At 39.8% G+C, this 59505-nt stretch overlaps 5 protein-coding genes and 1 long non-coding RNA gene across 9 annotated transcripts in view; 4 read left to right on the top strand and 2 right to left on the bottom strand.

Moving 5' to 3' along the window:
- LOC145958379 (uncharacterized) overlaps nt 1-668 on the top strand; it is a 1082-nt gene extending 414 nt beyond the window's left edge. Inside the window, exons 1-2 of the long non-coding RNA XR_014434123.1 lie at nt 1-3; nt 204-668. The exon at nt 1-3 is cut by the window's left edge and continues 414 nt beyond it. This is a non-coding gene — a long non-coding RNA (uncharacterized LOC145958379). The remainder of the gene's footprint in view (nt 4-203) is intronic.
- RFC2 (replication factor C 2) overlaps nt 1-2591 on the bottom strand; it is a 3825-nt gene extending 1234 nt beyond the window's left edge. The window contains exons 1-4 of one of the 2 annotated variants that reach the window (XM_083075425.1): nt 2316-2591; nt 2145-2251; nt 1956-2057; nt 1654-1849 (exon numbers count right to left, since the gene is read on the bottom strand). In XM_083075425.1, the coding sequence (XP_082931551.1) occupies nt 1654-1849; nt 1956-2057; nt 2145-2251; nt 2316-2471 (561 nt within the window). In that variant the 5' untranslated portion in view covers nt 2472-2591. The remainder of the gene's footprint in view (nt 1-1653; nt 1850-1955; nt 2058-2144; nt 2252-2315) is intronic. The other variant, XM_020371215.2, reaches the window with a different exon arrangement.
- An 8150-nt stretch (nt 2592-10741) lies between these two features.
- Nucleotides 10742-13728, top strand: LOC145958095 (uncharacterized). The gene is made up of 5 exons (XM_083074565.1): nt 10742-11626; nt 11691-12450; nt 12529-12816; nt 12905-13176; nt 13267-13728. The coding sequence occupies exons 1-5, from the start codon at nt 10742-10744 to the stop codon at nt 13726-13728; spliced, it is 2667 nt and encodes an 888-aa protein (XP_082930691.1).
- Nucleotides 13729-18187: 4459 nt separating this feature from the next.
- LOC109807844 (E3 ubiquitin-protein ligase At4g11680) lies at nt 18188-23921 on the top strand. 2 transcript variants are annotated; one of them, XM_020370511.3, is made up of 5 exons: nt 18188-19006; nt 20458-20580; nt 20716-20848; nt 22446-22610; nt 22962-23921. In XM_020370511.3, exons 1-5 carry the CDS (start codon nt 18462-18464, stop codon nt 23133-23135), a joined length of 1140 nt encoding a protein of 379 aa, XP_020226100.1. In that variant the 5' UTR covers nt 18188-18461; the 3' UTR covers nt 23136-23921. The 2 variants fall into 2 exon arrangements, with proteins under 2 accessions (XP_020226100.1, XP_020226101.1); XM_020370512.3 differs by having other exon boundaries at nt 18190-19006; nt 20461-20580.
- A 634-nt stretch (nt 23922-24555) lies between these two features.
- Nucleotides 24556-27093, bottom strand: LOC109809570 (uncharacterized). 2 transcript variants are annotated; one of them, XM_083075428.1, is made up of 4 exons: nt 26346-27093; nt 25958-26145; nt 25738-25851; nt 24556-25641 (listed from the first exon to the last, which is right to left on the bottom strand). In XM_083075428.1, exons 2-4 carry the CDS (start codon nt 25991-25993, stop codon nt 24709-24711), a joined length of 1083 nt encoding a protein of 360 aa, XP_082931554.1. In that variant the 5' UTR covers nt 25994-26145; nt 26346-27093; the 3' UTR covers nt 24556-24708. The 2 variants fall into 2 exon arrangements, with proteins under 2 accessions (XP_082931554.1, XP_082931553.1); XM_083075427.1 differs by having other exon boundaries at nt 25958-27093.
- Nucleotides 27094-29876: 2783 nt separating this feature from the next.
- On the top strand, nt 29877-30857 carry LOC145958096 (glucuronoxylan 4-O-methyltransferase-like protein (DUF579)). Its single transcript, XM_083074566.1, has one exon. It carries the CDS (start codon nt 29877-29879, stop codon nt 30855-30857), a length of 981 nt encoding a protein of 326 aa, XP_082930692.1.
- The last annotated feature ends 28648 nt before the right edge of the window (nt 30858-59505 follow it).

Here is a 59505-nt window from a genome sequence, read left to right on the forward strand (position 1 = left end):
CAGGTAATGCCGAAATGGAACTGCTCTCCTCCATCTGTTTCTTCCTAGACAGAACTCAAGTTCCTTCATTTCATCTGTTTTTTTTCCCTGTTTAATCCCTCTCCCTTTATCCCTTTCTGTTCTTTCTATTGCTCTCCATTCTGTTCTATGAACCTAAAATTCAGATTTCATATTTGAAGATGATGATATTCAAAATTTGGCAGCTGTATACAAGATTTCATGGTTTGGTGGGCCTAGAACAGATATTGAAAAGAAAACTAGAAAAGGAGAATAAACCTTAAAGTGATGTTGCAGCAGAAAAAATTTCAACAAAAAAAAAAAAGTTCAGGTGCAACTTCAAGCTCTAAAGAAAAAGAAAAAGTAGTTGAAGCTTTAGAAGATTTGGAATTTGAAGACAGTTGCGCAGAGGAACAAAAGAAGAAATTAAGTAATGTGGCAGAAGAGAAAGAGGGATGTGCCTTACCAGATGACAAGGAAGATAACCATGTTAGTGTGGAGGTAGATCTTTAGGGTTCAGATCTTTAATTTATCTGTCTAGGTTTTTGTTCTCAATTTTCAATGTATTGTTTGAACTTGGTAGTTTCTATTTTCTAATTAATTTATGCTATAAGGCTTATAATATTATAATATATATATATATATATATATTATAACCCCTTAAATGTTAATTGTGATACTTTTGGTGAATTTAGTGTTTCTAGTTTTTTTTATAAATATTATGTGTTTATTTATTTTTATATACTCTAGTTTTTTAATACAAAAGTATATTATTATTATTATTATTATTATTATTATTATTATTTTGTTTATAGTATAGCCACCATGCTTCTGCCATATATGCAACAGCATCCTCCATATTTTTATGGCAAATTTTTGGGTTGCGTCCTCCACCATTAATAATAATAACATTGTGGCAACTAAAAACAGTTTTATAAACATATAGGTTATTCTTGACCATTTCACCTTTGCCAATGACAAAAATCATTAAAACAATTTTGATGATAGAAGAACCCACAATGGTGGGAGCCTCGCACATTAAGCCACATTTTAAAAGACGGAAAATAAGAAACTAAGAATGCATGCACAAAATATCCTCCTATAAGATTTAGTTGCTGCAAATTATCTGCAAACCTTTTACTACCATATCAGGTAGCAGCACAGAACCAGGGAAGCAAGTAATCAAATATTTTGTTTAAAAGACCATAATGTTAAGCTCAAAGGGAATGAAATGGCACGGAGCAACTACTTCCGAACACCTTGAACTCATGCATTTACTTATAAGGATACTCTGCATATAAGTAAACTATTACTGGGCTAGCTAGCTGAGACAGAAAAATAAACCAAACAGACTGCATCATCTAAAGTCTTTCACAAGTGGGCAAACAAAATAACCTGAAATCCCTCAAATGTTAAAAAGCCATCAAGTTTGTGGCCACCAGAAAAATCAACATATTAGATCATGCAACTAATAGTAATTATTGTCATATTAGTCTAAAGTCTCGTGACAAAGGGGTCATGCAATTTCAACTGTAACGTCTACAATAAAGACAGACAATCAAACAGTACATATGCTAGAACTATGCTCCTCTAACAAAGAGGAATACCACAAGCCTGACTTAACATGGTTGAAGGCAGAATAGAAGTTCGAGCTACCTTCTCAGCTTGAACCACAACCATGAGGCGACCAAGTATCTCTTGATCAGATAATCGCGAAAATCGCACAATGGCACATCTACTCTGAATGGGCTCAATAATCTTAGCGGAGGTATTGCAAGCAAGAGCGAAGCGAGTAGTGTTAGAAAATATCTCCATCGTCCTTCTCAATGCTTGCTGCGCCCCAGAGGTCATGCTAAATTAAGAAAGAAAATAACAAAATAAAAAGGCAGAGAAAATAAGAACAGGCACCTAACACTATCAATTGGACAAAATTAAATTAAATTACCATGAAAACTCACCTATCAGCTTCATCAAGTATCACCACCTTGTGTCGCCCCGGAGGTAGTGTCACTTTCTTCTGAGCAAACATCTTGATCTTATTCCTCACAACATCAATTCCTCTATAACAAAAAGTGAGAGGATAAATTAGCAGGAACTAGTGTGCGTTTAGATTTAGAAAAAGTGAATTGAGAAATGAGAAAAGGAACCTATCATCCGATGCATTTAGTTCGAGAACGGCTTCCTTGTAATTTGGGCCGAGAAGCTCGTGCGCGAGGGCGAGAATGCTAGTGGTTTTCCCGGTTCCGGGAGGACCCTGAAATGGGAGAGTTAGAAGAAAAGGGAAAATTGTGAAATTAGGGTTGAAATAAGAGACGTACGGAGAGAATGAGGTTGGGCATGTTGCCGTCGCGAGCGATGACTTGGAGTCTGGAGACGGCGTCCTCGTTGCCGACAATGTCGGCGACTCTGTTGGGACGGTACTTCTCCACCCATGGCACGTCGTAGGCGCTACTTGATGACGACGACGACGACATGGGAAGGGTTTCAGAATGCAGAGAAGAGAAAACCCCCAAAACCCTATGTGCTGTGTGCGTAGATCACTTCAAACTTGGAGGGAATTTGTCCCGGTTTAACAAGGGAAAAAACTATGCGTGGGGTTCTCACCATTTTTTCCCTAATATTACTCCATAAATAAATTATAATTATTTTATGGATTTAAAATAAAAGTTATGTATTAATTAATATAATAAAATAATTTTACACTATCAATTAAATAAAAATCATTCTATCAGTGAAGTTGGTCTAACAAAAGGAGCTAGTCCCCCTATAGGAAAAGTCTATTACAGTAGAAAATATATTTGTAGTGGTCCATGGTGTTCGAAATTTCATGAAAACTTAAAAAAGAAAAAAAAAACTTTAGAAGTATATATTAAAAAATTTAACAAAATTATCATATATGACGTATCCTCTACCAACATTTGTTAGTTTAATAGTCTAATTGTGATGCAGTTGATCTTCAATATTTTGAATTCGAGTTAAAGAGAAATAATTTTAATATTATATATATATATATATATATATATATATATATATTTAATTATTTTATTTTTAGTTATGTGAAATTTGAATTTAATTATTCTAAAATGTCTAATTGATTAGCAATCTCAAAATTTAGAATACATATACTACTTATACTTAATTTATATTAATTTTTTTATAATAACTACTTCTTATTATTATTATATAAAATTATTATAATGAATTAATTATTGTTAAGCAAAGTTAATTTGTACATTAAATTTTTATATTATCTTTTCATTAACCGAAAGTATAAAAATAAAAAAAAATCTTTGCAGTGTTTGAATATATTATGAAAATAAATGTTTAATTGTTTTTCTCATGGATAAAGTAAATGGACTAGTGAATAAATTATAACAACTATGTAAAAGTTGAAATAATTATTTTCTTAAAAAAATATTAATAAATAAATTTCAACACTCTTGTTTATTTCACTTTTTGTATGATTTTTTTAATGATAATATTAATAATAGTGTTTAAAGTTGTTTCTCTTGTGTTTGCATTAAATTTATCAACATTTATTTGTTTTTAATTCTAAAATATATAATTAACCATGATTGAAGACTAATTTAGGCATATATAATTCAACATTACTAATTGTTCTTATCGAAAATCTGCCGTAGAGCTGATCCGCCAGGTAAGATCGGTGAGCCTCCTTCACGGATACGCGGTGCTCCAAGATGGGGGTGATACCTGCAAAAGAGACTCCGATGCTAAAGTTAGGGTTTGTATGAGTGTGAATCTCGTATAAATAATGCACGTATCTGGGTGTGAATTAGGGTTTTTCTGGGCCTTGGGCCCGAGATCAGTTATGACCTAATTGGATAGCGGACCTCGTCTTGGCCGAGGTCGCCCAGTGCTTATCCGAGGTCGTCTTGCGCTGTGATGCCGAGCTCGAGCTCGGTAAGACGGTACGGATAGTACACTAGCCCCCCGAGCTCCGAAGACCGTAGGTCGAGGAGTTGAGACCGAGCTCGTCAAGGGCTGTGACCTTTCGCGTACGCCTGCCTTGTGATTGCAGCGTGGTGACAAGATTGCATTTTTAGCTGTTTGATGACGTGGCCTCTTTGGCTGATGTGGTATTTCGATGTCCATGTTTCGTGGCCGAGTTGAGGAAATCGACAATAATGAGTTTACTACTTGGTCAGACTGGTAAACCTTTGACCGAGTCAATCGATTGGTGATGGACAAGTCGACAACTCGACTGGCCAGTACACTTGCCCCCCAAGCACCGAGTGATGTAAGAGCGAAGGAGCTTTTGAGGAGCTCCCAAATTTTTTGTTTGAAGGTTCAAATTTGACCTTGTTAAGTAGATGTGATCTTTAAGGGTCGAGCTTGACCTTGGTTAAGAAAATGTGATCTCAAGGTTCGGACTCGACCTTGGCATAACAAGGTTCGAACTCGACCTTGGTTAAGGAAATGTAGTCTCAAGGTTCGGACTCGACCTTGGCATAACAAAGTTCGAACTCAACCTTGGTTAAGAAAATGTGATCTCAAGGTTTGGACTCGACCTCGACATAACAAGGTTCGAACTCGACCTTGGTTAAGAAAATGTAGTCTCAAGGTTCAGACTCGACCTTGGCATAACAAGGTTCGAACTCGACCTTGGTTAAGAAAATGTAGTCTCAAGGTTCGGACTCGACCTTGGCATAACAAGGTTCGAACTCGACCTTGGTTAAGAAAATGTAGTCTCAAGGTTCGGACTCGACCTTAGCATAACAAGGTTCGAACTCGACCTTGGTTAAGAAAATGTAGTCTCAAGGTTCGGACTCGACCTTGGCCTAACAAGGTTCGAACTCGACCTTGGTTAAGAAAATGTAGTCTCAAGGTTCGGACTCGACCTTGGCATAACAAGGTTCGAACTCGACCTTGGTTAAGAAAATGTAGTCTCAAGGTTCGGACTCGACCTTGGCGTAACAAGGTTCGAACTCGACCTTGGTTAAGAAAATGTAGTCTCAAGGTTCGGACTCGACCTTGGCATAACAAGGTTCGAACTCGACCTTGGTTAAGAAAATGTAGTCTCAAGGTTTAGACTCGACCTTGGCCTAACAAGGTTCGAACTCGACCTTGGTTAAGAAAATGTAGTCTCAAGGTTCGGACTCGACCTTGGCATAACAAGGTTCGAACTCGACCTTGGTTAAGAAAATGTAATCCCAAGGTTCGGACTCAACCTTGGCAAGTCGTCACGGTTAATGTGCCAATACCGAAAATATATGGGAATGGAGTTGCTTTATTGATTTATTTCTGAGGTGTGCCTCGTTAAAACCTTCTTTGGCCAAAAACCCTTTCCTTTAGTGGGAAGAAAGGCTGAGGAGGAAAAAGAGTACATCACCTGAATTTACAAGTTAAGAGAAATAAAATTTGAGGTGGGTGGAATTCCAAGTTCCAAATTTTCCTTTGGAGGGGTCTGTTCTTGCATCTCTCACCCCACCAAACAAGGTCGCCAACTTTAAATGTTTGTGGCTTGACCTTGGTCTTGCTTTCCTTATGGTTTGTTGCGAACCTGGTCACGAAAAGTAGAGTGTTCTTCCATCTGAATGTACCCTGCAGCTCGGGCACAGAGTTCGTCCATATCAAGAGGAGATCGTAGACACAGGCTGTCCACGAAAGGTCCAGGCTTGAGCGCCATGATCATGGCGTGTAGGGCGACCTCGGGGTTCAATTTTCGAATCTTAACCGAGATATTGGCAAAGCGTTCCATGAACGCCCTTAGTGATTCGTCGTTGTCCTGTCTGAGACTGGCCAAGGCGGCTGATGTGACATGGTGAGGTCGACTCGTGGCATATTGCGTCGTGAATCGCCTTACCAGAGTGTCGAAGTTGTCTATTGACTCCACCGGCAGTTGAGTGTACCAGTTGAGCGCTGCCCCCTTGAGCGAGGTTGGGAAAACCCTACACAGAATAACATCTTTATTAGTGTATAGGTTTACCTGTGTAATGTACATATCGACGTGCTCGTCTAGGTCTGTCGTGTCATCGTAACGGTCGATGTGGAGAGGCTTCCATCCGAAAGGGAGAGGCGTTTCCATGATGCCATCCACAAAAGGATGACGGCAGAAGGTCGCTTGATTTCCCGTGACGTGGGCAGGAGCATTGCTGACCTCGTGGGCTGACCTGTTCGTCGGTGCGTGAGATCGATGTGTGACAGGTCGGGGAGTGGGTGCCCTAGGCGCGGTTGGGGGTTGAGAGACTGAGTGCCCCTCTTCCTCGTGTTGGTTATTCGATGGAGGGGGTTGATCAGAAGGGCGCCGAGGAAGCTGGGCACCGAGGAAGCTGGGCGCGAATACGTTCATTCTCGGCGCAGCGCCGCTAGGTTAGCTTTGTTAGCGGTGCGTAGCGCCGCTAGGTCAGTTTCGTGCTTGGCACGCATGTTTCGCAGATCGGCGTCGTGTTGTTGCCGCATCTGCTCGACCTGTTCTATCAGTCTTCTCAATGATGTTGCGTCACCCATGCTTGTCGCGTGATCAGCGTCGTTTGTTGCTCGTCTGCTATGGGGTGGCCGATAAGAGCCGTCTTGATCGGCCCCACGATGGGCGCCAAATGTTCTTACCAGAAATCTACCGTAGAGCTGATCCGCCAGGTAAGATCGGTGAGCCTCCTTCACGGGTACGCTGGTGCTCCAAGATGGAGGTGGTACCTGCAAAAGAGACTCCGATGCTAAAGTTAGGGTTTGTATGAGTGTGAGTCTCGTATAAATAATGCACGTACCTGGGTGTGAATTAGGGTTTTTCTGGGTATTGGGCCCGAGATCAGTTATGACTTAATTGGATAGCGGACCTCGTCTTGGCCGAGGTCGCCCAGTGCGTATCTGAGGTCGTCTTGCGCTGTGATGCCGAGCTCGAGCTCGGTAAGACGGTACGGATAGTACACTAATATTTAAACTCAAATAATTTGGTTTGTGTTAGTATTAGCCTAAACGACAACCTAATAGCAATAACATAAACTAAGCCTAAAGGAAAGAATCATAGGTCCAATTGAATAGAAAACTATTATTTTTAGTGAATTAGTTTATTTTTAATAATGTTAAAGTTGTTGAATCCAAACTTCCATTGGTTTTAATTATAACAAATGATTATATATGCAAGTCATAAGAATTATGAAATGTTATTTAACTAATAATTCTACTAAGTGTTTCAGTAGATAATCTTATAATAAACATATTAGAGCACAAGTTTATAATGGAAACCTCTCGTGTGAAGAAAAAAAAATCTCATAAAGATTATTTAAATAAAAATAATAATAATGATCACTTATGAAAACAATCAAGGTTAATAAGATACATCATAATAAAGTTAACATAGCTATTACATCAAAATGATGAATCAAGTATTGTTAGAGTAAGAATCAACCATCAATAAAAGGAATGTCATAATGATTGGTAATATCATTATCTGTGCATCAATTGAAGACTTTTTCTTATCCATTGCATGAAAAATGATGATACATATCTTTGTGAAGACTTCTAAATGAAATATCATGACAAATTCTATACCAAGGATAAATCACTGACCAAATAAACAACAACCTCATAATGATCATAACACTTTTGTTGTAACAAGGTCTGTTTATGACATATATAAGTTTGGAGTAGGCCATTAGAACAAGACATTAAAATACATATCAGAATGGCCCCTCAAAACGAGTGTTAGGCTGTCAAAAGTACTAATTGACAATAACTTTTGAAAAAAAGTTACCTTTTCACTTGTGTCATGTCTCATACTGCAACAAATACTTTTTAACTTATAAAAGTGAAATGTTAAAGATCTTTACACCCATTGATGCATGATAAAACAATGAATCTTGCACTTAACCTCATGGTTGAGGAAACTTACTTTTTACTTCATCCCTTTTGTAAAAAGAGAGACCCATTTAGGGATTATTCAACTTGAGCATGTATTGTAAAAATGAGATAAGTGATATTTACTTTTACTAAAGGGATACCTTTGTAAGAGATGGATTTGTTGGTCTATACAAATCATTGTAGACAAACTTGTATTTTTTGAGTCTCGACTAAGACCTATGAGGTGTTGTGGTTGAAGTGTTATTGCATGCGTCGAGAGGACATTAGTTTTGGATACTTTGGAAAAGGTTGTGTGCTACGAGTTGTTGTACAACCTATGAGGTTGTTGTCTAACCAACTGAGTTAGTTAGAGTTTGGTTTATTAAAAGTCTCATTGGGTTAGTGAAAATTAGATGTAGCCTTGAATTTATAGTGAACCAATATATATTTGTTAAGTTTATCTTCTTACCATTTTCTTTGTTTTTTTTTTACTTTAAATCTATTTGAATATAAGTTTTCTTATTAAGCCTAATTACAAAACTATGCTTTAAAGCAATGTGAAACAAATGACTAAAACCAACTTTTGTAAAAGCATTGTGAACTTTATGTTGATTTATTGAGAAAATTATTTTATATTCTAAACTTAGAACATTTTAAATCAATAATTTCTAAACATAATGAAAACAAATTTTAAAAATACAATTCAGCTCTTTTTCTTGTGTTATTTTATCCACTTCAAATTTTATATTTGCCTATAGGAAACTTTTTTTATGGTTACCCTATTGTTCTTATTCATAGGCTTGGAGTCATCCATGATAATTCATGAAAATAATTATTTGATAGTCATATTGTAGCCTCTTTGTTTTATCTTTTCTTGGTTATAGTTTGATAATTTTTTAGTGGTAGCTTAAGTTTATACATATCAATTAGTGCTTAAGTTCATACCTATCAATTAGTGCTTTTGTTTTATTCTCATGCCACCCAAAAACACTTGGGAAATTGATGAGGTCCTTCATTCTATGGCTGAAAAGATTGATACGTCACAAAAACAAAGACTATGGCCAAAAAATCTTGTAAATGACTATGAATGTTTGTTACAACTATATTGTGAACTCCCTCGAAAACCTCAAAATTGCCTCTTACTCATTTCTTTATCATTACCACCCTTAAGTCTAGTACCACCTCCCAATTTATGTACCTCTAATTTTCCATGTTACTCTTTAAAGGTTAGTTTACTAGCTTACTCACCCAAACTCGCACAACTCGTCTTTCCCACCACCCCCACCTCCCTCATCTTTTAACCAAAACCACAACCTAATAAATTCAACCCCAATCCACCCATTTGCAACTTTTACCTTTTGAAGACATGTAACTTTTGGGTTGAGTACTCCAAGCTGACCAATCTTTTTCCTATTATCGAATTTTGATGGGTCTTCATTTACCTATGATAAAATTTTTATATGAAAAGGGATGTCTTAACATGGTTTAAGTGGATGCATTTTAATCAACAACTCACATGTTGTAATCATTACTATGAAACTACTAAATATGAATAGTATTTAGTTATTTAGAGAAATAAAGAGAACTATTTTAGTCCTTGTCCTTCCTTAAGTCCACTAAATAATGAAACACCACAGGCCTTTTTATAGACAAGACTATAGATCCTCTACTTTATTATCATAATAGTCCTCCATTAGTTCTTCCATTAAAAACCAATAAAATATGCAAATTATGACATCGTTGGGCAAGGGTCGATCTTTCCCTCATAATGGGAATGCGGAAATTAAGGAGCAGAATCATGATATTCCGAGTTACTCTACGAGGGGTGTACAACTTGAGGATGAGTCACATGCGGATTTTAAAAACTCATGTGCGGTGAGGGTGCCTCCACGTGAACAGGACCATGCAGCTAGACAAATAATTATGGATGGGGCCCAAGTGAGGAATGCGCACGAGAATATCACGGGCTCCACTACGGATAGTAAAAAACGCAGCAGGCGAGAGGAAATTGGTGCACGTCCACGTACCATTCTAGTTGGCGAGAAGAATGTATTGGAATTGAACTCTCATAAAGCCCAAAGCTCGCAACCTAGTTCGTTTCTCGGGGACCCACGATTCATGCACGAGGGAATGACGGGGGACTTGGAAAGGGGTATGGCAACCAGCGTGCTTCTAACAGGTGGCACGTCCAACGTAACTCACGATTCCGAGGTCAGTGGACTAGAGCTACCAGGGACGGAGGATGTTATGTTATTTGATCAGCCACTGGAAGGGGAGGCCATGTGAGTTTGAGTATCTGTCGGGTCTTGCTATTTTAATGACTACAAACTTCAACATTTTGAGTTGGAACATTAGAGGGGTTGTTAATGCCAAAGGTAAAAGGAGGGTTTCAGAGTTAGTAAGGCTCCACCATCTGTCTATTTTTATTGTTTTCGAAACCCATTGCCAATTTTCTTCGGTGGAATCTTTTTAGAAAAAGTTGGACTACAAATTGTGTTATAGTATTGAGGCTACGGGGCATTCCGGGGGTATTTGGACTTTGATGGCAATGTCTTGCGCTGCTATTATATCCGAATTTGCCTTTCACTCTCAGGCCATCTCGTTTACGGTTGCGGAAGGAAGCAAGAACTGGGTGTGTACTGCCGTTTATGCTAATCCTCGGGTGGATCTCAGACAGCGGGTTTGGGCTCATCTTCGGGAGTTGGGGGGACGGATTACACTGCCATGGTTAGTGCTTGGTGACTTTAACGAAATCCTGTTGTCAACGGAGTGTAGGGGTGGTCGCTTCTCGATGACACGGGCATCACAGTTTCTGGAGGTGTTGAATGAGTGTAATCTTCTTGACATGGGGGCTAAGGGTCTCCGCTTTACGTGGTACTGAAATCAATGTGGGGTTGTGTTGGCAAAGCGGTTAGATCGTGCGGTGTGTAATGTTGCGTGGCAAGCAATGTTTCCGGAAGTGTATGTTGAGAATCTGTGCATGGTCTATTCTGACCATTGCCCTCTATTATTGCGGCGTGAAGGATCAAGAGATAAGTCTCAAGATCGACCATTTCGGTTCCAAGCTGCATGGGCCACCCATAAGGATTTTGAGCGAATTGTTAAGGAGGCGTGGTGCCGTAACACGCCGACCCTTGCTAATGGGTTACAAGTCGTTCAGGTAGATGCCATCAAGTTTAATAAGGAAGTGTTTGGGAATATCATTACTAGAAAGAAGACTCTGCAACGACGTCTCAAAGGGGTTCAACTACAACTCGAGATAGGGGAATCAGAGAGGCTGTCGCGCTTAGAAAAGACTATACAAGCGGAGTTGGACGAAACTTGCCTTCAGGAGGAGTACCTATGGTTTCAGAAATCTAGAGAGAAGTGGGTGAGGTTTGGGGACCGTAATACGTCCTTCTTCCACGCTCAAACTCTTGCGCAAAGACGGAGGAACAAAATACAGGGGTTGTTGCTGCCTGATGGGTCTTGGCACACGGATCCTATGGTAATGAAAATGGAGGCAGTCAGGTTCTTTAAGGAGTTGTTCTCGATTAACAACGCTCAAGGGCATCTAGACATGCATGCGGGGGTTCCACCTGGCCTGGGTGGGGAGGCCCTATCTGCCTTAACTGCCCCAGTCACGAAGGAGGAGGTTCGCCGGGCGGTGATGAGCATGAAGTCGTTCAAGGCACCAGGGCCGGATGGGTTTCAACCGTTTTTCTTCAAGCAGTATTGGCCTATTGTGGGTGATGAATTATGGCGCACAGTGAAGGATGCCTTTCGGTTGGGGTACTCGGACATATCACTCTTGGAGACACAAATGGTGTTAATTCCGAAGGTGGACCATCCGGTTAGTCTCAAAGAATTTCGTCCTATTAGCTTATGTAATGTTGCCTAAAAGGTTATTTCTAAAGTGCTTGTGGCTTGTCTTAGACCTTTCTTACCGGACGTCATTGGTCCTTAGTATTATTGCTCGAGAGGCCTTCCACTTCGTACGGAAGGAAGGCTCAGGTGTGGGCTCCTTGGCCTTAAAAATTGACCTTGAAAAGGCGTATGACAGGGTCAGGTGGGATTTTTTGGAGTCTACGCTGGTGCAGTTTGGGTTTCCAAGAATCACAATTCAACTTATCATGTGGGGGTTGAAGAATTCGTCCATCTCACTTCTATGGAATGGCAGCACTTTACCGTCCTTTGTTCTGTCTCGTGGCCTTCGGCAGGGAGACCCTTTATCTCCCTATCTGTTTGTTTTCTGCATAGAGCGTCTAGCCCTTAGGATCTCTGAGTTGCTCCAGGAGGGTCTTTGGAAACCGATTCAGCTTTCCCCTGGGGGGTTATCGCTATCACATCTATTCTTTGCTGATGATATCTTACTGTTTTGTCAAGCTTTAGATGACCAAGCTCATTTGGTGGCGTCAACCTTGGAGGAGTTTTCGTGCTCATCAGGCTTGAGAGTCAACTTGACTAAGTCTAAGTTTGTGAGCTCTAGAAGGGTATCACTGCGAAGGATAGATATGTTGGAGAGACTGCTTGGGATTGGTCACACGACTCGGATCGGGAAGTATTTGGGGGTTCTCATGACGCATGGTCAGCCGAGGTGTGCAAATTTTTATGATGTGCTGGATAAGATCCAGAGTCGACTTGCGGCTTGGAAGTCCAAACTTCTTAATAAGGCAGGTAAGTTGTGCCTGGTGAAGTCTATCATCTCCTCTATTCCAGTTTATAGCATGCAAACATTGTGACTTCCTCAAGCAGTGTGCAATAGAATCGATCAGGCTTGTCGTCGTATGCTCTGGGCGAAATCTGACAACACTCGATTTTGGTCTCTAGTGAGTTGGGATGTTGTTACTCAACCCCAAGAGTTCGGCGGCCTTGGGGTTAGGGAGGCACGAAAGGTGAATGTATCACTCCTTGGGAAGTTAGTTTGGGATATGCTTACCGCTCCACAGAAGCCTTGGGTTCAACTCCTCAGTGATCGTTACCTACATGGGAACTCTATCCTGTGTGTTCAGAACAGGAGGGGTGCTTCTCCAACCTGGTCAAGTTTATTAAGGCCCTTCCTTCTCTTCGTGAGGGATTCGAGCCTCAGCTGGGGTCGGGGCCTCATCCCTTTGGTACACGGACTGGTCAGGTACTGGACTTTGGTGCGGGAGAGTGCCATTCGTTCATATTGCGGACACCAATAAAACGGTCGCGGACTGCTGGGTTAGTGGAAACTGGAACTTCACTGCCTTGTATACTGTTCTCCCGGCGGAGCTGATACTTTCGATCCAACGGTTGAGTGTCGTCAATTCCTCTTTGGGGCTGGATCACTTTGCTTGGAGGGGCGATAGCTCGGGTTGCTATACCGCGGCTTCTGGGTATCATTTTCTGACCACAGTGTTGTCAACAGAGGGGGATGAAGTTTGGAAGAAGACCTGAAAGTTAAGGATCCCTGAGAAGGTTAAGTTCTTTCTGTGGCAATGCCTTCACTCAGCACTTCCAACGAATCAGGTTCGGGCTGATAGGAGGTTGGCCGAATCTGGGGCATGCTCGCGTTGCTCTTGCCCTCACGAAACCATTTTACATGCCCTTCGAGACTGTCCATATTTGCGAGAGGTGCTGATGTCTGGCGGGATCAGTGTGGGGTGGTTTTTCTCTATAATGGATTGTTTTCAGTGGTTGAAGGGGATTATTTTACATAAAGAGGCTATTAAGCTATCCATTACCTTGTGGTGGGTTTGGCGGTTTAGGAATAATATGTTGTTTAACGACGACCTTTGGACGATTTCGGTGGTCCGTCGGAAGGTGACACTATCTACGGTGGAGACCAGTGTGTATAATGCTAAGCGGCGCTTATGGGCGGAGCATGCCATATGGAGTCCTCCGGAGCATCTGTGGGTCAAACTAAACACGGACGGGAGTTGGTTGAGTGAGACTTCTGCTATGGGGATGGGTGGAGCAATTCGAGATTAGGCTGGTATGTGGCGGGGGGGTTTCTCGCGTGGAGTTTTATATGGTGATGCGTTACGTGCTGAGCTGTTGGCCTTGGAGGATGGCCTAGCGTTTTGTTGGGAAGGTGGGTTTCGGAAGGTGAGTTGTGAATGTGACTGCCTGGGCGCTGTTACGTTGTTTCAAGATCGGCCAACGGATAGGGATTACCTGCATAAGCACTATGATGTTATTCATCGTATTAAGCGCATACTAGCTAGGGAATGGGTCGTTTACGTCAGTCATATCCCTCGAGAGATAAATTCAGTAGCTCATACGCTTGCTAATTGGGGTGTACGGAACATAGGTTCCAATGTATTTTGGAGGAGTCCTCCAGACTTTATCCTGTTACCATTAGGGCGAGACTCGGTGTCTTGAGTTTGTTTGCTGTTTTAGTTTTCATTCTTTACCAAAAAAAATAGTTGATTATTATTCTGTAACAATTCCTTATAATCAATAAATTAATTAAATTAATAAGGTAATTAAATCAAACATAAATTATATAAGTCACATAATATTTTTTCAATATTATCTCACTTTGCTCATATACTCTTTAGAAATTACCCCTATCACTAATAACTAAATATGACCATTTAACTTAAAGCTCAAAATTTCTCAAAACTATATAGAAATTATCATACATGAATCATGATTGTTATGTTTCAAGATAAAGATTTCCTTTTATGTATTGCAATGCATATTACTTTATAATAACTGAAATAGGTCCATATTATAATGATTCAAATGAATTATAACTTTAAATGACAAACTTAATGTGCAAAAAGACATAAAATCAAAAAGACAAACTTTAATACAAGCATTTAAGTATATGATTCTAAAATATTGTAACTAGAAATCTTATACTAGATCATTGATTTTGCAACAATATACTCAATATAGATTAACTTTCTTTTAATATCTACTTTATGTCAATTTGTTTGCCTTGACTCAAAGTTCTTAATTGGTCATTAATATAATTGACAACTTTAAGACTAGAAATATTATGTTTATCATATAATTTCATAGCATCCAACTAATATTTTGTTTAAAAGTGATATTCAAGAGTATCATATATTGCTCCTTATTTTTTTCCTCAAATTTTACTTGTCAAGAATTCACTTTCACTTATTCAAAAATTTTGATTCCCACTAACTTTTATAATGTTTGTATAGGATGCAAAATATGCACAAAAATTACAAACTTTATATATGGACAATAAATATCACAATAAAAATAGATCATGCCTATAGTATAGAAATATTCTATCATAACATTTAGTTCAATACGTTAATTAATTATTTATTCCTTATGAAATAACTCTTTTTTTTTTTACATTGTTTGGGATGCTATGGCTACTCCCAAACATGTAATTTATATATTAATTCATCACATAACCTTATGATAAAATTATCAAACTATGCTCCTTTTCTTAATTCCTATGTGTAAATTAAGAAATATAATTTGATATTTTATCCTAATTGATTATAAATACAACAATAATTTATGTGAAATAAAAACTTATTATGTTTAAGTATAATCAATCACAATATTATGTCTAACTTTTCATGTGATTTTAAGCAATAAAATATATAATTTCATTTAATTAAAGATATTATGGCTAATCAATAATTAATTAAAATTATATACATCACTAAACAATTTTTTTAAGTTCTCAAAAATAGAAAATTACTATAATTTTTAAATTTTATATTTCTCACAGTCATCAAGATTTGAGACACACATTATTTAAAAATAAAATATGTACCAACTAAATTAATAGATACCTTTGATAATCTTTGTGAATTTTAATATATCCATAAACCAACAACATATAATTTAATATTTATTATTTTATGTATAATTAAAATAAATCACCATTGATTGAAATTCACCTCCAATTTAATAATTATAAAAATTGAAATTCTAGTCAATTTCATTGCCATAAAAGTAATTAATTAACACAATTATAAATCAATCAATTGCATAAGGTGAACCCACCAACATAGTAAAGTTTAAAATTCACTACAATTTAATATAGTTTATCTATGTCTAAAATTTACATATATTAACCAAATAATATTTTAATATAATACCGATCCAAATTCAAATATCATATAATACATGTGAATTGTAAAACTGTACAGTAATTTATGTCCATTAACAGTGTCATCATGAATTAAATTTAATGATTATAACTCAATTCAAATAATGAAATTGTCATAATAATTTTAATAAATATAAATAAAAATTAAACTTAATTATAGTAACTGATGTAAATTAAATCACTATATATTCTCAAAACTATAAACTTACATGCATAATACAAGGATCAGAACAACAATAACTCATCAATATCATGAATATATATATATATATATATATATATATATATATATATATATATATATTAATAAATATATCTGATTAAAAGCATATTAATGTGTAAACAAAGATTAAATAATATACATTTAATTAAAATAATTCAATATAATTAAACTCTACTGTCACCACAAATTGAAGAGGCAATTAAATGTTCCCTAAGGGCGAACAGAAAAAGTGATTAAAGAGGTAATTATTAGGATTTTTTTAAATGTACACTAGAAAGGAATATTCTCATTATATGTAATATAGATTATAATAATTTTGACATGTAAATTTAAAGAACATTATCAATTAAAACATTAAAATAAATAATTATCATACAAATAATTTATAAAATATTTGAATAATAATTATAATTTTTTTAATTTTAAGAAAAGTAACAACTTAAATATTTTTTTGTATGATATGATTAAAACTATAAATATTTTTGAAAAAAAGTTGTAAAGTTAAGCAATAATTTTTTTAAAAAAATTGTATGTAATTTTGATGTAAGATTTTTTATTTGATTGAAATTTATATCATTAATAAAAAAATATATATGATATTATTTATATTATAAAAATGTTGTATTGTTTGTTATATGTTTTTTTTATCTATCATGTTACGATAACTATAAGGTAAAATTAAATTTTTAGTCTCTCTTTTTTGTTAATCCGCAATTTTAATTTCTCTATTTTATCCTTTTATTTTTAAAATATGAATTTTGGTTCTACCATTAATTTAATATTTATTAATTTTTAAATTTTATTATTATTTAACGATCTATTATTACTTAAGTGATGTGTGATATTTAAAGACGTGACATATATAATTAAAAATTAAAAATATACAAAAATAATATTTGTTTGTATATATTTTAACAAGTAATTAATATTTGTTTTTTTATAAATTTTATTTACATATTTTTTTATCACCAAATATCATACTACGATTATTTATCGACGAATAAATGTTAAAATTTAATAATTAATAAATATTAATTTGATAAAGAACTAAAATTTTATATTTTTAAAATTAAAGAGATTAATTTAAAATAAAAAAAACAAATTATAAATTAATAAAAATAAAAGAAAAAAAATATAATTTAACATAATGATAACAAAGTTAAAACCTTAGACTTCCAATCTTCATTACTAAACAAATCATAATAATTCTATATTATCTGTTATATGAGTGTGTAACACACATAAAACATAATTAAATATCATCTTTTGCTAATCTATTGATTTCCTCTCGTATTATATTTTATCCTGTCATAACTAAATATCAATTGTTGTCATCAAAATTTATACTAATCATGTTCCTTTTTAATAGTGGTTTAAGTTGTTTCTTTTACGCAAATTAAAAAGCACAATTTCTCTTGCTTTCTATATAAAATAAAATTGAATTTTCTATTCTGCTCCTTCATTTTTACTTTTTAATACATATAATTTGTAAGTTAATAAAAAATTAAGTAGAATATAGAAATATAATTAAAAAAATATAATTAATGTTGTCTTAAAACAGTTAAATAAAAACAATTTTATTAAAAAGCTGACCATTAAAAAGAAGCGAATAGAATAGAGTAAGAGATTAGATGCATGATGTCTTTGATTACATCTTAATGGAAACAAAGACATATAGGTAATATTTTTTTCGCATACAAGAAAATAAAAATAATTTATTTTCACGATTCTAAACACGTCATTAATTAATTACACGACGCTCTTACTAACATCAAGATGATTTACGTAACAATTGAGTTAAAAGTTAAAAGCGATTGTTACGGTTAAATACCTTTCACGAAACGTAGTGTTGGATCAAGGGTATGATGATTAGAGAAAGTTGTAGACGAACATAGAAGAGCGTCATGCGTGATGGGAGCAAGCTTTGAACAAAGAAAACTCGTGAAGTGAATATCATCTACGTATATTCATTATTCATTATTCATTATTCATTATTAATAAATAATAAATAAATAAATACCAGCCGACATTTGCGACTTCAGAGTACACAAGTTTCAAGAAATTCCCCGGTAAAAAAGAAAGAAAAGAAGAAAAAAATAAAAATAAAAAGCACAACGTACTACAGTTCCCTTTGGTTTTAGCGGGGAAAAAAAGAACCCAATGCGCGTTCGATAACCAAAGAGAAAAAGAAAACCCCAAAACGGCACCGTCTCGAAACGTCGACATCGACAGTGTCCAACCCAAAAAAACGCAACCACAATCATCATCTCAATCTCCGATTTCAGACAATCCCTCGATTTCGAATACCTTCTTCTTCTTCTTCTTCTTATTTTCCATCAGTGTCGGAAGCTAGATTCAGATTCAGATTCAGATGTTCTAAAGCACTCACACATGGCCACAGCAAGGTCCCCGAACCGTTCTTCCGAGGACGCCGCCGATCCGACGCCGTTCATCGGGACTTCCTCCGACGACTCCACCTCCGGCCGCCGCCTCCTCCGCCGCCCGAGCCTGCGCGAGGCGGCGCGCTTTCTGCGGCAGGCGAGCGGGCGGAGGCTGATGCGCGAGCCCTCTATGGTGGTGAGGGAGGCGGCGGCGGAGCAACTGGAGGAGCGGCAGAGCGATTGGGCCTATTCGAAGCCCGTCGTGGTCTTGGACGTTCTCTGGAACTTCGCCTTCGTCGTCGCCGCCGCCACGGTCATGGTTCTCAGCCGCAACGAGAACCCGAACATGCCTCTCAGGTTGTGGATTGTAGGCTACGCTCTGCAGTGCGTTCTCCACGTCGCGTGCGTCCTCGTCGAGTACCAGAGGCGCCAGCGCCGCCGGGAGCAGTCCGGCGCGGCCGCTTCGATCGCCGGCACCGGGGTTTTGAGTTCCGCTTCGTTGGACGGCTCTGGACAGTACGTGTCGTTGGCGCAGTTCGAGGACGATGGCGTGAGGTAAAAACGACGCTGTCGTTTGCACTTTGAATTTAATTTATGAGTGCTTTCCCGTTTTTTTTTTTTTGAAACAGCAAATATGAATTAATATTAATTAAGACACTAGGGGTGCCATTAACCCTGTTTACAAAGATTTTGGTTAGATATAATATAGTAAGATAACTATATTACTAGCTAACCAATTAAATTGTCAATAATTGTCAATGGTGGTAATCAAATACTCGTGAAGCCCAATACCTTCTACCTACAGTTTTGACAGTTTTGATCCATTCCCCATATCTACATATTCTAGTGTTCCTTCGTGATTACTTCCAGCTGTCCCAAATTTGGTGAGACACTTGAATGGCATTAAAAGCCTCGTCACTCATCCGGAAAGACCCTGGATGCATGCGTGCTTTCCCGTTTTAGTTGTGTTTATTACGATAGCGCTCGACTATGAAGAACTGAGTTTGCTTCATTGCGGTTTGAGTGAATTTAAGGAACCTGCGTGCTTTTATAGTTTTTCCTGTGATGTAATAGATGTTCGTTGAACTAATTGAAGTTTTATTACATGCACAGTTTTTGACTGTATTTTTGGGATGTGCATGTGATATGTTTGGGTACCTGCACACACTTTGAGTCTGTTTGGATACAAACTTAGAAACTCTCTTAAATGTAGAAATTCCCAAAATTGCTTCTAACTTGTATCCAAACAAGTTCTTTGTGCTTCAAGTCCCATTACTGAAAAATAGCCGTGGTTGAAAAACTTTGGTAGACCTTCAGTCCATAATTCAGAGAATGCACATGGAGACTTTTGGTTTCTCAATTGTTTAGTTAAAAAGAAAAAAAAAAGATGTCAGTTAACAATATGTCAAATGCTTTAATTTTCAAACTTGTAATCCTTTTAGACTTTAGTCCTTTCGATCTCAAACTATCTTTCAAATTGCTTTGAGTGACTGAAAGTGATGTTGTAACTTGACTTAGATCGTAGGATGAGATTGTAAGGTTCTCATCCGTTATCAGATATTAGATATTTTTATTCAATCTCTCAAAGCATGGGTGTGAATTCGCAGGCTTATCGTCTATGTACTGATAGATTATTAATACTTGATTTTTGAACGACAATTGGGATGGTGACTAAGTGTATAATTTTAAATACTGGATGATCTGGGAAAAATGCTTTACTGCCCTGATTTAATTTCCAAAAAGGGTATGTAACCTTTGTTTAAGATTAATAACTTTTTAATGTGATATTTTTTTCCTGTTATGAATTAACTTCCCAACTTGAATTAATAAGACAGTTTCTAATTATCTGTCATTTTATAGATAGAAGAAGATACTTTAAGTTTGTGTTTATGCTAATGGAGTTGTGGCCTGAGGGTTGAAACAAGAATACACGATGTCCATTATTTATTATCTTGTGAAATTAGTACCATAAATTATTGATTTTTGTGTTTGTCTTCTTTCCAAAGCAGTATGGCAAAACATTTGGAATCAGCCAACACAATGTTTTCATTTATTTGGTGGGTTGTTGGATTCTATTGGGTATCAGCTGATAGTCAAGCTTTGGTCCAAGAGTCTCCTATGCTTTACTGGTTTGTTCTTTCTCTCTATTTGACACATGTGTGCATTCAACTTGTTCATATATCTATTATTAAACTTATTTTCCTTTTGGGAAATGTACAGTTATTTGGTTTGATTACCTTTGACAAATTCTACTTGCTTTGCAGGTTATGTATAGTCTTCCTGGGTTTTGATGTTTTCTTTGTGGTTTTCTGTATTGCACTGGCATGCATCATTGGTATTGCTGTTTGCTGTTGTCTACCATGTATCATTGCACTCCTGTATGCTGTTGCAGACCAGGTAAATCATGTTGTCATTACTGGTTCTTGTTTGAGTTGGTATGGATGTGTGAATCTAGTGCCTCAAGTAAGTGTTGATTTCCTTAGAAATTTGACTCTACCTGGCAGCATTTACCGAGTCTTAATTGATAAAGTTTATGGCTCTAAATATTATGTTTTTAGTTTATTTGAGGCTAAATGAATTTGATGAATGAAATAGAATAGATGTAGAATTGCTATTTGGTATAGAGATAAATATGCTAGTTTCTATGATCTATTTTTGTTTATCAGATGAAGTTGGATGTGAAGGAAAAAATTGTCCTGCACCTGCAAAACTAAATATGTGAAATTTAAAATTTTCTGTTGCTTGTTGTGGTGTGATTTTAATAGGATCCTTAAGAATATAAGATTTTGAGCAGAAATTATAAATGAAATGATTGGGAAATTTGAGGATTGATCAATTGTATCTTGTATTATGTCAATCATATGAATTGTTACAAAGGAAGTATTACATTCATTCTACTGTTGAAGGGGAACAACCTAAAATAAACCATAGTTTCTTGAGCTTGGTAATGCTGTTTGTGACATTCTGAGTGAGCTGGCATGTGTAGCAGACCAGAAGCACTGATAGTCTCAATTGTCTCCAACTTGATCTTCTAGTCACCCACCTACCCACACCCACACATATATATTGGTGGGGATCAGTTTAAAAGTAATTTTTGGTAGAGTTATTATACTTGATAACTCAAGATAGATGTTAAATTTCAACGATTCGATCATTAAATTAAAAATATTTATTGAATAGATCAAGTCTACAGATTTTTGCAAAGTTTAAAAACTATTTGATACTTTGTTACATAAATTCAAATTAAACTAGCAACTATGAAGGAATTTGACTTATACTGCCGTAAAGTAAATATGATAAAAGGGAATGTTTTGCTGTCGTAAAATAAACTGGGCAACTATTGAAGCAATTTAACTGGTTCTGCTGTGTGGCTTATGAAGATGGTACTGTTTCTTGGTTGTGAATTAATGTTTAATATGTGAAGTATGAGACAAATTATGATCTCTAAAACTTGCTATGCAAAAGAAGAAACTGACTTTTAGTGTGGTGTAACTAATTTTGAGACATTTGCATATGCATGATATGAAAGGTGGCTTGATCAACTGTGATGAGTAAAAGGTTAAGTTCTTGAGGTTGCTTTATTGGGAGCATAAATGGAGACTGTTAATGAATGTGTCTTTTGGATTTTTCAAGGTTGAAGATGAGGTGAATTATAGCATGATATACTTCTTATGACGAAATGAAATGTCCTATATTGTTTTGTTTAGAGATAACTTATTTTATCCTGAGATTTATGTGCTTCATTCAGTTTCACTTTGTTGACCTTCAAGTATTTGTGACTGAGGAGTAAAATGTCATGATTTGCTTTCCTACAACTTGGTGCATTGTGAATATATTACTGATTTTTGAGTGTTTGAATGAACATGATGACAATGTCTTGCAGCTCAAGAGTATTTAACTGTGAGATATTTGTTGTAATGTATTAATTGTACTGTTCTTTGCCTTAATGCCTTTCTCATTTGTTGGGGAATGGGGATGTAAAAAAAAAAAGCAGGAAGGGGCATCGAAAGAAGACATTGAGCAGTTGTCAAAATTTAAGTTCCAGAGAACTGAATCTATCGAGAAACTTGCTGGGAATACACAAGAAACTTCTGGAGGAATAATGACTGAATGCAATGCTGATTCTCCCATTGAACATGTTCTTTCTGATGAGGATGCGGTATGCTGTACATTTTTGTTATGTTCAATATATTTCAAAGGAAAATCCATTTTGTTTCAAACACTGGCTTTGTTATAAGCTATAGCACAGAGCTGTGTTTTGAACACATTCCCACATTGGAGAATGCATTATGCATATATTTTTGTATGATTGACAGCTTTCCATCTCCCCTTTTTTCTTGGTCTTTTTTCTCAATCAAATTTTACATTGGAAGGAATTTGAAAAAATGTTTCAAGAAAATGAGAGATAATGTTTATATGATAATTCGATTGTTTGAGAAAACTGGTTGCACCCTCTTTGGTGTTGCTAATCTAAAAATACTTTTTTTTTTTTTTTTGTGGCAAACTGTAGGAATGTTGCATCTGCCTTTCTGCTTATGATGACGGGGTTGAACTTAGACAACTTCCTTGTGGCCATCATTTTCACTGTGCCTGTGTGGACAAATGGCTGTATATCAATGCTACTTGCCCCCTGTGCAAGTATAACATCTTGAAAAGTACCAGTCATGCTCAAGATGAAGTCTAAAAATGCCGGAAAAGTTTCTAGTAGCCATGTTGGGAAAATTGCATATATTTTGGTTCACAGTACGATAAGCACAATTTGTTAATATACTTCAATATGCCTTTATTGTAGTTGCTGCTGCTGCCTACTCGTTTATCGTCTTAGTGGTAGTTGTTTGATTATTCTTCATTATGGTGGCTTCTTACTGGTAATGTATATCTGCTCATTGTATACCGGAAATAATTATCTCTAGGCAAGTTGGTTGTCATTTTTTTAAATCTTTGTCATCACTCATCATTATTGATCTTTGTGGATATACTGTTTTGTTGTATAAACTCCCGAGTGTGTCTCGGTGTACGTTTGAGAATGGTCAATTCAACTTGCCTCCTTTTGGCACTGTCATTTTCTGAATTCAAATTGAGGCTGTCACAGTTGCTGGTTATTTACCACAAGCTCGATAGGTTGCTGATTCTAGTGCTGAAGAATGAGACCAAATAGTCAATGGCTGTTTGCAAGCTGAATCCGAGGGAGAACTGGGTGTATATGTTCATTAAAAGTTGGCGGCTCCTGTTTTTGCTGAATCACGACAGTTCAGAAGTTCGAATTATATTTTTGCGTTCATCTGTCTGATATTGATGGCACGATTGTAGACTTGTAGTTTGATCATTGACTAGATGAATAGAGCAACACACTTTTTGGGGGGAGTTGTCCCTTAATTGGTATTTTATTTTCTTGAGAGATTAGTCTCGTAATTTCAATTGTAGGATATTTTACTTTCAGCAATAAAATAAAATAAAATATGTTGAGCAATATGAACTCTTAAATTTGTATTTTTAGGTAAATTGCAAAAAGATTTTATATTGTTTTCATAATTAAATTTTTGTTGGTTTTTTTTTTTTTTTTTTTGTAGCAAAAGTTGTGGGTCAATGTTTTTCTTTCTCACATAGGTTTATTTTAAAATTCTATTGCGTTATCACTTCTGTTTATTGTTCTCATTTTTTATTTAGTATCCATTTTAAGTTACATAAAAGAGGAATTTTTTCTTAGTTTCGTCGTGTTATAATCTGAGATTATAATACAACCTGAGACATTCCTGTGTTTTCCAATAAAAATTAGGGTGTAATTGTGTAAATATGTTGTCAGATATTTGATCTACCGCCGAGTCATCTTATCTCCTTTCCCTACTCAATCTTCAATTTTTTTTAAAGATGATAAATATTCATGGTGGTAATTAAATCAGTCTTTAGTCAGTTAAAAACCGCATGTTTTGACTATTTGAGTACTTCCCGACAAGATAAATAATAAGGCATAAAATTTCTTTAAAACAGATTAACTGTTATAGAAAAATGATATGGCCACAAAAACCAAACAAGGATCCCAACATCAACAAATATAAACCACCCAAATGATGAGGAATACATATACTGATATTACATCTGAGTGGTTTTCTCTATGAATGTGTTAAATCTTTTATTCAATCTACAAAGTACGCCAGGAAAATTCACGGTTAAACCGAGTACATGATACAAATTAAGACATTGTTAATTGCTACGCAATTCAAATTTTATCTGAATATCAAACAAATACTCATTCTCACTCATCCATTGACCTGAGACGAAGCAGTGGAGGTGTCAAAAGATTTCTTTCTCACCAAGAGGCAAGTGATTCTTGAAGGATTGGAATGAGTGTTATCAAGACAACAGACTAAGAAGTCAGGCCTGTGGAGGCCAAGATACAGCTTGTCCTTTCCCACAACCAATGCAGAGGCATCAAGCAGAACATGCCAGTAGTTTCTATGAGCCTCTGAGATCCAGTGGTTTGTTCCATTCACATCTGCTGCATAGGCAAATAAGCCCTTCAAGCTCACCTTACACTTCCTCCTAAAATTTTGGCTAAGTTGAGACCCTCTTATCCTCAAATCCAGCCAACTCTTGGGTGCCACAATCACCTTGGACTCCTTAAAAGAAGCAAATTCCCTGATATAGTCTTCCTCTTCACCAAGAATTGTCATGTAGTAGTTTCCCTTAACAAAAGGGTAGCTTTCCCCCACCAACATCATTGCATCCTTGTAACTTGGAGTGAAGAGAACAAGGTATTCATCATTATCAGGCAACCCACAATGCTTCAAAACCTTATTTTGGGCTTGGATTTCTGGGATTGAGATGAAACTTCCTGGAAAGGAGGATTTTTTGTTGAGAATGTCTAGTAGTCTTGATGGCTCCAACTGGGTCCTATCCATTTCAGGGAGATTATTGCCAAACAAAGGTTCTTTAAAGGCCCCTCTTGGTGACTTTTTCCTATCTTCTGACAAGGGTTCTGAAGGCTCCTCATTGATAATAAAGCTAGACAAGTCTATGCCATTCCCATCTCCTTCAATTAGGCCTGCATATTCAGGGTACTTTGCAAGTACATACTGTTCAACATATTCCATTTCTTTCTGTGTTATTGGACCTGACCATCTAATGTCAATATCACGGATCGTTGATATGGCTTCTGCTATGATATGAGGAGGAATCACCACATGTGGTTTCTGTTTTGGTAACAATTAATAAGTCCATTGGTTAAGTTTCAACGGAACATACAACATTATATGTCTGTACGAGGAAACTGAGACTTTGCTAGTTACCTTTATAACCATACTGTTCGACTTGGTATTCTCTGCTATTAATTTGTGTATAGGTCCTACTGGAACATTTCGAATGTCCTTCACTTCATCTTCTCCCATTTCCTGATATGTTACCTGACATAGGTATAGAAGTGATCAAGCTTTTAAAGTTGAAATAAAATCAGTAAGTAATTGACAAGAAACATGAACTGAATACAGCTTTGAATTTTGATCACTTTACCCCAGATCCTCCATGCTCCTCACTGTTTGTTCCCATGGTAGTATTTTTCACCACTTAAAGAAGCAAAATATTGTTTTTTTTTGCAGTGTCCAACACCAGGGAGAAACTTAATTAGGTAAAAAGATGGCAAAGAAAACACATATCCATATGTATAAAAAGCTGTCAAAAGAGCACTTCAATTTCTTTCCCTAGCAAAATTGGACAAACAACACCCATAAAAAGCCAGAATCATGAAGGCAATTAATCTAATTGAGAACCTGTTTAAGGTAGTGAATCCTACTAATTAGAACGGACACAAAAAGATTCCACCAGCAAAATTAAGACTGAGGGGAAAAAGATGAAGAAAACAAGCATATGTGAAAGGAGGACCTGGTCCAGACAAACTTACTAAGATGACATTTCTTGTTGAAGATGTGAATCTAATGATCAAATATTAAACAAATTAAAAGAAAATGATTGAGCCGACAAGGACAATAGCAACACCCTAGGATAGTAGTTAATGATGAACTGGTGGCATCTTCTATTGCTATAAGCATGGTTAGCAAAGTATTCTCCGAAACTATACTTTTGTACCTATTGTTGAATAGGTTTTCAAACAAGGCCTTAATTAAAATTTCAACCTAACTTTGATTCCTAATCTATTAATTGAGATAAAGAGTGAGAGTTTTTAGGTGAGGCTTTCCAATGGCAACGGCATCACTGTTTTGTTAATTGGTTCTGTAACGTCACTCTGGGAATTTTATATTCTGGATGGAAAATGACCATTTGACATTAATGAAGGAATGTCAACAGAGCCATGGCATCATCTCATGAGTGATTCCAAGGAAACTGTGTCACTGAATCTTTTTGCTAAGCATTAGATCAGAGTTACTGTTTTGATTTTCCTTAATTACTGGCAAAGTTTGTTAGTTAACAATACCTACCTTAGATGAAACCTGAGTGGAGTTGTAAAAACTGCATGCATAACGAAATCAACGTCAACAAAAAGCTAATTCAGATTCCAGAGTTTCAATTCAGCAGTACAATCATTATCACTATTTAAATAGTTGTCTAGAAATGATACTTCCTATGAAATTAAAACAGTAAAAAAAATGCTACTTGCTGGGAGTATGAATTAAAGAAGTAAAAAAGAACCACTCATTAACTTGTAAGAAATACAAAGAAGATTATATGAAAAAGTGCCGTTTTTGGCAATAACACCAAATTTTGGTAATAATCTATCCCTGTATAATAAATTAGAGTCGTAAGAATGACATAATATATCTAGGATTCTTAAAGCGTGTACTTGATTAGTCTTTATTCGGTTTTTGTCTGACAAAAATTAAACTGTTACTATAAATACCATGCATTTATATTAATAATATGATATATTATACTAACAAACAACTTTGTTGGCATAGATTATAGAATATCAATATATGACAACACATTAAACATTAATGTGATACGATATATAACTTTTTATTTTACAGCAATACAACCTTAAAAGTCTATATTAAAATTTAATTTTCATTACACAAATACTATATTTAAAAGGTAATATTAACATTTGACAGATTTTATTAGTAAGTACAATTTTGTTTTTCTAGTGTTTTCTTAATTTGTTTAATTAATTCCCTATTTATCAACTCGATTCTTATTTTTCTTAATTAAATTTCAGATTTCATGATAAGATTCTTCACAAACTTTTAAACAATTCACCCTCTCTCTATATAACTTACACCACACTTTCTTATAAGTGGCATAATCTCTTGATCACTCTCTCTTAAAAAAAGATACTATAAAATTCTTTTTTTTTTCCTCATTTAAATAAATTGTGTATATTATTTTTTTTATAATTGTAAATATTGTATACATTTATTTATCTTAAACTAATTATTTACATGCTTTTGTTATAATTTTAAAAAGATATTTTTAAATTTTACCTAAATTTAGTAATACCACTTGTATACTTGCTAAGAAGACTATAATGTAATAGAAATAGAAATCATTTGAGACTGCCCCAAAGGAAAGCCAATAATAGTGTTATGATTTTGTGATATCATTTTAGAGGTGCATAATGTTGAATTGAAAATTGGAAGGGAAAGTTATTAAAATATTCCAGGTCTCACGCTAAATGTTGCGCGCACAATCCACAAAGAGGGGTATTTATTTTCCGGCAATGTAATATGTTACTATTAGGGGTATGTCCGTCTTTCTCACTTCAGAATAGACCAATGACAATGTATCTCAATTATTAAAAAACACAAAAACTTGCACACCATACTAATATATATTAAGTCAGACAAAGGGGATTAGGCCGTTTAGAGATGCTAACTTCTATATTTAATAGTACAAACAAACAGGCATCAAAATAAAACAAATGAGTGGATACTGCATAATTCAATGAACGTGAAATGTTGAGGTTCCAGGCTGCTCTAGCTCAAATGTCTATTCTATGTTATTTTTAGTTTTTTTTTAAGCAAACTTATCAATAAAATATTTTAGGATATCTTGTTACAATTTAAAAGAAAATAATAAATGTTTAATTACAATTTTGATTTCTATAATTTCATGAATTTTACTCTTTAATTTTATAATTAAAAATATTTCATTTTAGTCCTACATGTACAACGTTTTGGTTTCTTTAGTCAATATAGTTTCATAAAATTTCTCTTTTCATCATGTAGAAGTAGACAAGATGGACTAAAATAGAGAAAAAAGAAACAAAATATGTAAAAATTAAAATAAAATATTTTTAACTATATAGATAAACAGATAAATTTCATGAAATTATATCAATCAAAAGGTAATTAAACCGATAATAAATTTTAACTAATCATTTATGAGTTCATTAACGGTAATTAATTTCTTTTAGAAAATAGGTTTGGAAGATAGAGTTCGTAACTTATTAATAAACTAATGATACGAAATTTAAGTAGTTTGCTGTCCGTTGGTTAGCAGGTTAAAACTTTGGTGTTAGTACCCAAAAAGAATTTACAAAGTGCCATAATTCTGGTTGGAGGATACAAAATATTATCTCAGTCTAGTGCTATAGTGTTTTTTTTTTTCCTCTGGGGTTTTCCACGAAGCTCACCTTGGAAAGGACTATAAAGAGATTTTTTGCGATCATTTCTTTAGAAATTTTAAATTTGCCCTTTTCTTTGTTTTCTCCAAGCTGTTATTTATTCCTGTGTACCATCTTCAATTTGAGAATTAACATGATTTCTCACATCGTGGATTGATAACAACACAGACTTGAGCTACTTGTTGCATAAAGTGATCGTATTAAGTATTTGACTATTCCTACACATAACATGCTGTTTATGGAATGAAAGTTTATGCTTGGAACTCAATAAAATCAATATTATTCTTTCTTTTTCCTTCCACCTTCTCCATAAGATATCGGCTAGTTAAGCATTGAGTTTAAATCAACATCAGAAAGGGGAAATGTAAAATAATAATCAATCATTGCCCACCATCACAAATCTCAAATCATAATGTATGAAAGGATAAAAGTTCTCGAGTCATATGGACTGAAATTTAAAAGAGACTCACCAACAACTCGCTAGCCATCTTAAAGCTTACTCAAGACCACCAAACAAGCATCCAAAAAGGAAATTTGACGGCAAACCAAACTTAAGGACGCATGTCAGCACCTAGACAAAAGATTCAAAGAAAAATATCTTTATAATTGAGACACATGTAGCTAAATTTCTCAAGCTCACCCTGCAACAGCAACAATTAGGTAGCTAGATGAAAAGAAAGGTGACACTTGTAACAGAAGCAAAGGCATCCCTTCCCCCCTACTCAACAAGATGCAAAGGGCCACATAAGAACAACTATTATCATCAAAAGGTCACAGCACTATGAGAAGGATGTAATGTTACAGCAGTTTGCTCAAAGGAGAGAGTAAAGGAGCATTAAAAAAAAACACAAGATGCCCCCAGATGTACTTCATTTTCGTCCTCTCCTATCACCTCTAGTTCAATTTTCTCCTTCACTTACAACTCATCAACCTTGTGTTCACAACTATTGGCAAGGAATGAAGGGGATGAGCCTCACCAAAAAGAAACTCATCCCTATCCTTGTTTTGATCCTTTCAACCATATCAATCCTCAGACTTTTGAGCCTCAATGTCAAGACCTCACCTTTTTCCACTGGGATATCTGTTTTGTCTCCATCTCCTCAACACAGTTGTTCTCCATCTTTGTTCACTTGCAACAAAATTGCATCACATGCACCTGGATCCTCAGAGAAGCCTAGAAAACCTCCCAACAACACCACCACCCTGACTGAGAAAGAATTCAAAGTTCTTTCAGATCTCATTGCTCTTAAATCTCCATGCAACCTCCTCATATTTGGGATTCAACCCCAGTACCTTATCCTCTCTTCTATGAATGCAGCTGGTAGCACAATCTTTCTGGATGATGGCCCTGATAAAATAAACAATGTTATAAACTCCAACAACACTCAAATATACAAACTTGAGTATAACATGCCAGCAAAAGCAGCTTTCAAATTGCTCAAGCATGCAAGGCAGAACCCAGCTGCATGTGTACCAAATCCTAGATTCCTTCAAAAATCAAAATGCAAGCTTGCAATGAAAAATTTGCCGTCACAAGTGTATGAGAAGAATTGGGATGTCATGGTGGTAGATGGACCCAGTGGTGATTCACCAGATTCACCAGGCAGGATGGGGTCCATTTACACTGCTAGTGTACTGGCTAGAGCTGGGAATATTTCAGATGTAGTAGTACATGATGTAGATCGTATGATAGAGAAATGGTTTTCTCGGGAGTTCCTGTGTGATGAGAATTTGTTGTATTCTAAAGGAAAGTTATGGCATTTCAGAATCAGTGGTTACTCAAATTCCACAAGATTCTGCCCTGCTGAGGTAGGTAGTACCATAGGGCAGTAGCATTAAACTTTTTGTTATAAAGATGATATACAAAACTCACTAATAGATTAGCATTTTTCTCCCTTAGCGTGCCACTGGATAAACTATATTTCAGTTTTCATACAATTATATTGTCGCACATGATACTTGTACCTGCCTGAGGGTACACTCGTAATCTTCAGGAGAATATGAGGACCGAACGAGAGCTTCAGATGGATTCTTCGGAGGGGGGAGGTACCTGCAAAAGGCACTCCAACGCTCAAGTCAGGATAAGTACGATATTCTAGGGTAATAAATGAACAGTGACATACCTTGTTATGTGTGACCTATTTATAGCATCTGACATGGGCCTGAGCGTGATGGGCCCTCTCAGATATTTACCAAATTAGGTAATACGGTACTAATTGGTCGTTAGGCTTTAATCATGTACTTACCTTTCTTAATTGTGATTACCGTTATGACTTGTTTAACCCTTCGGCAAGAGGCCGAGCCGGCTATTCAATACTAGTCGGAACGGCAAATGACCGAACCGTCTAGTCCGTATACGGCAGCCTGTATACTTCCGGTATGATCTATGTCGGAACGGTACTTGACCGAGCCGACTCGATGAGTGATGATGGTCCATATTGACATTAACTAGACTGATGTCGGTTCTCGGCCTCATGCCGAGCCGACGTTGATGGTGATGCTTGTACGTGGCTATGCATGAGTGTCTGACGAAATGGCACGTGTTGGCCCACGTGACCGATACGGTCTCTCCGGTACACAAGCCCCCCAGCCTTTGAGGAGCGAAGCGACGCGAAAGGTTAATGAAATAAAAATAGGATTTTTCAGTCGGTGTCTTGAAGAAGAAGCTAAGGGTTACAACTGATGGTGGGATATGAAAGGTTGTAACCGTTGGGCATTTGATGGCGTACGCGAGAAGTTATGGTGGGAAGCGAAGGGATATAATCGTTGGTCATTAATGACGCATGCAAAGTTGCGGCGGGAGGCGAAGGGTTGTGTCCGTTGGGCATTAATGACGCATGCGAAGAGTCGCGTATCCTGAACCGTTGGATCTAGATGATCCAACGGTATGCACGAGGGGGTGTCGTTTCAGGTGCTCATTAGAGACGCCTATAAATAAGTGTAAGGAGGTGAGGGCTCTTTCGTGCAAATTCATTAGCTGCTCCGAGCCGAAGTTGTTTGGAAGCGTTTTGAGTATTATCAACGATAGGTCAAGCTCAACCATCAGGTACGTAATGGCTAATTTGGATGTTGTTAACATTGACTCTTCTGGGGACGAAGGGGAATCTAGGTTAAGGGCGACGCCGAACCAGGATGCACCATCGGCTTCGGCATCTAATGGGGACAATTCCGTGGAGTCGGCTTCTGGGTCTGGAGAATCATCAAGAGTCTTCCCTCCCATATCAACTCCGGGATATTCATGGGTGCACGGTGAGGTTGGTAGTGTATACTCTCGGTATACAAGTAAGAAATCTCTTGTGGATTTTGTATCGGCCGTGAAGTTTTTGGACTTTCCTGAAGATGAGGAGCCTTCTGCCATCTTCTTTCAACCGTGCCGAGGCGACGGGGTGTCAAATCCGGACTTTGTTTATTTGAGTCAGGGGACTTCTAAATACCCCTTTTTCTATGTGTATGATTATATGTTCCGGGATTTGAAGATATCTCTCCCGTTTGACAATTACTTCATGGGTATACTTCGGCTTTTGAATGTGGCGCCGAGTCAACTTCACCCGAACACCTGGGCCGCTATGCAAGGGTTCAGGCATTTGTGTCTGGGTCTCGGTCTCTCTCCTACTCCACATCTATTTTTGCATTTCTATACTTCTCGGCCGACGAGGAAGGCCAAGTGGCTGTCTTTGATTCGCCACAGTGACTGTCTGCTACAACCTTTCACCACCTCCTACAAAAAATTTAAAGTGGGATTTATGAAGGTGATGATTCGGCCGGAACCAGGGAAAAAGTATTTCTTTGACGCTGAGGGAAATCCACTATTTCCCTTCTACTGGACCCGGAAGCCGCGCAAGTATGACACGGTTTCCAAGTCACGCATGTCCCCAGAGGAGAGAGGAAGTCTTGATTTTTTAGACAAGTTGCCTCGGCCCTTACCATGCCGTCCTCTTGTCCGATTGTTTGATTCGGCCGATGTGGTCGAAGAATTAATCGGTATGGTATTTTTCCTACTTGTTTGAATTCAAGTGTTATCATTGATTTTGACTAATGATGTGCAGGTATAATGGCGGCTCATGATGATTTGGATATCCGCAACTTGCTTCGGAACCAACTAGCATCGAATACCGTGAATAGGCCTGCGCCCGCCGCGCGCGTGAATCAACCAGCTGGTCAAGGTAGCGGGGTCGGACCCACGTCTCGGCCGAAGAAGACCACCCGGCCCCAACTTGAAAAAAGAAGGCCTGACTCTAGGGCCGAGGAGGAGAGTCGCCGGGCGAAACAACGCCGAGTGGCCAGCCCCCCTATTCCCGAAAGCTTGTCGGCACCAAGTTTCTTGGCTGGCAATGTTAACGCTCAGGATTTCTTGAGTCAAGACCTGACCTCCGAGGTAGGCCAGGGGCTGCTGAGCCGAATGAGTTCGGCGCAGAAATGGAGCTTCTTTTGTGAGTTCCAAGTGCGCGCTGTGGCCATGGCACAGAGTATTGTCATGCAGCCGAACGGTGAGGCTGACGAGTTGCGCAAACAGCTAGCTGAGCAGGAGAAGTCTCTTCAAGAGACACTGGCTGCTTTGACCGACGCCCAGACGGCTAGTAGCAAGTACCAGGCCGAGATTGATCGCCGAGGAAGAACTGCTGATGACTTGGCCCTAAAGGTACAACGTCTCGAACTTGCTCTGAAGGGCGAGACTGATAAGGTGACAGCTCTGAGCAAGGAGCTGGATGCTGAAAAGACTGCCTTTGGTGCTTATCAGGAAAAGGCGCGCGCCAAGGTTCTCAGTCAGCATCAGGCCGATTTTGCTCAAGCTGCTCGGCAGGCTTGCTACTTCGGCGACTTTCCTCCTGACTTCCACCTGGACATGAAAAAAGATTTTTTCCAAGGGAAGTTGGTGGATATGACCTCCATTCCACCTGATCAGGAAGCCGACGAGGAGGCTCCGGCTCGGCCAGCTGGGCCGAACGAAGGGGAGACTCTGAACGAGGAGGCTGCGCCTGAGGATGGTCCAGTTCAAGGGGAGCCAGAAGTAGTGTCTTAAATGTTTTTTGTATTATGGGGCCGATAGCGCCTATTGATAATGTACCCTTCTCTTTTTTTTTTTAATGAAATTTCTCCGTTCTTTATGTTATATACTGGCGTAAACTCTTGTGGTGATTAACAACTTAATTTGCGTGAGCCGTCTCCTTGGCCGAGAGATATCTCGGGAGGGAAGACTTGAATAATTTAATTAAAGCCACATCCTTGGCCGAGAGATATCTCGGGAGGGAAGACGAATAATTTAATTAAAGCCACATCCTTGGCCGAGAGATATCTCGGGAGGGAAGACTTGAATAATTTAATTAAAGCCGCATCCTTGGCCGAGAGATATCTCGGGAGGGAAGACTTGAATAATTTAATTAAAGCCACATCCTTGGCCGAGAGATATCTCGGGAGGGAAGACGAATAATTTAATTAAAGCCACATCCTTGGCCGAGAGATATCTCGGGAGGGAAGACTTGAATAATTTAATTAAAGCCGCATCCTTGGCCGAGAGATATCTCGGGAGGGAAGACTTGAATAATTTAATTAAAGCCACATCCTTGGCCGAGAGATATCTCGGGAGGGAAGACTTGAATAATTTAATTAAAGCCACATCCTTGGCCGAAAGATATCTCAGGAGGGAAGACTTGAATAATTTAATTAAAGCCACATCCTTGGCCGAGAGATATCTCGGGAGGGAAGACTTGAATAATTTAATTAAAGCCACATCCTTGGCCGAGAGATATCTCGGGAGGGAAAACTTGAATAATTTAATTAAAGCATGAGTGATTGAATCGTGTTGTCATTGATAAATGGATGCCTCGTTAAAAACCTTGCCGGCCAAAACCTCTTTTCACTATTTTTTAAGAGGGAAAAAGACCGGTTCAAGGAAAAGAGTGCACCCTTACAACGTTTACAAGTTTGTGAAATAGACAACTAGCTATAGTAAGTCTTCAAGTGCGTAGAGTTCCATGTTCGTGGGAGGACTTTGCCGGATAACTCTTCCAACTTGTATGCCCCGTTATGAAGAGCATGTCGTACTCGAAACGGGCCGTCCCAATTGGCTGCCAGTTTGCCCTCAGACGGGTTGCGCCTTGCCGAGCCGGTTGCCCTCCATACAAGATCTCCGTCGTGAAATGTTCTTGGTTTGAGGTTAGAATTGAAGCGCCGACTCATGCGTTGCTTGCATGCTTCGGCTACTACCTGCGAATTGTCCCGCACTTCCTCAAGAATATCTAGTTCAACCCGAAGAGATGCGTCATTGGAGTCCTCTTGAAAATGTTGTCGTCTGAATGATGGCTCCCCTACTTCAACCGGTATCATTGCGTCGGCACCATATGTTAGGCGAAAGGGGGTTTCTTTAGTGGTGGACTGTGGTGTACACCGGTATGCCCAGAGGACTTCTGGTAATTCATCAGCCCATACTCCTTTTGCCGAGCCGAGTCTTCTTTTCAGTTCGGTAAGGATAACCTTGTTGGCCGCTTCGGCCTGGCCATTCGACTGAGGGTGCTCAACCGATGTGAACCTGTGCCGAATGCCAAGGTTTTCGAGGAATGAGTTGAACCTTTTGTCCGTGAATTGGAGACCGTTATCTGAAATGATGGCATATGGGATGCCGAAACGGGTGATGATGCTCTTCCATACAAACTTTTGGACATTAGCCGCAGAGATGCAAGCAAGTGGCTCGGCCTCAATCCATTTTGTGAAGTAATCTACTGCCACGAGAAGGAACTTAGCTTGTCCCCTCGCCATGGGGAATGGGCCAAGTACCTCAATTCCCCATAACGCAAACGGCCATGGAGAGCTGATACTGTGTAGTTCGGCGGCCGAGGCATGGATGAGATTCCCATGCCGTTGACACTGTATGCACCTCTTAACAAACTCAGCACAATCTCCTTTTAGAGTCGGCCAATAATAACCGGCTCGTGACACCTTTGTCGCAAGAGTTCGGCCTCCGGAATGGGATCCGCAGATACCTTCGTGAACTTCCCTCATCACATAGTCGGCCTGGAGATTGTCAATACACTTAAGCAACGGGGTGGAGAATCCGCGCCTGTAGAGTTCGCCGGCTATGATGGAGTACCGAGCTGCTTGGGTTCGCAATTTTCTGGCTTCCACCGAATCAGTTGGCAATTCTCCCTGGAGGATGAAGTTCCGAATAGGAGTCAGCCAGCTTGGAACTTCGACCTCGGCAGCCATGCACTCGACGACCACACTTGGAGATGGGACTTCGAGGTGAATTGTTGTTCTTAGCTGTCCCGGCTTTCTGGTGCTGGCGAGCCGAGCTAACTGATCGGCTCGTTCGTTGTTACTTCTTGGAATATGCCGAATTTGAACCTCGGTGAAATCATCTTTGAGTTTTCGGAAGAGGTGATAATACTGCAACAAATTAGCATCTTTGACTTGAAAGTTGTCGTTGACTTGTTCGGCGACTACTTTCGAGTCGGTCCAGCATATGACCTTCTTAACATTCATCTCTGTTGCTAGTCTAAGTCCGGCTATTAAAGCTTCATACTCGGCCTGGTTATTGGACGCGCGAAAGCCGAACCGAAGGGATTGCTCAATTGTGATGCCCGAAGGATTAGCGAGGATTATGCCCGCACCACTACCTTGGGCATTAGATGATCCATCCACATGAAGGATCCAAGGTTGGTCTTCGAAAGATCCTGGAGGAGTGAGCTCATTGACGAAATCTACCAAGTGTTGTGATTTAATAGGGCCCCTCGGCTCGAAGGATATGTCAAATTCGGATAACTCAACCGACCACGCCATCATTCGGCCGGCAATTTCTAGCTTCCGAAGGACCTTTGCGATCGGACAGTCGGTTCGGACGACAACCTTATGGCTTTGAAAGTATTGTCTCAACCGTCGGGCGGCGTAGACGAGTCCTAGGGCAACCTTCTCGAGCAATTGATAACGTCGCTCGGCGTCTTGCAACGTCCGACTAATAAAATAGATGAGCTGTTGACCTTGGTTTTCTTGCGTCATAACGGCACTGATGGAGCTGTCCGAAACCGACAAATAGATAATCATGTCTGCATCGACGACCGGTTTACATAATACTGGGGGCATGCCGAGCCGGTTTTTAAACTGCTGAAAAGCTTCTTCACACCCTTGGGTCCATTTGAATCGTTCCGTTTTCTTCAGCAAGAGTAGGATCGGCCCCGCAATCTCGGCTAAACAGGGAAGGAAGCGAGACAACGAAGTGAGCCGTCCGGCTAACTTTTGAACCTCTTTCAACGTTGCCGGGCTTTTCATGTCCAAGATGGCTTGGCATTTATCCGGATTCGCCTCAATGCCTCGGTTGGATAGCATGAATCCCAAGAACTTGCCGCCCGAAACTCCAAACACACATTTCTCGGGGTTGAGTCTCATCTGATGTTGCCGAAGCGCCTGGAACACTTCGGCCAAGTCATGCGTATGTGCCGATACATCACTTGATTTTACCACCATATCATCAACATACACTTCCATGCTTCGGCCGATCTGGTTGTGGAAGATTTTATTCATCAAACGTTGATATGTGGCCCCGACATTTTTTAATCCGAACGGCATCACCCGGTAACAGTAATTGGCTGTTTCGGTGATGAATGCAGTTTTTTCTTCGTCTTGGGGGTGCATCCGGATCTGATTGTATCCCGAGTAAGCATCCAGAAAAGACAAGAATTTGTGGCCGGATGCCCCATCGACGAGCCGATCGATGTTCGGGAGTGGGTAGACGTCTTTTGGGCAAGCTTTATTTAAATTGGTATAATCGGTGCACATACGCCATTTCCCATTTGACTTTCTAACCATGACAACGTTAGCCAGCCAAGTCGTGTAGTGCACCTCTCGGATAAACTGAGCGTCTAGCAACTTGGTCACCTCTGCTTCGATGGCGGTTTTTCTTTCTTCCCCCGTCTTCCGGCGCCGTTGAGCAATCGGCCTAGCTTCTTTGCTAACGGAGAGCTTGTGGCACAGGAAATTGGGGTCAATGCCAGGCATATCGGATGGGTGCCAAGCGAACAAGTCTCTATTCTCGAGGACCACACGCTGAATGGCTAGGCGCTCCCTTTCGGTTAAATAGGTTCCCAAGTAAGTAACTTGGGATTTTGTCGTTCCTACTTGGAAGGGTTGTTTATCTTCAATGGGCTCTACCCTCTCATCCTGATCGATTCGTGGATCGAGGTCGATGGCCGACTGCTGCGAAACCGAGTGCACCCTTCTCGGTTCGGTCGGCTCCTCCATTCTCGGCAACCTTAAGCTACTAAAATAACATTCGCGCGCCGTTTTCTGGTCAGCGTGTATGGTGACGATTCGTCCGGACTCAGCCGGGAACTTCATGGCCAGATGAGGAGTGGAAACAATGGCTCCGAGCCGATTCAAGGACGGTCGTCCTAGCAGAATATTATAAGATGTGTTGGCATGCACCACTACGTACTTGACTGGGATATCGCGGTGATCAGCTTCATCAAATCCGAATCGTGTGGACAGCTTGATATACCCCTTCGTCTTCACTCGCTCACCAGAGAACCCCACCAGTGGCTCGTTGTAGGGGACCAATTCGGATTCTGGAATACCCAACTACTTGAACGTGTTCCAGTACAAGATATCTGCCGAGCTTCCCTGATCTACCAACGTTTTACGCACAATGCAGTTATGGATTTCTACACTGATTACCATTGGGTCGTCTTGCTCCGGATCAATGCCTTTGAAATCGGCTTCGGTAAAGGTGATAGTAGGTAATTGCCGACGGACTGTTTCAACGGCGTGAACATGCCGAACGGCCCGTAGATGCCTCCGTTGCGATGAGGAAGATGAGCCACCACCAGCAAATCCACCTGCTATGGTGTTGATGACTCGCCGAGGCTATGACGAGGGTTCGACATCTCGTCTTTCTCTGGACCGGCTCCGTTCTCTATACTGACGTGTTTCCATTCTCCTTTGCTCAGGATCATGCCGTCTTGACCGGTCGGCGTGCCGGGTTGTGTGCGGTCGGTCGATGAAACCTTGTAGCTGGCCTTGTTTGATTAGGTCTTCGATTTTGTCTTTTAAAGCCGCGCATTCTTCTGTCGAATGCCCCCGATTGCGGTGGTAGCGGCAAGATTTTGTTGTGTCGGCCCTGGGGGGGGGTCGAAGCTCGTTTTGGAACGGCCAACACGTCCGAGGCCAGCGCTTGCTCGAGTATGGCCGCTCTGTTAGTGTTAAGTGGTGTGTACTGGGAATATCTTGGGCCGCGAGGGGGTCTCTCCCGAGGTACCAATTCTTTCGGGCGACCTCGGAAATTATTCTCGGCTGGCCTTTCAGGCTTTGCCGCTACTTCTGCTCTAGCTTGGTTGCGGAACTTAGCTAGCTCCTCCATTTGCATATACTTATCGGCTCGTCGCCGAAGGTCATCCATGTCGGATGGTGGCTTCTTGCAAATACTGTTGGCGAAGGGACCTGGCTTCAAGGCGGTAGTCAGATGATGCAGGGCGACGGCCGGGTTTAGGTCTCGGATTTCCAATGCCGCCTTGTTGAATCGGCTCATGAATGTCCGAAGGGATTCCTTTTTCTCCTGACGAATGCTCACCAGTGCCAACGAGGTCAGTTGGTGAGGCCTACTGGTAGCAAACTGAATTGTGAATTGGGAGGCCAATGTACTGAACGAATCAATTGAGTTGGCCGGAAGCCGAGTGAACCAACTCAGAGCTCGTCCTTTTAGCGATGTTGGGAAAATTCGACATAGGGCGGCATCATCGGTTGTGCTTAAAGTGACTTGAGTCAAGAACACATCTACGTGTTCATCGGGATCAGTGGTCCCATCGTACTTGTCGAGAGGCAACGACTTCCAATGATCAAGAAGCGCGGTCTGCATGATATTTGATGCAAAGGGATGCCGATGTGCTCCGGCCGGCATCGGCAGTATCGGCCGACTAGCTGAAGCATGAGCGGCTGGGGTGGCAATAGAGGTGTGGTTGGCAGGGGTGTGGTTGGCAGAGGTGTGGTGTCCGTGTGAATGAAACGACCCCTGAGTATGGGTCATCTCGGATGGTTTCCATGTGGGATCTCGGTGTTGGTTTTTCAGGGCAGCATTCTCTTCTCTCAATGCAGCCATCTCGGCGGCATCTCTCTCTCGCTGCTGTTTCATGGCAACCATTTCCTCTTTCATCTGTCGTACCACATCGATCAAGTTTGTCTCCTCTACCGTTTCGGCCCCGCACTGATGCTCCTCCTCGGACTGGTGTTCAACGTTAGTCTTCCTTGTCTTCACCATGACGTCGAAACAGTGCTGGATACGTCTTTTTCGAGAGCTATCGGTTCGGCCCCACGGTGGGCGCCAAAATGTACCTGCCTGAGGGTACACTCGTAATCTTCAGGGGAATATGAGGACCGAACGAGAGCTTCAGATGGATTCTTCGGAGGGGGGAGGTACCTGCAAAAGGCACTCCAACGCTCAAGTCAGGATAAGTACGATATTCTAGGGTAATAAATGAACAGTGACATACCTTGTTATGTGTGACCTATTTATAGCATCTGACATGGGCCTGAGCGTGATGGGCCCTCTCAGATATTTACCAAATTAGGTAATACGGTACTAATTGGTCGTTAGGCTTTAATCATGTACTTACCTTTCTTAATTGTGATTACCGTTATGACTTGTTTAACCCTTCGGCAAGAGGCCGAGCCGGCTATTCAATACTAGTCGGAACGGCAAATGACCGAACCGTCTAGTCCGTATATGGCAGCCTGTATACTTCCGGTATGATCTATGTCGGAACGGTACTTGACCGAGCCGACTCGATGAGTGATGATGGTCCATATTGGCATTAACCAGAATGATGTCGGTTCTCGGCCTCATGCCGAGCCGACGTTGATGGTGATGCTTGTACGTGGCTATGCATGAGTGTCTGACGAAATGGCACGTGTTGGCCCACGTGACCGATACGGTCTCTCCGGTACAATACTAATTGTGAGGCAAATACATGTTAACTTGAACAAATTGTTTTCAGAGGGGGGCAGAGATCACTTCCTCCAAGGTGACTGATAAGCGTTGGCATATCTATTTGATTTTACAAAATCAGAATCATTATGGAAAAACCCATGGATAATTTATCAACAAAACCCGACATTGAAAATCACGCTGGTTGATATAAACTCGAAACGCCCAGTTATTACTAACTGCACAAAATTTGTGCTGAGCAACCATAATAAAAGTAGCAGCATCAGCCACAATATGTCGCTTCAAGTTATGGCATTTCCTGCTTTAAGTGCATCTTGCATGTTCACCACCACACTCGACCATTTCCACGTATAAGCACAAATGCCATGTTGCCACTGAATACATAATAACATATTCACTTAGCACCTTCTTCAAAGCTTTATATTGTCATAGTATATGGAAGCAAAAACAAAAACCAAACGGGAGAGGGGTAATGTTGGAAAATAGAGTGAGTAATGAAGCCCCAGGTTATGAGAGGACCACAAGAACATGTAAGATTTAGTTGAAAGGGCATATAAACTTACATACACTACACACATCATATATCATGTATAAGAAACTTTATATGACTGTGTTGATCTCGATTTGCTTGAGGAATTAGGTTTTCTCTCCTATTCTCAAAGTAGTAACAATAGATAAAACTCTTGGTTAGCAATGGAGGAGGACATATATTCATTATATGGATATCCAACTCTAACAAACTCCACTCATCACAAGCTGGTTTATACTAATAGCTATCGACACATCAGCCAAATGATGATGAAATAGACTTAAAATAATGGATCACCCGAACACTATTCTGCCTCATATATGGACAGACAGAGTATCAACCTGTTTGTGAAAAAATCTGAATTTTATCAATTAATTTCAGACCAAAATTAAAAAAAAAAATCAATTAAAGATGAAGATGAATACCTGATAACTGCCCTCTTTGCTTAGCATTCTACCGTCATCACTGACCTGATAAATTCATACAAAATGCAACACTATGAATTATGATCATATAATGTTGAAATTACACATTTTACGGACATAAATAATAGAATAAAATAGAAAGAAAAAAAGATCGGAAAACATAAAAGGAAGTAAAAACAGAGATATAAAAGTATAAGCATATATTTGAAGAAGAAAAATATAATCCTTGATCATCAATACACGCAATTAGATAACTAAAAATTAGAAAAAACTTCAGATCCTTTTATCTCTCAACCAAACCAAACCATACAGATAACAAAATATCAAAATGTAACAAAAAGCCCCACAGGAAAGGACCAAATGAAGCTACCCCCACCAATGACTGCAAAAATTCGTATGTATAGTCAGATTTTGATGATTAACAATTATACCCACTGTCACAACCACAAGCTGAGTGAGTGATGATCATTACTATATCGTTTGCAGCTACAACTACAACGGAGAGAATGGTTTCTCATCTCAACTGAATCACAACATAAGCACACGGAAGATAAGTCCCAGTTTTAAGAAATCCCATTTGGAGGACACCAAAGCATGCTTCCAAAGCGAAGGACACCTATATAGTGAAACTCATCTGTATAGGCAATGATACCAAATGAAGGACATGATTTTGCAAATTCATCAATATTGCCATGGTTGAGTTGATTATGCAGATCACTGGAAAGTCCAAATACTGCTCTCAGAAATCTCTCACTTGACAACTACACAACTTCATTTTTAGGGCCACGCACTTTTTCTCTCACTGCAATAACATAAACGAAAATTGAAGGACATTTTAAATAATTTTCTCTTTGCATATTAATGGTTCAAATATTGAATATAAAAATATGTATGAACTCAAAATGGTTCCACATCTCTTCTAAACCAACATTAATTTGTGTAACTTCATTTATGTGTTGTTTATGTAGTCATGAAAATGTTGACTCAACTTTTCGATTAACACAATAAACAAACCTTTAAAAATGAGTTTCACATATTGATGATGTAGCCCTCCAACAATAGTAGTGGAATCAGTGGTGATGACTGATGGGGAAATAAATATTGCAACGAGGGGAAGACCAATATAGAATTTACAACAACGAACATCCCACGTGAAAAATTAATATTGACCAGATAAAGATCATATAAACGACGTTAAATACAAAATAATGACCGGAACTAATTTGGAAAAAAATAGGGTAACAAATTAACCAAGTCTCTCTAAAAAAAAAAGTGAATACATAAAAATATATGAGTTAATCACCTATATACTGCCAGTGTAAAGTTTTTTTAAATGGTGTTAACAGTAATATGAAACAATTAAAAAGTTTTTTTAGATGGTGTTAACAGTGACATGACACAATTAAAAAATATAATTGATTGTCAGTGTAAAATTTTTTTTATACCGGCAGTGTATTAGTGAATAACTGTCCACCGTTAACTAGAATAAAGTGATTGAGGGTGACAGAATTTTTACCTGTAGGACATCTCAGATAGTAAGCGATGTAACGTAATTTTGCATCTTGTGATCATGCTTACAGTAAACTGGGTGGCATCCCCCGTGAAATTTGGAAAATAAAATTTCAGCCACTTCTTTGTTCCGCCATCACCTCACCTTGTTTTCATTTTCTTATACAAATCATTACACATTTGCTCCTCAATAGATCTTATAGCAAACTTATATATTTGCTAGTTTGATTGACAACAATGTATACTGTGGTATATATGATATTGACTTTAGTACCGTAGATTATTACTCACGAATGCCTTTTAATAAAAATCTGTTTAAAGTAATGGTTATTAAACTTAATATATATTAAGAGTTATCGAGAATTATTTCGAAGTTATTAAAATTAATTTCTTCTCTTTTAAACACAAGAATTTTAAAAGGAAGGTTACGAAAGTTAAAGTTAATTATTTATAAAAGCATAACCTTTTTTTCTTCTCAAGAGTTCTTTTAACGTTTTTTCACAAATTATTTTTTAAGCTAGGCATTGTGAGAATAAAGAAAATGTCAAGAACTAATTAAAGAAATTTCAACACCATCATATAAACTAAGTAAAGAAAGTAAGAGAAGAGAAAACTACTTATAATTAGAAAATCGTTAATTGTATTATGGATTTGAGTATGTCTTCTACACTTTTTCATAGAAATTACAATGATTGAATATGTTATCTAAGATCTTTGGTGTAATTTTCTTGATGAACTTTATGAAATTACATATGATTATAAAATTTACTATCGTGATATTCAATAATCTTAATTGAAAACATGACTAACACCTTTACATGGTTTAGTATTTGAAAAATATATAAAAATCAAATACAATTTATTTAACAATTTATCAAATTTAAATATATATTGGTTATTAACATTTTATATAGTAGTCTTTGATTGTCAGTTTTAAAATATTGTGTAGATTATGTTCATAATTTTTTTCCCCTAGATATATCTATTTATAATATGAAAGTCGGCTTACTTTGTATTATGTTGATTCATCAGTCTAAAATATATCTAAAATGCTTCCATGTTAGCAAAAAATCTTGTGTCATTCTATAATATTTTTCTTATTCTAATACATCTCTATAGTCACAAACCTTATATCTCCATAGTCACAAAGTTTAGATATTTGGATTAACTTTTTTAATAAGGTCTCTCAAGTCGGATTACTCTATATTATGTTGATACATTAGTTTAAAAATATATCTAAAATGTTGTCATGTCGACAAAAATGTTTATGTGTCATTTTATAATGTTTTTATTCTAATACATCTCAATAACCATAAACCCTATATCTCCTTAGCCACAAAGCTTAAATATTTGGATTAACTTTTTCACAAGGGTCTCCCAAGATGAACTACTTTACATTATGTCGACACATCAATTTAATATATCTAAAACACTGCTATGTCAACAAAAACATTATCATGTCATAAAAAATGCTTATGTGTCATTCTATAATGCCTTTCTTATTCTAATATATCTCCATAGTCACAAACTCTATATCTTCATAGCCATAAAGCTTAAATATTTGGATTAACTTTTGTACCTATCTAGGGGCACACTCGTAATCTTCAGGGAGGTGAAGGGCCGAACGAGAGCTTCAGGTGGATACTTTGGAGGGGGGAGGTGTTAAGTCTCAATTTTACTTCTTTTTGGATGAGACTTATTGAACAATTCCACTCATCCTCTGAACCATTGCAATATAATTGTTCTCTTTTTGGTTCATTTTGTGTGCAGATATAACTAACCCAAATTCATCTAACAATACCTTAATCCACCTCATTTTTGTGCAGGTATTGAGCTAGAGACTTGAGGATTGAAGACCCTTAGGATTGGAAATCTAAGGAGTAGGGAGCATCGCAGAGTGTCTGCGCCGGGCGCAACATTACCCGCGCCGGGCTTGAGAAGAACAGAGTGCCTCGTCTTTGCAAGCAATATATGCGCGCCGGGCGCAAAAGGAATTGCACCGGGCGTGTTCTGAGGCAGAGAATACTTGACCTCACTGGAAGGCCCTGCGCCGGGCGCAACGATTTATGCGCTGGGCGCGTAAACCCTAATCTGACTCCCCAAGCTCGTATTTGAAGGCATTTTCGGGGACTTTGCTCCCCATTCACGCAGGGGCGCCTCCAGGAGCTGCGGAAGGGATTCCCAGGGCTTGGGACCGTTCGTGTGTGGATCTTTCCTTCGGTTCTTCATTTCCTTTTCCATCTCTATTTTGTATTTACCCTCATTGTTGAATGGTTCTATCCATTTTTGTGGGGTTAGATGTAACCAACGTACTCTATTGTAATCCTTACGTTTTTAATGATATATATACATGTTGTTTCATTCTTTGTTGTGTACGTTTCGATGTTTAATGCTTGCTTTGGATTGATCACCCTTTGCATGATTTAAGGTTCCATTGAGTATTGGGAAATACCATTGAAACTAGTTCTGAAACATATGCCTAGTGGGGATTGTATCTAGGGATAGAGCTTGACCCATTAGTAGTCTTAAACCCTAGCCCGTAATGCGAGTGTAGATATTGGGTACTCAAGGGATTGATATTCAATATCTGCACCTAGGCTCTTGCTCTAAGGGATTAGGTTTGAGTAAACTTATGGGTTGACTGAGCAATGTATGTAACAAGAGATTAAGGATTCATTAGTGTAACGTTTGGTGAAGTCTAACCCCCACAACCTCTCAATACCATTATACCCTTTCTTACCTTTTCCACTCACAATCAACTATTTTTGTAGTTTAACATTCCAATAGTCACAACCTTGAATTCACATGACAAACTATGAAATTGGAATCATTCTTTAGTCACGAATAGTCAATAAATGCTTATGTTACCTTCTAATCCCTGTGGATACGATAATTTTACTACTTGAACGGCCGGTATACTTGCCGTGTTTGAGACTGTTGATAGAATTAAACTGATTTACAATTATAACAAAAGTATTTCAACAGAAATTTCAACAGGAGGTACCTACAAAAGGCACTCCGACGCTCAAGTCAGGACAAGCACAGTTTTCTAGGGTAATAAATGAACAGTGACGTACCTCATTATAAGTGACCTATTTATACTACCTTTGATGGGCCCTGCTCGTAGTGGGCCTCCTCTGAAGTTTGCCAAATTAGGTAATACGATGCTAATCGGTTGATTATGTCTTAAACACACGCTTATCCTTGTTAACGTTGGTTATTGTCGTAATACTTGCCTTTGTCTATCGGCCCTTTTTCGGGTCGACAGACAAAGGCTCGGGTATTTCTTGTTCTCGGTCTTGGGCCGGACCGGTTGGTGTGGGTTGGGTCGCCCTCGACTCTCAGCCTTATGCCGAGTCGACACATAGGAGCACAACAATGCGCTCGTGGTTTGTATGCCGCTAAACAAGGGCTTGAGGCGTTGGTTGCTCTCTCGGTCTCTGGCCAAGCCGGTCGATCTAATGGATTGGTTAGCGTCGGCTCGTCCTTCGACCGAGCCGACATTACTGCTATTGATGTTTACCTAAGGTCGTAGTCGTGTTCCAAGTCCGTTCCAAGTCCGCGTGGGTGTCTGACGGGGCGCCACGTATGGGTCAACGTGACCAAGGGGACCCTTCCGGTACACAAGCCCCCTAGCCTTTGGGAGTGGAACGACACAAAGGTTAACCTTGCGGCTTCAATGGTGGTGGTTGGGTTAGAGTGTGAGGAGTGGTGACCGTTGGATATAGCGATTGGCGTTTTGGTTGAAGGGTGACGAGTCGTGACCATTGGACATGCAACTGCTGGCGTTTTAATTACGGGGATGTGAAAGGTTATGACCTTTGGGTTCGTAACCGTTGGGTATTAATGATGGCACGCGAAGGGTTACTCTCATATGAACCGTTAGATCAAGTTGATCCAACGGTGATTGAAGAGGTGTGTCGCTTGAAACCATCATAGGGAAGGCCTATAAATAGGCATGTGGTGGGGATCCAATGGGTACGTATTCATTGTTTGCTCCGGGCCGAAATCACCTTGCAGCTGCAGCGTTCAAGCACTTTCTCGGGGACAACAACCATTATTTCTAGGTGAGTTAACATGGTAGATGTGGATGTTGTGCAGGTCGACTCTTTTGGGGACACAGGTGGTTCTGTCGACACTGGGTCTCATGCTGCGCCGGACCGACATAACGTATCAGGCTCGGCCTCCAATGGGTCCGAAGATGCGAGGTATGCTTCAGGATCAGGGCGTATGCAAAGTGAGGGTGAATCGTCGTCTGTTATGGTTTCGGATGGTCGTCCGGCCACGACCAAGGTTGGTTCGACCTCTAGGTGCTTTCCCCCTATCGAGACCCCTGGATACTCATGGGTGCACGGGGAGGTCGGTAGTATGTACTCTCGGTACACCGATAGGAACGCCATTGCTCTCTTTGTTTCGTCCGTGAAGTTTCTAACCTTCCCGGAAGAGGAGGAGCCTTCTCTAATTTTCTTTCAGCCATGCCGAAGCGATGGTGGGCCGAACTCGGACTTCGTTTTCTTGGACCAGGGAAGCTGTAAGTACCAATTCTTCTATGTGTACGACTACATGTTCCGAGATTTGAAGGTGACGCTACCGTTTGATGAATATTTTGTGGGTATACTACGAATTTTGAACGTGGCTACTACCCAACTCCACCCAAATACATGGGCGGCCATGCAGGGTTTTACACAGTTGTGTCTGGCTCTCGGCATTAAGCCCACTCCTCATCTATTCCTATACTTTTATTCATCTCGGCCTACCAAGAAGGTTAAGTGGTTGTCTTTGGTCCGGCACGCGGACTGTTTGTTACAACCGTTTACCACTTCCTACAAGAAATTCAAGGTAGGATTCATTAAGGTAATGATTCGGCCGACAACGGGAAATAAATACTTTTTTGATGCTGAGGGGAGGTAGATATTCCCGCTCTACTGGACCCGAAAACCGTGCAAGTATGATACAGTGTCGAAGTCCCGAATGTCCCCGGAGGAGAGGTCCAGCTTAAATTTTTTGGAGAAGTTACCTTGGCCTTTGCCGTGCCGACCGTTGGTCCGATTGTTTGAATCGGCCAACGTGATAGAGGAACTGATTGGTATGGTAGCTTTCTTACTTGTTTGAATTTCTACGTTATCATTGATTTTGACTAATGATGTGCATGTATCATGGCGAGCTTCGGGAGCGACAATTTGGACATCCGTAACTTGATCGGAAACCGTGTGGCTGCTACCATGGCAACCAGGACCCCGGCCGAGGGGCGCGGGAGCGGGAACCCAACTTCGGCCCCTCAAGGTGGCAAATCGGCACCAACTTCCCGAGTGAGGAAAGGGGGCAAGGGTCCGACTAGGCCCCAGGCTGAAAAAAGAAGGCCCGATGATACCAGGGCCGAGGAAGAAAGCCGTCAGGCTAAACAACAACGCTTGGCCAACCTGACCATTCCACAAGGTTTGGTTGGGCCAAGCTTCGTAGCGAATAATGTTAACGCTCAGGATTTTCTGAGCCAGGACTTGACCTCAGAATCTGGCCAAGGGGTTTTGAGCCGGATGAGTTTGGCGCAGAAATGGAGCTTCTTTTGCGAGCTGCAGGTTCGAGCGGTGGCCTTGGCTCAGAGTATCGTGATGGAGCTGAATGGTGAGGCCGATGGATTGCGCCAGCAGCTAGCTGAGCAAGAGAAGTCTCTTTAAGAAACGTTGGCTGCTCTGATCGACGCACAAACGGCCAACGCCAAATTCTAGGCCGAGCTGGACCGTCGCGGACGAGTCGCTGACGACCTGACCCTAAAGGTGCAACGTCTCGAGTTGTCTCTGAAGGCCGAGACGGAGAAGGTTGCTGTGCTGGGCAAGGAGTTAGATGCTGAGAAGATCGCCTTCGGGGCTTATAGAGAGAAAGCACGCAACAAGGTGCTCTCTCAGCATCAAGCCAGTTTTGCGCAGGCAGCACGGCAGGCGTCCTTCTTCGGGGACTTTCCTCCTGAATTCCATCTTGATATGACCAAGGACTTCTTCCAAGGTAAGTTGGTGGACTTGGCCTCAATCCCTCCGGACCAACAAGTTGATGAGGAAGCTCCGGTGCGGCCAACTAGGCCGAATGAGGAGAAGACGACGTATGAGGAAGGTGCGCCTGAGGACGGTCTAGTTCAGGGGGAACCGGAGGTGGTGTCTTAAGCTTGTCTTGTGTTAAGTTCTTTTTTGTAATGATGGGCCGATGGAGCCCTGTTTCAATGTACTTTTTTGGGCCGATAGTGCCCTGTGAATGAATTTGAATTTCACTTGCTGCCGTATATTGATGTAAAATGATATATTGCCTTTTTCGGGAGGAAAGAGTTGGTAAATATTAACGTAAGCCACATCCTTGGCCGAGAGAGATCTCGGGAGGGAAGACCTGTAAATATTAACGTAAGCCACATCCTTGGCCGAGAGAGATCTCAGGAGGGAAGACTTGTAAAATTTTAACGTAAGCCACATCCTTGGCCGAGAGAGATCTCGAGAGGGAAGACTTGTACATATTAACGTAAGCCACATCCTTGGCCGAGAGAGATCTCGGGAGGGAAGACTTGTGAATTTTTAACGTAAGCCACATCCTTGGCCGAGAGAGATCTTGGGAGGGAAGACTTGTACATATTAACGTAAGCCACATCCTTGGTCGAGAGAGATCTCGGGAGGGAAGACTTGTGAATATTAACGTAAGCCACATCCTTGGCCGAGAGAGATCTCGGGAGGGAAGACTTGTAAATATTAACGTAAGCCACATCCTTGGCCGAGAGAGATCTCGGGAGGGAAGACTTGTAAAAATTCTGAAAAATTGACATTTAAGTATGTGGAATGGGTATTCATTAATGAATTGATGCCTCGTTAAAAACCTTGCTGACCAAAAACCCCTTTTCACGTTTTTATAAGGGGGGAAAAGATCAATCAAGGAAAAGAGTGCATCGTGATACATATACATTGTTTACACATTACAAAATTGAATTTAACTATAGTATATCTTCAGATGGGTAGAGTTCCAAGTTCTCGGAATGACCTTGTCGGACAGCTCCTCCAACTTGTATGCTCCATTGTGGAGTGCATGCCGTACCTGGAACAGGCCGTCCCAGTTGGCCGAGAGCTTTCCTTCAGAGGAGTTGCGCCTTGCTGACCCGGTTTCTCTCCATACGAGATCACCTTCATGAAACGTCCTCGGCTTTAAGTTGGAGTTAAAGCGTCGGCTCATCCGTTGCTTGCATGCTTCGGCCACAACCTGTGTCTTCTCTCACACTTCGTCTATAACATCGAGTTCGGCTCGGAGTGAATTGTCGTTAGACTCTTCATGGAAGTGATGCCGCCGGAATGATGGTTCCCCCACCTCAACCGGAATCATCGCGTCGGCGCCGTATGTTAGGCGAAAAGGCGTCTCCTTGGTGGTTGACTGTGGTGTGCATCGGTACGCCCAAAGGACTTCCGGTAACTCCTCGGCCCATGCTCCTTTTGCCGAACCTAGCCTCTGCTTCAATTCTGTCAGTATGACCTTGTTGGCCGCCTCGGCCTGTCCATTTGACTGAGGATGCTCAACTGATGTGAATCGGTGCCGAATGCCGAGGTTTTCAAGGAAAGAGTTGAACTTTTTGTCCGCGAACTAAAGGCCGTTGTCCGAGACGATGGCGTACGAGATGCCGAAATGGGTAACCATATTCTTCCAAACGAACTTCTGGACGTTGGCGGCGGAGATGCAGGCGAGCGGTTCGGCCTCGATCCACTTTGTGAAGTAATCCACCGCAACGAGGAGAAAATTGACCTGCCCTTTTGCCACAGGGAATGGTCCGAGCACGTCGATACCCCATAAGGCGAACGACCATGGGGAGCTGATACTATGTTATTCGGCAGCCGAGGCGTGGATGAGGTTTCCGTGCTTTTGACACTGCACGCATTTTTTGACGAACTCGGCACAATCTCCCTTCAGAGTCGGCCAATAATAACTAGCTCGCAAGACTTTGGCCGCCAAGAAGTGAGAGCCACAGATACCTTCGTGGATTTCCCGCATCACATAGTCAGCTTGTAGATCATCAATGCATTTGAGCAGCGGGGTGGAGAATCCTCACTTGTAGAGCTCATCGGCTACCATGGAGTACCGAGCCGCTTGCGTTCGTATTTTCTTGGCTTCCATCGGATCGGCTGGCAATTCGCTGTTAATTATATAGTTTCGAATGGGGGTGATCCATGAGGGTGCTTCATTTATCGCCATGAATTCGGCAGTTACACTTGGGGAGGAAATCTCAAGATGAATGGTGGTTCGTAACTGCCCTGGCTTTCGGCTGCTGGCAAGCCAAGCTAGCTGGTCGGCTCACTCGTTGTTGTTTCGCAGGATGTGCCGTACCTGAACTTCGCTGAAGCCACCCTTGAGTCCCTGGAACAAGTGATAGTATTGCAACAAGTTCGAGTCCTTGACCTAGAAATTATCGTTGACCTGTTCGACCACGATCTTCGAATCGGTCCAGCATATGACTTTTTTAACACCCATTTCGGTTGCTAACCGCATCCCAGCTAGCAAGGCTTCATATTCCGCTTGATTATTGGATGCTTGGAAGCCGAAACGAAGGGACTGTTCAACTGTGATACCTGAGGGACTAGCAAGGATTACCCTTGCCCCACTACCTTGGGCGTTAGAGGACCCATCAGCATGCATGGTCCACGGCTCGTCTTCAAAACATCCAGGAGGAGTTAATTCGTTAATAAAGCCGGCCAGGTACTGCGACTTGATAGGACCTCTCAGCTCGAAAGATATATCAAACTCGAAGAGCTCGACCGACCAAGCCATCATTCGGCCAGCGATCTCGAGCTTTCGAAGCACTTTTGCGACCGGACAATCGGTTCAGACGACTATCTTGTGGCTTTGGAAATACTGTCTCAGCCGTCGGACAGCGTAGATCAGCCCTAAGGCTACTTTTTCCAATAGCTGGTAATGCCGTTCGACATCTTGTAACGTCCAGCTGATGAAGTATATTGGTTGCTGATCGCCTTGATTTTCCTGTACCATGACGACACTTATGGAATTGCTTGATACTGCCAAGTAGACAATCATGTCTAGGTGACCGGCCAGTTTAGACAGTATCGGAGGCATGCTGAGCCATTCTTTAAACTGTTGAAAAGATTCTTCGCATTCTTGAGTCCACTTGAACCGCTTCGTCTTCTTGAGTAAAAGTAGGATAGGCTTGGCTATCTCGGCCAAGCGAGGGAGGAACCGAGAGAGTGATGTAAGTCAGCCTACTAGCTTCTGAACCTCCTTCAAAGTATTCGGGCTTTTCATATCCAATATGGCCTGACATTTGTCTGGGTTTGCTTCAATGCCTCGGTCGGACAACATAAACCCCAAAAATTTTCCACCTGAGACCTCGAACACGCTTTTCTCGGGGTTCAGCCTCATTTGGTGTTGCCGAAGCGCCTGGAACACCTCAGTCAAGTCGTGCGCGTGTGCATATACGTTACTTGACTTTACGACCATATCATCGACGTATACTTCCATGCTTCGGCCAATGTGGTCACTAAAGATTTTGTTCATCAGACGCTGATAGGTGGCTCCGGCGTTCTTTAACCCGAACGACATCACCTGGTAACAGTAATTGGCCGTTTCGGTGATGAACGCAGTCTTCTCCTCATCTTGGGGGTGCATATGGATTTGATTATATCCGGAGTATGCATCCAAGAAAGACAAAAATTTGTGGCCAGACGCCCCATCCACAAGCCGGTCAATGTTTGGTAACGGGTAGGCGTCCTTCGGACAAGCTTTGTTCAAGTTAGTGTAGTCGGTGCACATGCGCCACTTCCCATTCGGTTTCCTAACCATGACTACGTTGGCCAACCAGGTTGTATAATGCACCTCTTGGATGAACCGAGCATCCAATAACTTGCCTACTTTAGCTTCGATCGCTGCCTTCCTTTCTTCTCCGGCCTTACAGCGCCGTTGAACGATCGGCCTTGCTTCCTTGCTTATTGATAGCTTATGGCAGAGAAAATTGGGGTCAATGCCAGGCATGTCGGACGGATGCCAAGCAAATAAATCATTGTTGTCGAGGATCACTTGTCTGATAGTCAATCGTTCTTGTTCGGACAGGTTGGTTCCTATGTAAGTGACTTGGGATTCTGACATTCCTATCTGGACTGGTTGCTTGTCCTCGATAGGTTCGACCCTCTCGTCTTGATCTATTCGGGGGTCAAGGTCGATGGCCGATTGTTGTGATATCGAGTGAACACCTCTCAGCTCCTTGGGTGTTTCATTGTTCATTTTTGGTAACCGCAAGCTAGCGAAGTAGCACTCCCGTGCAGTCTTCTGGTCTGCGTGTACAGTGATCACTCGTCCCGACTCGGCTGGGAACTTCATGGCTAAGTGCGGAGTGGAGACGATTGCACCTAGACGGTTCAAGGATGGCCGGCCGAGCAAAATGTTGTAGGATGTATTGGCATGAACCACTACATACTTAACCGAAACGTCTCGGTATTCTCCTTCAAATCCAAACCGGGTCGACAGCTTGATGTATCCTTTTGTCTTGACTCGCTCGCCCGAGAACCCAACCAAGGGTTCATCAAATGGAACTAGTTCAGTTTCAGGGATGCCCAATTGCTTGAACGTATTACAATAGAGGATGTCGGCAGAACTCCCCTGGTCGACCAAAGTCTTGCATACAATACAATTGTGAATCTCCATGCTAATTACCATCGGATCGTCTTGGTCCGGGTCGATGCCTTTGAAATCGGCCTCGGTGAAGGTTATGTTGGGCAAACGGCGATGGACTTTTTCTACTGCATGTACGTGTTGAACGGCTCGGAAGTGCCTCCATTGCGCCGACGAGGAGAAGCCACCACCAGCGAATCCGCCAGCTATGGTGTTGATGACTCGCCGAGGCTGTGTTGAAGACTCCTCTTCTCTTCGATCTCGTGACCGACTGTGTTCCCTGTACGAGCGTGTTTCTGTCCTCCTTTGTTCAGGCTGATCATGCCGACGGGACCGATCTTCATATCGGGATGAGTTCTGCCGATCCACAAAACCTTGCAGCTGCCCCTGCTTGATTAAATCTTCAATTTTGTCCTTCAAAGCCGAGCATTCCTCTGTTGAATGTCCTCAATTGCGATGGTACCTGCAAGACTTTGTCGTATCGGCCCTGAGAGGGGTCGAAGCTCTTTTCGGGACGGTTAACACCTCTGGGGCAAGTGCTTGCTCTAGTATGGCCGATCTGCTAGTATTGAGCGGTGTATACTACGAGTACCTCAGCCCGCGAGGGGGCTTCTCGTAGGGGACCAATTCTTTCTGGCAGCTCCGAAAACTACTATCAGCCGGCTTTTCAGGTTTTGCCGCCACCTCCGCCCTGACTTGGTTACGGAACTCAGCTAATTCCTCCATTTGCATGTACTTGTTGGCTCGCCGACGTAAGTCGTCCATGTCGGAGGGTGGTTTCTTGCAAATGTTGTTGGCAAAGGGCCTTGGTTTCAAGGCGGTAGTGAGGTGGTGCAAAGCTACAGCAGAGTTCAAGTCCCGGATTTCGAGCGCCGCTTTGTTGAACCGGCTCATGAACGCCCGAAGGGATTCTCGCTTCTCCTGTTGAATACTGACTAATGCCAAAGAGGTCAACTGGTGGGGTCGGCTCGTATCAAATTGAATGGTGAACTGGGAGGCTAACGTGTTGAACGAATCGATCGAGTTAGTAGGAAGACGAGTAAACCAGCTCAACGCACGTCCTTTCAATGACGTTGGGAAGATTAGGCAGAGTGCCGCATCGTCCTTGGTGCTCATAGTGACTTGGGTTAGGAACACGTCTACGTGCTCATCTGGATAAGTCGTCCCATCGTACTTGTCCAATGGCAGGGACTTCCAATGGTCAAGAAGTGAGGACTGCATGATGTTTGGGGTGAACGGGTGTCAGTGAGCGCCGGCCGATACGACATGAACGGGTCGGCCAGGTACCTACACCGAAGTGTGATTGCTTGTGGTCGCGACAGAAGTCTGTGGGATAGAGGTGTGATGGTCGAGTGAGTGAAACGACCCCTAAGTGTGGGTCGTCTCCGAGGGTTTCCACGTGGGATCATTGTGCTAATTTTTTAGGGCGGCATTCTCTTCTCTCAGCGCGGCCATCTTGCGAGCATCTTTCTCCCGCTGCTGCTTCATGGCGGCCATTTCTTCTCTCATCTGACGGACCATCTCGGTCAGGTTCGTTTCGTCGACCGTCTCGGCATTGTCTGCCCCGGACTGGTGCTCATCTTCAGACTGGTGGTCTTCAACGTTAGTTCTCCTTGTCTTCGCCATGATTCTCTTCAACGTAGTGCTCAGTCTGCCTTTAAAATGCTATCGGTTCGGCCCCACGGTGGGCGCCAAAATGTACCTGTCTAGGGGCACACTCGTAATCTTCAGGGAGGTGAATGGCCGAACGAGAGCTTCAGGTGGATACTTCGGAGGGGGGAGGTACCTGCAAAAGGCACTCCGACGCTCAAGTCAGGACAAGCACGGTTTTCTAGGGTAATAAATGAACAGTGACGTACCTCGTTATAAGTGACCTATTTATACTACCTTTGATGGGCCCTGCTCGTAGTGGGCCTCCTCTGAAGTTTGTCAAATTAGGTAATACGATGCTAATCGGTTGATTATGTCTTAAACACACGCTTATCCTTGTTAACGTTGGTTATTGTCATAATACTTGCCTTTGTCTGTCGGTCCTTTTTCGGGTCGACAGACAAAGGCTTGGGTATTTCTTGTTCTCAGTCTTGGGCCGGACCGGTTGGTGTGGGTTGGGTCGCCCTCGACTCTCGGCCTTATGCCGAGTCGACACATAGGAGCACAACAACGCGCTCGTGGTTTGTACGCCGCTAAACAAGGGCTTGAGGCGTTGGTTGCTGTCTCGGTCTCTGGCCGGGCCGGTCGATCTAATGGATTGGTTAGCGTCGGCTCGTCCTTCGACCGAGCTGACATTACTGCTATTGATGTTTACCTATGGTCGCAGTCGTGTTCCAAGTCCGTTCCAAGTTCGCGTGGGTGTCTGATGGGGCGGCCAGAGACCGAGAGAGCAACCAACGCCTCAGTAGATCCATAGCTCCTCCACCCACAACAGTCGCACTTTGTTGTATCCATCATCCATCACCATCTACCCATTCCCTCTATGTTCATCTCCCAAATCCTTTAAATTAAATCTTCATTGATCGTCGCTTCTTTGTTGAAGTCATAATTGTGATGGTTGCTCCTTCGTCGCCTTCATCATCCCTCCCCATCTCCTCACCCCCTTAAATCCTCCTAATCTTCACCAACCATGGCTTTTTTGTTGAAACAAAAATTGCAACAGTCGCACCTCTGTTGCATACTTGCAACAACCACTCCTTTGTTGTCTCCATTATCCCTCACCACCTCTCCACTTCCATTATTTATGTTTGACGACCACTCCTCTATTGTTTCATATAATGAAACATATAAATACTAATTTTTGTCACATAAGCATAATTGCTTACACGCTAATTTCACTACAATTTTGCATTTTATTTACAACTTTCACTACTTAATATTGTATTCAACCCACCTCTAAATAAAAGTCTTATGAGACTTTCCAATTACAGTTTTCAATGTGAAAAAGATGCCAATTTTCTACAATTTTGTCTTTTATGTACAACTCCTCACTTCTAAATATTCTATCCAACTCACCTTTACATGAAAATTCAATAAAGACTCTACAATTGTGATTTCCAAAGTCACAAATATAAGAAGAATCAAGAAATTGAGAGAGTTAACATACGGGAATGCAATAATCTTTTTTTTTCTCACCATATTATTAATTTATTTCCACTCAAATAATTTAAGATTTGATAACCTGTTCTACAAACTAGTGAAACAATGTTCTTCTATTGTGAAATCAATTTTTTTGATGATTTATTTTGATTAACATATGAATCTCTATTTTCTATAAAATCAAATGTGATTGAAATTCGTAAAAGACTTATTTTTTTCATCTCCTTTGTCAAAACATGTATGTATAACAATCTTTTCTCTTCTTCTTATTTTTTACTTCTATTCTCTTATCGCATCACTTTTTTTAAAAATTCTTTTTCCTCTAAAAGATTTATGGCATACTCAACCCACCTTTACATGAGAATTTAATAAAGACTCTATAATTGTGATTTTCAATGGTATAAACATAAGTATAATCAAAAAATTGAGAAAGTTGACATACATGTACAATGTATTTTTTTCCCTCACCATATTATTAAATTGTTTCATCACACATAATTTGGGATTTGATAACTCATTTTGCAAACTAGTGAAACAATATTCTTCTATTGTGAAATCATTTTTCTGATGTTTTATTTTGATGACTTAAATATGTTTAGTCCCTTAAATTTAGGGTAAACTTATTTTTGTCCCTCAAATTTAAAATTATTGGTTTAAGTCTCTATAATTTTCAAAAATTTTGTTTTAGTCCCTCGGATCACCAATAACATAACTAAAAGTGACTATTGAGATAGTTATGCAGTATCAGTTAGGTTTAATGCGATATTTTTACTAATAAGGATACTAATTAATAGATTTTATGCGACAATATTCAATAAAATTTGAACATATAAACTATTTTTTTTTTGAAATTACACAGATTAAAAAGATCAATTTTAAATTTGAGAAATTAAAAATAAATTTACCTTAAATTTAATAGATTATAATTATATTTAAACCTATTTTAATTATCATGTGAATCTTTTTATTTAATCATTAAATACAATAATTTAATATAATTTTAATTTTTTATAATATAATATATACAATTTTTTACCTGAACAACTGGCAAGTTAACGTCTAGTTTTGAAATTAAATCCTCCTCCAAAACTTATAAAAAAAAATATATATATTTCTATCACAATAAGCTACTAGAGTAATACCATGTGCTAAAATTTGTTCTCTTTTAATGCATTTATCTGGTAAAACTTGTGTTTATTTATGTAAGTATTTTTAATAAAATAATGATTACTAAGCGTTGGGATTAGAATTTCTCCACTTCTCTTTCCGTGCAACTAATTCCTTTCTAAAATCAATATTTAAACCTCTCAATCAAATATTAAATTTATTCAATTTAGGCTATACTCAATTCCTTGATTTTTAACCCCCTTGTTGAGTTCAAGAATTTTGATTCCTTAGATGACCCAAAATCGAACTTACGCTATAGAATTCAAAGTAGGGACGAAAAAAAAATATATACTCGCATATATTTGTCGCAAGTAATAAATGAGTAATTTAGATGGATATTTACAAATAACGGATATGAATATTTTTTTTATCTTTTTATAAATGCGACAGGGACATATATGTATTTATATGTGTGAGTACACACTAAATAATATTACTTAAACATTTATATTTTTATCTTACATTTTTTATATTATTTTTAATATTTTAAAAAAATTTATCATTTATTACAAATTCAAAAATTAATATTAATTATTTATTTTTAATATTTTGATATACTTAACATTAAATATAAGTTTATTTATAATATTTTTTAAAATAAATTAAAATAATTCACAAATATCTATAAATATCTATGAATATTTATAAAATTCATAAGTACTTACTAAACGGATATCCACACATGTATGAGACAGGTACAAAATAATTTTTATCAAATGGGACAGACACGAATATCTTACTATTTACTTCCACAAAATTTATTGTCATCCCAAATTCAAAGGATCTTCTAATTACTTAGTCTTATCTTATTCTTAAAATTTTGGGAACTACATTTTTATTTTTTTCAAATTCCAACTCAAAAACTAACTTATAAACCTGAATTTTCTTTGACTCTTAACCCTAAAAAATTCTACAATTTTTTCAATATATATTATAATTAATATTCTTAGTTAAATAAAGCTTCTACAATTTTACAATTTGTATTTTGACTAAAGTCATGATTAGTTCGATGATACTAAAGATATTTCATAATTTTTCCAAGCTCCAAGCTCCAATCCATAAAAGTATTTCAAAAGTAATTTCAAATGGTGTTTGATCATTAGAAGTCAATGCCGCGTGTTAGAATTATCAAACTTTCTTTAAGATTTTAAATATATATATATATATATATATATATATATATATATATATATATAATTCACTTGC

This window comes from Cajanus cajan, chromosome 5, assembly GCF_000230855.2.
Source record: "Cajanus cajan strain Asha chromosome 5, NIPB_CcT2T_4, whole genome shotgun sequence".
Lineage (NCBI taxonomy): Eukaryota > Viridiplantae > Streptophyta > Magnoliopsida > Fabales > Fabaceae > Cajanus > Cajanus cajan.

What these genes read in the sequence shown, in the direction of transcription:
- LOC145958095 (XM_083074565.1), top strand. Translation starts at nt 10,742, where the DNA reads ATGTTTCCGGAAGTGTATGTTGAGAATCTGTGCATGGTCTATTCTGAC. An exon ending in TTCCGAAGGTGGACCATCCG is followed by an intron (nt 11,627 to 11,690) that starts GTTAGTCTCAAA and finishes TTATTTCTAAAG; the next exon opens with TGCTTGTGGCTTGTCTTAGA. An exon ending in TGCTTCTCCAACCTGGTCAA is followed by an intron (nt 12,817 to 12,904) that starts GTTTATTAAGGC and finishes CGGACTGGTCAG; the next exon opens with GTACTGGACTTTGGTGCGGG.
- LOC109807844 (XM_020370511.3), top strand. Translation starts at nt 18,462, where the DNA reads ATGGCCACAGCAAGGTCCCCGAACCGTTCTTCCGAGGACGCCGCCGAT. An exon ending in TGTATGCTGTTGCAGACCAG is followed by an intron (nt 20,849 to 22,445) that starts GTAAATCATGTT and finishes AAAAAAAAGCAG; the next exon opens with GAAGGGGCATCGAAAGAAGA. An exon ending in TTCTTTCTGATGAGGATGCG is followed by an intron (nt 22,611 to 22,961) that starts GTATGCTGTACA and finishes GGCAAACTGTAG; the next exon opens with GAATGTTGCATCTGCCTTTC.
- LOC109809570 (XM_083075428.1), bottom strand. Translation starts at nt 25,993, where the DNA reads ATGGGAACAAACAGTGAGGAGCATGGAGGATCTGGG. An exon ending in AGGAGCATGGAGGATCTGGG is followed by an intron (nt 25,852 to 25,957) that starts GTAAAGTGATCA and finishes TACCTATGTCAG; the next exon opens with GTAACATATCAGGAAATGGG. An exon ending in CGAACAGTATGGTTATAAAG is followed by an intron (nt 25,642 to 25,737) that starts GTAACTAGCAAA and finishes TTACCAAAACAG; the next exon opens with AAACCACATGTGGTGATTCC.
- LOC145958096 (XM_083074566.1), top strand. Translation starts at nt 29,877, where the DNA reads ATGCCCCCAGATGTACTTCATTTTCGTCCTCTCCTATCACCTCTAGTT.